Consider the following 72,089-nt stretch of genomic DNA (forward strand, 5'->3'; position numbering starts at 1 on the left):
GGTTTGTGCTAGCTCTTTGAAACTTGAAACAATAAAGTAGTTCCAAGTTCTCTCTCTATGGTTTGTTTCCTATTGATGTAGCCCTAAGTAGAGACTGGCGCAAATCACTTTCATGGAAAGCGTTTGCCAAGCTTCCAAAAAACTACGAGTTTCCTGAAATCTCAGCACACATTTTTCACCCTATCTTGATGACACTTTCAGGTAATTATGAGTACCCCAATCCCACTTGGCTCACCAAATTTCTTTCTTCTAGGTTAAACCGTTCGTTCGCAGTAACAGTCTTAATTTTTAGGTTTCACTCTGTTTTCTCCTATATGGACACAGGTAGTTGGAACTCTAAATCAAACACGGTTTGTGCTAGCTCTTTGAAACTTGACACAATAAAGTAGTTCCAAGAAATATCTCTGTGGTTTGATTCATATTGATGTAGCCATAAGCAGAAACAGGTGAAAATCTCTTTAATGGAAAGGGGTTGCCAAGCTTCCAAAAAACTACGAGTTTCCTGAAATCTCAGCACACATTTTTTCAACCAATATTGATGACACTTTCTCGGAATGATCAGTACCCCAATCCCATTTGGCACACCAAATTTCATTCTTCTAGTTTAAACCGTTCGTTGGCAGTAACAGTTTTAATTTTTAGATTTCACTCTGTTTTCTCCTACATGGACACATGTAGTTGGAACTCTAAATCAAACACGGTTTGTGCTACCTCTTTGAAACTTGACACAATAAAGTAGTTCCAAGTTCTCTTTCTATGTTTTGTTTCCTATTGATGTAGCCCTAAGCAGAGACCAGCGTAATTCACTTTCATGGAAAGGGGTTGCCAAGCTTCCAAAAAACTACGAGTTTCCTGAAATCTCAACACACATATTTTCACCCAATCTTGATGTCACTTTTAGATAATGATTAGTACCTCATTCCCACGTGTCTCACAAAATTTTGTTCTTCTAGGTTAAACCGTTCGTTGGCAGTAACAGTTTTAATTTTTAGGTTTCACTCTGTTTTCTCCTATACGGATACATGTAGTTGGAACTCTAAATCAAACACGGTTTGTGCCAGCTCTTTGCAACTTGACACAATAAAGTAGTTCCAAGTTCTCTCTCTATGATTTGTTTCCTATTGATGTTGCCCTAAGCAGAGACTGGCGCAGATCACTTTCAAGGAAAGGGGTTGCCAAGCTTCCAAAAAACTACGAGTTTCCTGAAATCTCAGCACACATTTTTTCAACCAATATTGATGACACTTTCTCGGAATGATCAGTACCCCAATCCCATTTGGCACACCAAATTTCGTTCTTCTAGGTTAAACCGTTCGTTGGCAGTAACAGGTTTAATTTTTAGATTTCACTCTGTTTTCTCCTACATGGACACATGTAGTTGGAACTCTAAATCAAACACGGTTTGTGCTACCTCTTTGAAACTTGACACAATAAAGTATTTCCAAGTTCTCTCTTTATTGTTTGCTTCGTATTGATGTAGCCCTAAGCAGAGACTGGCGCAAATCACTTTCATGGAAAGGGGTTGCCAAGTTTCCAAAAAACTACGAGTTTCCTGAAATCTCAGCACACATTTTTTCACCCAATCTTGATGACACTTTCTCGGAATGATCAGTACCCCAATCCCACTTGGCTCACCAAATTTCGTTCTTCTATGTTAATCCGTTCATTGGCAGTAACAGTTTTAATTTTTAGGTTTCACTCTGTTTTCTCCTATATGGATACATGTAGTTGGAACTCTAAATCAAACACGGTTAGTGCTAGCTCTTTGAAACTTGACACAATAAAGTAGTTCCATGTTCTATCTCCATGGTTTGTTTCCTATTGATGTAGCCCTAAGCAGAGACTGGCGCAAATCACTTTCATGGAAAGGGGTTGCCAAGCTTCCAAAAAACTACGAGTTTCCTGAAATATCAGCACACAATTTTTCACCCAATCTTGATGACGCTTTCTGGTAATGATCAGTACCGCAATCCCACTTGGCTAACCATATTTCGTTCTTCTAGGTTAAACCGTTCGTTGGCAGTAACAGTTTTAATTTTTAGGTTTCACTTTGTTTTCTCCTATATGGATACATGTAGTTGGAACTCTAAATCAAACACGGATTGTGCTAGCTCTTTGAAACTTGACACAATAAAGTAGTTCCAAGTTCTCTCTCTATGATTTGTTTCCTATTGATGTAGCCCTAAGCAGAGACTGGCACAAATCACTTTCATGGTAAGGGTTTGCCAAGCTTCCAAAAAACTACGAGTTTCCTGAAATCACAGCACACATATTTTCACCCAATTTTGATTACACTTTCTCGGAATGATCAGTACCCCAATGCCACTTGGCTCACCAAATTTCGTTCTTCTAGGTTAAACCATTTGTTTGCAGTAACAGTTTTAATTTTTAGGTTTCACTCTGTTTTCTCGTATATGGATACATGTAGTTGGAACTCTAAATCAAACACGGTTTGTGCTAGCTCTTTGAAACTTTATACAATAATGTAGTTCCAAGTTCTATCTCTATGGTTTGTTTCCTATTGATGTTGCCATAAGCAGAGACCGGTGCAAATCACTTTTGGAAAGGGGTTGCCAAGCTTCCAAAAAACTACGAGTTTTCTGAAATCTCAGCACACATTTTTTCACCCCATCTTGATGACACTTTCATGTATGATCAGTACCCCATTCCCACTTGGCTCACCAAATTTTGTTCTTCTAGGTTAAATCGTTCGTTGGCAGTAACAGTTTTAATTTTTAGGTTTCACTCTATTTTCTCCTATATGGACACATGTAGTTGGAACTCTAAATCAAACACGGTTTGTGCTAGCTCTTTGAAACTTGACACAATAAAGTAGTTCCAAGTTCTCTCTCTATGGTTTGTTTCCTATTGATGTAGCCCTAAGCAGAGACTGGCGCAAATCACTTTCATAGAAAGGGGTTGACAAGCTTCCAAAAATCTACGAGTTTCCTGAAATCTCAGCACACATTTTTTCACCCAATCTTGATGACATTTTCTTGGAATGATCAGTAGCCCAATGCCACTTGGCTCACCAAATTTCGTTCTTCTAGGTTAAACCATTCGTTGGCAGTAACAGTTTAAATTTTTAGGTTTCACTCTGTTTTCTCCTATATGGATACATGTAGTTGGAACTCTAAATCAAACACGGTTTGTGCTAGCTCTTGAAACTTGATACAATAATGTAGTTCCAAGTTCTATCTCTTTGGTTTGTTTCCTATTGATGTTGCCATAAGCAGAGACCTTTGCAAATCACTTTCATGGAAAGGGGTTGCCAAGCTTCCAAAAAACTGCGAGTTTTCTGAAATCTCAGCACACATTTTTTCACCCCATCTTGATGACACTTTCAGGTAATGATCAGTACCCCATTCCCACTTGGCTCACCAAATTTTGTTCTTCTAGGTTAAATCATTCGTTGGCAGTAACAGTTTTAATTTTTAGGTTTCACGCTGTTTTCTCCTATATGGACACATGTAGTTGGAACTCTAAGTCAAACACGGTTTGTGCTAGCTCTTTGAAACTTGACACAATAAAGTAGTTCCAAGTTCTCTCTCGATGGTTTGTTTCCTATTGATGTAGCCCTAAGCAGCGACTGTCTCAAATCGCTTTCATAGAAAGGGGTTGACAAGCTTCCAAAAATCTACGAGTTTCCTGAAATCTCAGCACACATTTTTTCACCCAATCTTGATGACTCTTTCTCGGAATGATCAGTACCCCAATGCCACTTGGCTCACCAAATTTCGTTCTTCTAGGTTAAACCGTTCGTTGGCAGTAACAGTTTTAATTTTTAGGTTTCACTCTGTTTTCTCCTATATGGATACATGTAGTTGGAACTCTAAATCAAACATGTTTTTTGCTAGCTCTTTCAAAATTGACACAATATTGTAGTTCCAAGTTGTATCTCTATGGTTTGTTTCCAATTGATGTAGCCCTAAGCAGAGACCGGCGCAAATCACTTTCATGGAAAGGAGTTGCCAAGCTTCCAGAAAACTACGAGTTTCCTGAAATCTCAACACACATTTTTTCACCCAATCTTGATGACACTTTCAGTTAACGATCAGTACGCCAATCCCACTTGGCGCACCAAATTTCGTTCTTCTAGGTTAAACCATTCGTTGGCAGTAACAGTTTTAATTTTTAGGTTTCACTCTGTTTTCTCCTATATGGATACATGTAGTTGGAACTCTAAATCAAACACTGTTTGAGCTAGCTCTTTGAAACTTGACACAATAAAGTAGTTCCAAGTTCTATCTGTATGGTTTGTTTCCTATTGATGTAGCCCTAAGCAGAGACCGGCGCAAATCACTTTCATGGAAAGGGGTTGCCAAGCTTCCAAAAACTACGAGTTTCCTGAAATCTCAGCACACATTTTTTCACCCAATCTTGATGACACTTTCAGGTAATGATCAGTACCCCAATCCAACTTGGCTCACCAAATTTCGTTCTTCTAGTTTAAACCGTTGGTTGGCAGTAACAGTTTTAATTTTTAGGTTTCACTCTGTTTTCTCCTATATGGATACATGTGTTTGGAACTCTAAATCAAACACGGTTTGTGCTGGCTCTTTGAAACTTGACACAATAAAGTAGTTCCAAGTTCTCTCTCTATGGTTTGTTTCCTATTGATGTAGCCCTAAGCAGAGACTGGAGCAAATCACTTTCATAGAAAGGGGTTGACAAGCTTCCAAAAATCTACGAGTTTCCTGAAATCTCAGCACACATTTTTTCACCCAATCTTGATGACACTTTCTCGGAATGATCAGTACCCCAATGCCACTTGGCTCACCAAATTTCGTTCTTCTAGGTTAAACCATTCGTTGGCAGTAACAGTTTTAATTTTTAGGATTCACTCTGTTTTCTCCTATATGGATACATGTAGTTGGAACTCTAAATCAAACACGGTTTGTTCTAGCTCTATGAAACTTGACACAATAAAGTAGTTCCAAGATCTATCTCTATGGTTTGTTTCCTATTGATGTAGCCCTAAGCAGAGACCAGCGCAAATCACTTTCATGGAAAGGGGTTGCCAAGCTTCCAAAAAACTATGAGTTTCCTGAAATCTCAGCACACATTTTTTCACCCCATCTTGATGACACTTTCAGGTAATGATCAGTACCCCAATCCAACTTGGCTCACCAAATTTCGTTCTTCTAGTTTAAACCGTTGGTTGGCAGTAACAGTTTTAATTTTTAGGTTTCACTCTGTTTTCTCCTATATGGATACATGTGTTTGGAACTCTAAATCAAACACGGTTTGTGCTGGCTCTTTGAAACTTGACACAATAAAGTAGTTCCAAGTTCTCTCTCTATGGTTTGTTTCCTATTGATGTAGCCCTAAGCAGAGACTGGAGCAAATCACTTTCATAGAAAGGGGTTGACAAGCTTCCAAAAATCTACGAGTTTCCTGAAATCTCAGCACACATTTTTTCACCCAATCTTGATGACACTTTCTCGGAATGATCAGTACCCCAATCCCACTTGGCTAACCAAATTTCGTTCTTCTAGGTTAAACCATTCGTTGGCAGTAACAGTTTTAATTTTTGGTTTCACTCTGTTTTCTCCTATATGGATACATGTAGTTGGAACTCTAAATCAAACACTGTTTGTGCTAGCTCTTTGAAACTTGACACAATAAAGTAGTTCCAAGATCTATGTCTATGGTTTGTTTCCTATTGATGTAGCCCTAAGCAGAGACCGGTGAAAATCACTTTCATGGAAAGGGGTTGCCAAGCTTCCAAAAAACTACGAGTTTCCTGAAATCTCAGCACACATTTTTTCACCCAATCTTGATGACACTTTCAGGTAATGATCAGTACCACATTCCCACTTGGCTCACCAAATTTCGTTCTTCTACGTTAAACCGTTCGTTGGCAGTAACAGTTTTAATTTTTAGGTTTCACTCTGTTTTCTCCTATATGGATACATTTCGTTGGAACTCTAAATCAAACACGGTTTGGGCTAGCTCTTTGAAACTTGACACAATAAAGTAGTTCCAAGTTCTATATCTATGGTTTGTTTCCTATTGATGTAGACCTAAGCAGAGACCGGTGCAAATCACTTTCATGGAAAGGGGTTGCCAAGCTTCCAAAAAACTACGAGTTTCCTGAAATATCAGCACACAATTTTTCACCCAATCTTGATGACACTTTCTGGTAATGATCAGTACCGCAATCCCACTTGGCTAACCATATTTCGTTCTTCTAGGTTAAACCGTTCGTTGGCAGTAACAGTTTTAATTTTTAGGTTTCACTTTGTTTTCTCCTATATGGATACATGTAGTTGGAACTCTAAATCAAACACGGTTTGTGCTAGCTCTTTGAAACTTGACACAATAAAGTAGTTCCAAGTTCTTTCTCTATGATTTGTTTCCTATTGATGTAGCCCTAAGAAGAGACTGGCACAAATCACTTTCATGGTAAGGGTTTGCCAAGCTTCCAAAAAACTACGAGTTTCCTGAAATCACAGCACACATATTTTCACCCAATTTTGATGACACTTTTAGGTAATTATCAGTACCCCATTCCCACTTGGCCCACCAAATTTAGTTCTTCTAGGTTAAACAGTTCGTTGGCAGTAACAGTTTTAATTTCTAGGTTTCACTCTGTTTTCTCCTATATGGACACATGTAGTTGGAACTCTAAATCAAACACGGTTTGTGCCAGCTCTTTGATACTTGACACAATAAAGTAGTTCCAAGTTCTCTCTCTATGATTTGTTTCCTATTGATGTAGCCCTAAGCAGAGACTGGCACAAATCACTTTCTTGGAAAGGGGTTGGCAAGCTTCCAAAAAACTACGAGTTTCCTGAAATCTCAGCACACATTTTTTCACCAAATCTTGATGACACTTTCTCGGAATGATCAGTACCCCAATCCCACTTGGCTAACCAAATTTCGTTCTTCTAGGTTAAACCATTCGTTGGCAGTAACAGTTTTAATTTTTGGTTTCACTCTGTTTTCTCCTATATGGATACATGTAGTTGGAACTCTAAATCAAACACTGTTTGAGCTAGCTCTTTGAAACTTGACACAATAAAGTAGTTCCAAGATCTATGTCTATGGTTTGTTTCCTATTGATGTAGCCCTAAGCAGAGACCGGTGAAAATCACTTTCATGGAAAGGGGTTGCCAAGCTTCCAAAAAACTACGAGTTTCCTGAAATCTCAGCACACATTTTTTCACCCAATCTTGATGACACTTTCAGGTAATGATCAGTACCACATTCCCACTTGGCTCACCAAATTTCGTTCTTCTACGTTAAACCGTTCGTTGGCAGTAACAGTTTTAATTTTTAGGTTTCACTCTGTTTTCTCCTATATGGATACATTTCGTTGGAACTCTAAATCAAACACGGTTTGGGCTAGCTCTTTGAAACTTTACCAAATATAGTAGTTCCAAGTTCTATCTCTATGGTTTGTTTCCTATTGATGTAGCCATAAGCAGAGACCGGTGCAAATCACTTTCATGGAAAGGGGTTGCCAACCTTCCAAAAAACTACGAGTTTCCTGAAATCTCAACACACATTTTTTCACCCAATCTTGTGGACACTTTCAGGTAATGATCATTACCCCATTCCCACTTGGCTCACAAAATTTTGTTCTTCTAGGTTATACCGTTCGTTGGCAGTAACAGTTTTAATTTTTAGGTTTTACTCTGTTTTCTCCTATATGGACACATGTAGTTGGAACTCTAAATCAAACACTGTTTGTGCTAGCTTTTTGAAATTGAAACAATAAAGTAGTTCCAAGTTCTCTCTCTATGGATTGTTTCATATTGATGTAGCCCTAAGCAGAGTCTGGCGCAAATCACTTTCATGGAAAGCGGTTGCCAAGCTTCCAAAAAATTACGAGTTTCCTGAAATCTCAGCATACATTTTTTCACCCAATCTTGATGACACTTTCAGGTAATGATCTGTACCGCAATCCCGCTTAGCTCACAAATTTCGTTCTTCTAGTTTAAATCATTCGTTGGCAGTAACAGTTTTAATTTTTAGGTTTCTCTCTGTTTTCTCCTATATGGATACATGTAGTTGGAACTCTAAATCAAACACGGTTTGTGCTAGCTCTTTGAAACTTGACACAATAAAGTAGTTCCAAGTAGTATCTCTATGGTTTGTTTCCTATTGATGTAGCCATAATCAGAGACCGGTGCAAATAACTTTCAAGGAAAGGGGTTGCCAAGCTTCCAAAAAACTACGAGTTTCCTGAAATCTCAGCACACATATTTTCACCCAATCTTGATGACACTTTTAGGTAATGATCAGTACCCCATTCCCACTTGGCTCACCAAATTTTGTTCTTCTAGGTTAAACCGTTCGTTCGCAGAAACAGTTTTAATTTTTAGGTTTCACTCTGTTTTCTCCTACATGGACACATGTAGTTGGAACTCTAAATCAAACACGGTTTGTGCTAGCTCTTTGAAACTTGACACAATAAAGTAGTTCCAAGTTCTATCTCTATGGTTTATTTCCTATTGATGTAGCCCTAAGCAGAGACTGGCGCAAATCACTTTCATGGAAAGGGGTTGCCAAGCTTCCAAAAAACTACGAGTTTCCTGAAATCTCAACACATATTTTTTCACCCAATCTTGATGACACTTTCTCGAAATGATCAGTACCCCAATTCCACATGGCTCACCAAATTTCGTTCTTCTAGGTTAAACCGTTCGTTGGCAGTAACAGTTTTAATTTTTAGGTTTCACTCTGTTTTCTCCTATATGGATACATGTAGTTGGAACTCTAAATCAAACACGGTTTGTGCTAGCTCTTTGAAACTTGACACAATAAAGTCGTTCCAAGTTCTCTCTCTATGGTTTGTTTCCTATTGATGTAGCCCTAATCAGAGCCTGGCGCAAATCTCTTTCATGGAAACGGGTTGAGAAGCTTCCAAAAAACTACGAGTTTCCTGAAATCTCAGCACACATTTTTTCACCAAATCTTGATGACACTTTCAGGGAATGATCAGTACCCCGATCCCACTTGGCTCACCGAATTTCGTTCTTCTAGGTTAAACCGTTCGTTGGCAGTAACAGTTTTAATTTTTAGGTTTCAGTCTGTTTTCTCCTATATGGATACATGTAGTTGGAACTCTAAATGAAACACGGTTTGTGCTAGCTCTTTGAAACTTCACACAATAAATTAGGTCCAAGTTCTCTCTCTATTGTTTGTTTCCTATTGATGTAGCCATAAGCAGAGACCGGTGCAAATCACTTTCATGGAAAGGGGTTGCCAAGCTTCCAAAATACTACGAGTTTCCTGATATCTCAGCACACATTTTTTCACCCAATTTTGATGACACATTCTTGGAATGATCAGTACCCCAATCCCACTTGGCTCACCAAATTTCGTTCTTCTAGGTTAAACCGTTCCTTGGCAGTAACAGTTTTAATTTTTAGGTTTCACTCTGTTTTCTCCTATATGGATACATGTATTTGGAACTCTTAATCAAACACGGTTTGTGCCAGCTCTTTGAAACTTGACACAATAAAGTAGTTGCAAGTTCTATCTATATGGTTTGTTTCCTATTGATGTAGCAATAAGCAGAGACTGGCGCAAATCACTTTCACGGAAAGGGGTTGCCAAGCTTCCAAAAAACTACGAGTTTCCTGAAATCTCAGCACACATTTTTTCACCCAATGTTGATGACACTTTCAGGTAATGATCAGTACCGCAATCCCACTTGGCACACCAGATTTTGTTCTTCTAGGTTAAACCGTTCATTGGCAGTAACAGTTTTAATTTTCAGGTTTCACTCTGTTTTCTCCTATATGGATACATGTAGTTGGAACTCTAAATCAAACATGGTTTGTGCTAGCTCTTTGAAACTTGACACAATAAAGTAGTTCCAAGTTCTATCTCTATGGTTTGTTTTTTATTGATGTAGCCCTAAGCAGAGACTGGCGCAAATCACTTTCATGGAAAGGGGTTGCCAAGCTTCCAAAAAACTACGAGTTTCCTGAAATCTCAGCACACATTTTTTCACCCAATCTTGATGACACTTTCAGGAAATGATCAGTTCCCCAATCCCACTTGGCTCAATAAATTTCGTTCATCTAGGTTAAACCGTACGTTGGCAGTAACAGTTTTAATTTTTAGGTTTCACTCTGTTTTCTTCTATATGCATACATGTATTTGGAACTCTTAATCAAACACGGTTTGTGCTAGCTCTTTGAAACTTGACACAATAAATTAGTTACAAGTTCTATCTCTATGGTTTGTTTCCTATTGATGTAGCCCTAAGCAGAGACTGGCGCAAATCCCTTTCAAGGAAAGGGGTTGCCAAGCTTCCAAAAAACTACGAGTTTCCTGAAATCTCAGCACACATTTTTTTCACCCAATCTTGATGACACTTTCAGGAAATGATCACTACCCCAATCCCACTTGGCTCAATAAATTTCGTTCTTCTAGGTTAAAATATTCGTTGGCAGTAACAGTTTTAATTTTTAGGTTTCACTCTGTTTTCTCCTATATGCATACATGAAGTTGGAACTCTAAATCAAACACGGTTTGTGCTAGCTCTTTGAAACTTGACACAATAAAGTAGTTCCATGTTCTATCTCTGTGGTTTGTTTCCTATTGATGTAGCCATAGGCAGAGACCAGCGCAAATCACTTTCATGGAAAGGGGTTGCCAAGCTTCCAAAAAACTACGAGTTTCCTGAAATCTCAGCACACATTTTTTCACCCAATCTTGATGACACTTTCTTGTAATGATCAGTACCCCAATCCCACTTGGCTCACCAAATTTCATTCTTCTAGGTTAAACCGTTCGTTGGCAGTAACAGTTTTAATTTTTAGGTTTCACTCTGTTTTCTCCTATATGGACACATGTAGTTGGAACTCTAAATCAAACACGGTTTGTGCTAGCTCTTTGAAACTAGACACAATAAAATAGTTCCAAGTTCTATCTCTATGGTTTTCTCCTATAAGGCACATGTAGTTGGAAATCTAAATCAAACTCTGTTTGTGCCAGCTCTTTGAAACTTGACACAATAAAGTAGTTCCAAGTTCTATCTCTATGGTTTGTTTCCTACTGATGTAGCCATAAGCAGAGACCGGTGCAAATCACTTTCATGGAAAGGAGTTGCCAAGCTTTTAAAAAACTACGAGTTTCCTGAAATCTCAGCACACATTCTTCAACCAATCTTGATGACACTTTCAGGTAATTATCATTACCCCATTCCCACTTGGCTAATCAAATTTTGTTCTTATAGGTTAAACCGTTCGTTGGCAGTAACATTTTAATTTCTTGGTTTCACACTGTTTTCTCCTATATATACATATATTTGGAACTCTAAATCAAAAACGGTTTGAGCTAGTTCTTTGAAACTTGACACAATAAAGTAGTTCCAAGTTCTATCTCTATGGTTTGTTTCCTATTGATGTAGCCGTAAGCAGAGACTGGCGCAAATCACTTTCATGGAAAGGGTTTGCCAAGCTTCCAAAAAACTACGAGTTTCCTGAAATCTCAGCACACATTTTTTCAACCCATTTTGATGACACTTTCTTGGAATGATCAGTAACCCAATCCCACTTGGCTCACCAAATTTCGTTCTTCTATGTTAATCCGTTCGTTGGCAGTAACAGTTTTAATTCTTAGGTTTCACTCTGTTTTCTCCTATATGGATACATGTAGTTGGAACTCTAAATCAAACACGGTTTGTGCTAGCTCTTTGAAACTTGACACAATAAAGTAGTTCCAAGTTCTATCTCCATGGTTTGTTTCCTATTGATGTAGCCCTAAGCAGAGACTGGCGCAAATCACTTTCATGGAAAGGGGTTGCCAAGCTTCCAAAAACTACGAGTGTCCTGAAATCTCAGCATATATTTTTTCACCCAAACTTGATGACACTTTCAGGTAATGATCAGTACCCCATTCCCACTTGGCTCACCAAATTTTGTTCTTATAGGTTAAACAGTTCGGTGGCAGTAACCGTTTTAATTTTTAGGTTTCACTCTGTTTTCTCCTATATGGATACATGTATTTGGAACTCTAAATCAAACACGGTTTGTGCTAGCTCTTTGAAACTTGACACAATAAAGTAGTTCCAAGTTCTATCTCTATGGTTTATTTCCTATTGATGTAGCCCTAAGCAGAGACCGGCGCAAATCATTTTCATGGAAAGGGGTTGCTAAGGTTCCTAAAAACTACGAGTTTCCTGAAATCTCAACACATATTTTTTCACCCAATCTTGATGACACTTTCTCGAAATGATCAGTACCCCAATTCCACATGGCTCACCAAATTTCGTTCTTCTAGGTTAAACCGTTCGTTGGCAGTAACAGTTTTAATTTTTAGGTTTCACTCTGTTTTCTCCTATATGGATACATGTAGTTGGAACTCTAAATCAAACACGGTTTGTGCTAGCTCTTTGAAACTTGACACAATAAAGTAGTTCCAAGTTCTCTCTCTATGGTTTGTTTCCTATTGATGTAGCCCTAATCAGAGCCTGGCGCAAATCTCTTTCATGGAAACGGGTTGAGAAGCTTCCAAAAAACTACGAGTTTCCTGAAATCTCAGCACACATTTTTTCACCAAATCTTGATGACACTTTCAGGGAATGATCAGTACCCCGATCCCACTTGGCTCACCAAATTTCGTTCTTCTAGGTTAAACCGTTCGTTGGCAGTAACAGTTTTAATTTTTAGGTTTCAGTCTGTTTTCTCCTATATGGATACATGTAGTTGGAACTCTAAATGAAACACGGTTTGTGCTAGCTCTTTGAAACTTCACACAATAAATTAGGTCCAAGTTCTCTCTCTATTGTTTGTTTCCTATTGATGTAGCCATAAGCAGAGACCGGTGCAAATCACTTTCATGGAAAGGGGTTGCCAAGCTTCCAAAAAACTACGAGTTTCCTGATATCTCAGCACACATTTTTTCACCCAATTTTGATGACACATTCTTGGAATGATCAGTACCCCAATCCCACTTGGCTCACCAAATTTTGTTCTTCTAGGTTAAACCGTTCCTTGGCAGTAACAGTTTTAATTTTTAGGTTTCACTCTGTTTTCTCCTATATGGATACATGTATTTGGAACTCTTAATCAAACACGGTTTGTGCTAGCTCTTTGAAACTTGACACAATAAAGTAGTTGCAAGTTCTATCTATATGGTTTGTTTCCTATTGATGTAGCAATAAGCAGAGACTGGCGCAAATCACTTTCACGGAAAGGGGTTGCCAAGCTTCCAAAAAACTACGAGTTTCCTGAAATCTCAGCACACATTTTTTCACCCAATCTTGATGACACTTTCAGGTAATGATCAGTACCGCAATCCCACTTGGCACACCAGATTTTGTTCTTCTAGGTTAAACCGTTCGTTGGCAGTAACAGTTTTAATTTTTAGGTTTCACTCTGTTTTCTCCTATATGGATACATGTAGTTGGAACTCTAAATCAAACATGGTTTGTGCTAGCTCTTTGAATCTTGACACAATAAAGTAGTTCCAAGTTCTATCTCTATGGTTTGTTTCCTATTGATGTAGCCCTACGCAGAGACTGGCACAAATCACTTTCATTGAAAGGGGTTGCCAAGCTTCCAAAAAACTACGAGTTTCCTGAAATCTCAGCACACATTTTTTCACCCAATCATGATGACACGTTCAGGGAATGATCAGTACCGCAATCCCACTTGGCTCACCAAATTTCGTTCTTCTAGGTTAAACCGTTCATTGGCAGTAACAGTTTTAATTTTTACTTTCATTCTGTTTTCTCCTATATGGATACATGTAGTTGGAACTCTAAATCAAACACGGTTTGTGCTAGCTCTTTGAAACTTGACACAATAAAATAGTTCCAAGATCTATCTCTATTTTTTTGTTTCCTCTTGATGTAGCCCTAAGCAGAGACCAGCGCAAATCACTTTCATGGAAAGGGGTTGCCAAGCTTCCAAAAAACTACGAGTTTCCTGAAATCTCAGCACACATTTTTTCAACCAATATTGATGACACGTTCTCGGAATGATCAATACCCCAATCCCACTTGGCTCACCAAATTTCGTTCTTCTAGGTTAAACCGTTCATTGGGAGTAACAGTTTTAATTTTTAGGTTTCACTCTGTTTTCTTCTATATAGATACATGTAGTTGGAACTCTAAATCAAACACGGTTTGTTCTAGCTCTTTGAAACTTGACAGAATAAAATAGTTCCAAGTTCTATCTCCATGGTTTGTTTTCTATTGATGTAGTCCTAAGCAGAGACTGGCGCAAATCACTCTCATGGAAAGGGGTTGCCAAGCTTCCAAAAAACTACGAGTTTCCTGAAATCTCAGCACACAATTTTTCACCAACTCTTGATGACACTTTCTCGGAATGATCAGTACCCCAATCCCACTTGGCTAACCAAATTTCGTTCTTCTAGGTTAAACCGTTCATTGGCAATAACAGTTTTAATTTTTAGGTTTCACTCTGTTTTCTCCTATATGGATACATGTAGTTGGAACTCTAAATCAAAAATTGTTTGTGCTAGCTCTTTGAAACTTGACACAATAAAGTAGTTCCAAGATCTATCTCTATGGTTTGTTTCCTATTGATGTAGCCCTAAGCAGAAACCAGCGCAAATCACTTTCATGGAAAGGGGTTGCCAAGCTTCCAAAAAACTACGAGTTTCCTGAAATCTCAGCACACATTTTTCAACCAATCTTGATGACACTTTCAGATAATTATCAGTACCCCATTCCCACTTGGCTCATCAAATTTTGTTCTTATAGGTTAAACCGTTCGTTGGCAGTAACAGTTTTAATTTTTTGGTTTCACTCTGTTTTCTCCTATATATACATGTATTTGGAACTCTAAATCAAAAACGGTTTGTGCTAGCTCTTTGAAACTTGACACAATAAAGTAGTTCCAAGTTCTAACTCTATGGTTTGTTTCCTATTGATGTAGCCGTAAGCAGAGACTGGCGCAAATCACTTTCATGGAAAGGGGTTGCCAAGCTTCCAAAAAATTACGAGTTTCCTGAAATCTCAGCACACATTTTTTCACCCCATTTTGATGACATTTTCTTGGAATGATCAGTAACTCAATCCCACTTGGCTCACCAAATTTCTTTCTTCTATGTTAATCCGTTCGTTGGCAATAACAGTTTTAATTTTTAGGTTTCACTTTGTTTTCTCCTATATGGATACATGTAGTTGAAACTCAAAATCAAACACGGTTTGTGCTAGCTCTTTGAAACTTGACACAATAAAGTAGTTCAAAGTTCTCTCTCTATGTTTTGTTTCCTATTGATGTATCCCTAAGGAGAGACTGGCGCAAATCACTTTCATGGAAAGGGGTTGGCAAGCTTCCAAAAAACTACGTGTTTCCTGAAATCTCAGCACACATTTTTCCACCCAATCTTGATGACACTTTCTCGGAATGATCAGTACCCCAATCCCACTTGGCTCACCAAATTTCGTTCTTCTAGGTTAAACCGTTCGTTGGCAGTAACAGTTTTAATTTTTAGGTTTCACTCTGTTTTCTCCTATATGGACACATGTAGTTGGAACTCTAAATCAAACACGGTTTGTGCTAGCTCTTTGAAACTTGACACAATAAAGTAGTTCCAAGTTCTATCTCTATGGTTTGTTTCCTATTGATGTAGCCCTAAGAAGAGACTGGTGCAAATCACTTTCATGGAAAGGGGTTGCTAAGCTTCCAAAAAACTGCGAGTTTCCTGAAATCTCAGCACACATTTTTTCACCCAATCATGATGACACGTTCAGGGAATGATCAGTACCGCAATCCCACTTGGCTCACCAAATTTCGTTCTTCTAGGTTAAACCGTTCGTAGGCAGTAACAGTTTTAATTTTTTGGTTTCATTCTGTTTTCTCCTATATGGATACATGTAGTTGGAACTCTAAATCAAACACGGTTTGTGCTAGCTCTTTGAAACTTGACACAATAAAGTAGTTCCAAGATCTATCTCTATTTTTTTGTTTCCTATTGATGTAGCCCTAAGCAGAGACCAGCGCAAATCACTTTCATGGAAAGGGGTTGCCAAGCTTCCAAAAAACTACGAGGTTCCTGAAATCTCAGCACACATTTTTTCACCCAATCTTGATGACACTTTCTCGGAATGATCAGTACCCCAATCCCACTTTGCTAACCAAATTTTGTTCTTCTAGGTTAAACCGTTCGTTGGCAGTAACAGTTTTAATTTTTAGGTTTCACTCTGTTTTCTCCTATATGGACACATGTAGTTGGAACTCTAAATCAAACACGGTTTGTGCTACCTCTTTGAAACTTGACACAATAAAGTAGTTCCAAGTTCTCTCTCTATGTTTTGTTTCCTATTGATGTAGCCCTAAGCAGAGACTGGCGCAAATCACTTTCATGGAAAGGGGTTGTCAAGCTTCCAAAAAACTACGAGTTTCCTGAAACCTCAGTACACATTTTTTTCACCCAATCTTGATGACACTTTCTCGGAATGATCACTACCCAAATCCCATTTGGCACACCAAATTTCGTTCTTCTAGTTTAAACCGTTCGTTGGCAGTAACAGTTTTAATTTTTAGATTTCACTCTGTTTTCTCCTACATGGACACATGTAGTTGGAACTCTAAATCAAACACGGTTTGTGCTACCTCTTTGAAACTTGACACAATAAAGTAGTTCCAAGTTCTCTTTCTATGTTTTGTTTCCTATTGATGTAGCCCTAAGCAGAGACCAGCGTAATTCACTTTCATGGAAAGGGGTTGCCAAGCTTCCAAAAAACTACGAGTTTCCTGAAATCTCAACACACATATTTTCACCCAATCTTGATGACACTTTTAGGTAATGATTAGTACCTCATTCCCACGTGGCTCACCAAATTTTGTTCTTCTAGGTTAAACCGTTCGTTGGCAGTAACAGTTTTAATTTTTAGGTTTCACTCTGTTTTCTCCTATACGGATACATGTATTTCGAACTCTAAATCAAACATTGTTTGTGCCAGCTCTTTGCAACTTGACACAATAAAGTAGTTCCTAGTTCTCTCTCTATGATTTGTTTCCTATTGTTGTTGCCCTAAGCAGAGACTGGCGCAGATCACTTTAATGGAAAAGGGTTGCCAAGCTTCCAAAAAACTACGAGTTTCCTGAAATCTCAGCACACATTTTTTCAACCAATATTGATCACACTTTCTCGGAATGATCAGTACCCCAATCCCATTTGGCACACCAAATTTCGTTCTTCTAGGTTAAACCGTTCGTTGGCAGTAACAGGTTTAATTTTTAGATTTCACTCTGTTTTCTCCTACATGGACACATGTAGTTGGAACTCTAAATCAAACACGGTTTGTGCTACCTCTTTGAAACTTGACACAATAAAGTAGTTCCAAGTTCTCTTTCTATGTTTTGTTTCCTATTGATGTAGCCCTAAGCAGAGACCAGCGTAATTCACTTTCATGGAAAGGGGTTGCCAAGCTTCCAAAAAACTACAAGTTTCCTGAAATCTCAGCACACATTTTTTCACCCAATCTTGATGACACTTTCTCGGAATGATCAGTACCCCAATCCCACTTGGCTCACCAAATTTCGTTCTTCTATGTTAATCCGTTCATTGGCAGTAACAGTTTTAATTTTTAGGTTTCACACTGATTTCTCCTATATGGATACATGTAGTTGGAACTCTAAATCAAACACTGTTTGTGCTACCTCTTTGAAACTTGACACAATAAAATAGTTCCAAGTTCTATCTCTATGGTTTTTTTCCTACTGATTAGGCATAAGCAGAGACCGGTGCAAATCACTTTCATGGAAAGGGGTTGCCAAGCTTCCAAAAAACTACGAGTTTCCTGAATTTTCAACACACATATTTTCACCCAATCTTGATGACACTTTTAGGTAATGATTAGTACCTCATTCCCACTTGTCTAACCAAATTTCGTTCTTCTAGGTTAAACCGTTCATTGTCAGTAACAGTTTTAATTTTTAGGTTTCACTCTGTTTTCTCCTATATGGATACATGTAGTTGGAACTCTAAATCAAACACGGTTAGTGCTAGCTCTTTGAAACTTGACACAATAAAGTAGTTCCAAGATCTATCTCTATGGTTTGTTTCCTATTGATGTAGCCCTAAGCAGAGACCGGTGAAAATCACTTTCATGGAAAGGGGTTGCCAGGTTCCAAAAAAATACGAGTTTCCTGAAATCTCAGCACACATTTTTTCACCCAATCTTGATGACACTTTCAGGTAATGATCAGTACCACATTCCCACTTGGCTCACCGAATTTCGTTCTTCTAGGTTAAACCCTTCGTTGGCAGTAACAGTTTTAATTTTTAGGTTTCATTCTGTTTTCTCCTATATGGATACATGTAGTTGGAACTCTAAATCAAACACCGTTTGCGCTAGCTCTTTGAAACTTGACACAATAAAGTAGTTCAAAGATCTATCTCTATTTTTTGTTTCCTATTGATTTAGCCCTAAGCAGAGACTGGCGCAAATTACTTTCATGGAATGGGGTTGCCAAGCTTCCAAAAAACTACGAGTTTCCTGAAATCTCAGCACACATTTTTTCAACCAATATTGATGACACGTTCTCGGAATGATCAATACCCCAATCCCACTTGGCTCACCAAATTTCGTTCTTCTAGGTTAAACCGTTCATTGGGAGTAACAGTTTTAATTTTTAGGTTTCACTCTGTTTTCTTCTATATAGATACATGTAGTTGGAACTCTAAATCAAACACGGTTTGTTCTAGCTCTTTGAAACTTGACAGAATAAAATAGTTCCAAGTTCTATCTCTATGGTTTGTTTTCTATTGATGTAGTCCTAAGCAGAGACTGGCGCAAATCACTCTCATGGAAAGGGGTTGCCAAGCTTCCAAAAAACTACGAGTTTCCTGAAATCGCAGCACACAATTTTTCACCAACTCTTGATGACACTTTCTCGGAATGATCAGTACCCCAATCCCACTTGGCTAACCAAATTTCGTTCTTCTAGGTTAAACCGTTCATTGGCAATAACAGTTTTAATTTTTAGGTTTCACTCTGTTTTCTCCTATATGGATACATGTAGTTGGAACTCTAAATCAAAAATTGTTTGTGCTAGCTCTTTGAAACTTGACACAATAAAGTAGTTCCAAGATCTATCTCTATGGTTTGTTTCCTATTGATGTAGCCCTAAGCAGAAACCAGCGCAAATCACTTTCATGGAAAGGGGTTGCCAAGCTTCCAAAAAACTACGAGTTTCCTGAAATCTCAGCACACATTTTTCAACCAATCTTGATGACACTTTCAGATAATTATCAGTACCCCATTCCCACTTGGCTCATCAAATTTTGTTCTTATAGGTTAAACCGTTCGTTGGCAGTAACAGTTTTAATTTTTTGGTTTCACTCTGTTTTCTCCTATATATACATGTATTTGGAACTCTAAATCAAAAACGGTTTGTGCTAGCTCTTTGAAACTTGACACAATAAAGTAGTTCCAAGTTCTAACTCTATGGTTTGTTTCCTATTGATGTAGCCGTAAGCAGAGACTGGCGCAAATCACTTTCATGGAAAGGGGTTGCCAAGCTTCCAAAAAACTACGAGTTTCCTGAAATCTCAGCACACATTTTTTCACCCCATTTTGATGACATTTTCTTGGAATGATCAGTAACTCAATCCCACTTGGCTCACCAAATTTCTTTCTTCTATGTTAATCCGTTCGTTGGCAATAACAGTTTTAATTTTTAGGTTTCACTTTGTTTTCTCCTATATGGATACATGTAGTTGAAACTCAAAATCAAACACGGTTTGTGCTAGCTCTTTGAAACTTGACACAATAAAGTAGTTCAAAGTTCTCTCTCTATGTTTTGTTTCCTATTGATGTATCCCTAAGGAGAGACTGGCGCAAATCACTTTCATGGAAAGGGGTTGGCAAGCTTCCAAAAAACTACGTGTTTCCTGAAATCTCAGCACACATTTTTCCACCCAATCTTGATGACACTTTCTCGGAATGATCAGTACCCCAATCCCACTTGGCTCACCAAATTTCGTTCTTCTAGGTTAAACCGTTCGTTGGCAGTAACAGTTTTAATTTTTAGGTTTCACTCTGTTTTCTCCTATATGGACACATGTAGTTGGAACTCTAAATCAAACACGGTTTGTGCTAGCTCTTTGAAACTTGACACAATAAAGTAGTTCCAAGTTCTATCTCTATGGTTTGTTTCCTATTGATGTAGCCCTAAGAAGAGACTGGTGCAAATCACTTTCATGGAAAGGGGTTGCTAAGCTTCCAAAAAACTGCGAGTTTCCTGAAATCTCAGCACACATTTTTTCACCCAATCATGATGACACGTTCAGGGAATGATCAGTACCGCAATCCCACTTGGCTCACCAAATTTCGTTCTTCTAGGTTAAACCGTTCGTAGGCAGTAACAGTTTTAATTTTTTGGTTTCATTCTGTTTTCTCCTATATGGATACATGTAGTTGGAACTCTAAATCAAACACGGTTTGTGCTAGCTCTTTGAAACTTGACACAATAAAGTAGTTCCAAGATCTATCTCTATTTTTTTGTTTCCTATTGATGTAGCCCTAAGCAGAGACCAGCGCAAATCACTTTCATGGAAAGGGGTTGCCAAGCTTCCAAAAAACTACGAGGTTCCTGAAATCTCAGCACACATTTTTTCACCCAATCTTGATGACACTTTCTCGGAATGATCAGTACCCCAATCCCACTTTGCTAACCAAATTTTGTTCTTCTAGGTTAAACCGTTCGTTGGCAGTAACAGTTTTAATTTTTAGGTTTCACTCTGTTTTCTCCTATATGGACACATGTAGTTGGAACTCTAAATCAAACACGGTTTGTGCTACCTCTTTGAAACTTGACACAATAAAGTAGTTCCAAGTTCTCTCTCTATGTTTTGTTTCCTATTGATGTAGCCCTAAGCAGAGACTGGCGCAAATCACTTTCATGGAAAGGGGTTGTCAAGCTTCCAAAAAACTACGAGTTTCCTGAAACCTCAGTACACATTTTTTTCACCCAATCTTGATGACACTTTCTCGGAATGATCAGTACCCCAATCCCATTTGGCACACCAAATTTCGTTCTTCTAGTTTAAACCGTTCGTTGGCAGTAACAGTTTTAATTTTTAGATTTCACTCTGTTTTCTCCTACATGGACACATGTAGTTGGAACTCTAAATCAAACACGGTTTGTGCTACCTCTTTGAAACTTGACACAATAAAGTAGTTCAAAGATCTATCTCTATTTTTTGTTTCCTATTGATTTAGCCCTAAGCAGAGACTGGCGCAAATTACTTTCATGGAATGGGGTTGCCAAGCTTCCAAAAAACTACGAGTTTCCTGAAATCTCAGCACACATTTTTTCAACCAATATTGATGACACGTTCTCGGAATGATCAATACCCCAATCCCACTTGGCTCACCAAATTTCGTTCTTCTAGGTTAAACCGTTCATTGGGAGTAACAGTTTTAATTTTTAGGTTTCACTCTGTTTTCTTCTATATAGATACATGTAGTTGGAACTCTAAATCAAACACGGTTTGTTCTAGCTCTTTGAAACTTGACAGAATAAAATAGTTCCAAGTTCTATCTCTATGGTTTGTTTTCTATTGATGTAGTCCTAAGCAGAGACTGGCGCAAATCACTCTCATGGAAAGGGGTTGCCAAGCTTCCAAAAAACTACGAGTTTCCTGAAATCGCAGCACACAATTTTTCACCAACTCTTGATGACACTTTCTCGGAATGATCAGTACCCCAATCCCACTTGGCTAACCAAATTTCGTTCTTCTAGGTTAAACCGTTCATTGGCAATAACAGTTTTAATTTTTAGGTTTCACTCTGTTTTCTCCTATATGGATACATGTAGTTGGAACTCTAAATCAAAAATTGTTTGTGCTAGCTCTTTGAAACTTGACACAATAAAGTAGTTCCAAGATCTATCTCTATGGTTTGTTTCCTATTGATGTAGCCCTAAGCAGAAACCAGCGCAAATCACTTTCATGGAAAGGGGTTGCCAAGCTTCCAAAAAACTACGAGTTTCCTGAAATCTCAGCACACATTTTTCAACCAATCTTGATGACACTTTCAGATAATTATCAGTACCCCATTCCCACTTGGCTCATCAAATTTTGTTCTTATAGGTTAAACCGTTCGTTGGCAGTAACAGTTTTAATTTTTTGGTTTCACTCTGTTTTCTCCTATATATACATGTATTTGGAACTCTAAATCAAAAACGGTTTGTGCTAGCTCTTTGAAACTTGACACAATAAAGTAGTTCCAAGTTCTAACTCTATGGTTTGTTTCCTATTGATGTAGCCGTAAGCAGAGACTGGCGCAAATCACTTTCATGGAAAGGGGTTGCCAAGCTTCCAAAAAACTACGAGTTTCCTGAAATCTCAGCACACATTTTTTCACCCCATTTTGATGACATTTTCTTGGAATGATCAGTAACTCAATCCCACTTGGCTCACCAAATTTCTTTCTTCTATGTTAATCCGTTCGTTGGCAATAACAGTTTTAATTTTTAGGTTTCACTTTGTTTTCTCCTATATGGATACATGTAGTTGAAACTCAAAATCAAACACGGTTTGTGCTAGCTCTTTGAAACTTGACACAATAAAGTAGTTCAAAGTTCTCTCTCTATGTTTTGTTTCCTATTGATGTATCCCTAAGGAGAGACTGGCGCAAATCACTTTCATGGAAAGGGGTTGGCAAGCTTCCAAAAAACTACGTGTTTCCTGAAATCTCAGCACACATTTTTCCACCCAATCTTGATGACACTTTCTCGGAATGATCAGTACCCCAATCCCACTTGGCTCACCAAATTTCGTTCTTCTAGGTTAAACCGTTCGTTGGCAGTAACAGTTTTAATTTTTAGGTTTCACTCTGTTTTCTCCTATATGGACACATGTAGTTGGAACTCTAAATCAAACACGGTTTGTGCTAGCTCTTTGAAACTTGACACAATAAAGTAGTTCCAAGTTCTATCTCTATGGTTTGTTTCCTATTGATGTAGCCCTAAGAAGAGACTGGTGCAAATCACTTTCATGGAAAGGGGTTGCTAAGCTTCCAAAAAACTGCGAGTTTCCTGAAATCTCAGCACACATTTTTTCACCCAATCATGATGACACGTTCAGGGAATGATCAGTACCGCAATCCCACTTGGCTCACCAAATTTCGTTCTTCTAGGTTAAACCGTTCGTAGGCAGTAACAGTTTTAATTTTTTGGTTTCATTCTGTTTTCTCCTATATGGATACATGTAGTTGGAACTCTAAATCAAACACGGTTTGTGCTAGCTCTTTGAAACTTGACACAATAAAGTAGTTCCAAGATCTATCTCTATTTTTTTGTTTCCTATTGATGTAGCCCTAAGCAGAGACCAGCGCAAATCACTTTCATGGAAAGGGGTTGCCAAGCTTCCAAAAAACTACGAGGTTCCTGAAATCTCAGCACACATTTTTTCACCCAATCTTGATGACACTTTCTCGGAATGATCAGTACCCCAATCCCACTTTGCTAACCAAATTTTGTTCTTCTAGGTTAAACCGTTCGTTGGCAGTAACAGTTTTAATTTTTAGGTTTCACTCTGTTTTCTCCTATATGGACACATGTAGTTGGAACTCTAAATCAAACACGGTTTGTGCTACCTCTTTGAAACTTGACACAATAAAGTAGTTCCAAGTTCTCTCTCTATGTTTTGTTTCCTATTGATGTAGCCCTAAGCAGAGACTGGCGCAAATCACTTTCATGGAAAGGGGTTGTCAAGCTTCCAAAAAACTACGAGTTTCCTGAAACCTCAGTACACATTTTTTTCACCCAATCTTGATGACACTTTCTCGGAATGATCAGTACCCCAATCCCATTTGGCACACCAAATTTCGTTCTTCTAGTTTAAACCGTTCGTTGGCAGTAACAGTTTTAATTTTTAGATTTCACTCTGTTTTCTCCTACATGGACACATGTAGTTGGAACTCTAAATCAAACACGGTTTGTGCTACCTCTTTGAAACTTGACACAATAAAGTAGTTCCAAGTTCTCTTTCTATGTTTTGTTTCCTATTGATGTAGCCCTAAGCAGAGACCAGCGTAATTCACTTTCATGGAAAGGGGTTGCCAAGCTTCCAAAAAACTACGAGTTTCCTGAAATCTCAACACACATATTTTCACCCAATCTTGATGACACTTTTAGGTAATGATTAGTACCTCATTCCCACGTGGCTCACCAAATTTTGTTCTTCTAGGTTAAACCGTTCGTTGGCAGTAACAGTTTTAATTTTTAGGTTTCACTCTGTTTTCTCCTATACGGATACATGTATTTCGAACTCTAAATCAAACATTGTTTGTGCCAGCTCTTTGCAACTTGACACAATAAAGTAGTTCCTAGTTCTCTCTCTATGATTTGTTTCCTATTGTTGTTGCCCTAAGCAGAGACTGGCGCAGATCACTTTCATGGAAAGGGGTTGCCAAGCTTCCAAAAAACTACGAGTTTCCTGAAATCTCAGCACACATTTTTTCAACCAATATTGATGACACTTTCTCGGAATGATCAGTACCCCAATCCCATTTGGCACACCAAATTTCGTTCTTCTAGGTTAAACCGTTCGTTGGCAGTAACAGGTTTAATTTTTAGATTTCACTCTGTTTTCTCCTACATGGACACATGTAGTTGGAACTCTAAATCAAACACGGTTTGTGCTACCTCTTTGAAACTTGACACAATAAAGTAGTTCCAAGTTCTCTTTCTATGTTTTGTTTCCTATTGATGTAGCCCTAAGCAGAGACCAGCGTAATTCACTTTCATGGAAAGGGGTTGCCAAGCTTCCAAAAAACTACAAGTTTCCTGAAATCTCAGCACACATTTTTTCACCCAATCTTGATGACACTTTCTCGAAATGATCAGTACCCCAATCCCACTTGGCTCACCAAATTTCGTTCTTCTATGTTAATCCGTTCATTGGCAGTAACAGTTTTAATTTTTAGGTTTCACACTGTTTTCTCCTATATGGATACATGTAGTTGGAACTCTAAATCAAACACTGTTTGTGCTACCTCTTTGAAACTTGACACAATAAAATAGTTCCAAGTTCTATCTCTATGGTTTTTTTCCTACTGATTAGGCATAAGCAGAGACCGGTGCAAATCACTTTCATGGAAAGGGGTTGCCAAGCTTCCAAAAAACTACGAGTTTCCTGAATTTTCAACACACATATTTTCACCCAATCTTGATGACACTTTTAGGTAATGATTAGTACCTCATTCCCACTTGTCTAACCAAATTTCGTTCTTCTAGGTTAAACCGTTCATTGTCAGTAACAGTTTTAATTTTTAGGTTTCACTCTGTTTTCTCCTATATGGATACATGTAGTTGGAACTCTAAATCAAACACGGTTAGTGCTAGCTCTTTGAAACTTGACACAATAAAGTAGTTCCAAGATCTATCTCTATGGTTTGTTTCCTATTGATGTAGCCCTAAGCAGAGACCGGTGAAAATCACTTTCATGGAAAGGGGTTGCCAGGTTCCAAAAAAATACGAGTTTCCTGAAATCTCAGCACACATTTTTTCACCCAATCTTGATGACACTTTCAGGTAATGATCAGTACCACATTCCCACTTGGCTCACCGAATTTCGTTCTTCTAGGTTAAACCCTTCGTTGGCAGTAACAGTTTTAATTTTTAGGTTTCATTCTGTTTTCTCCTATATGGATACATGTAGTTGGAACTCTAAATCAAACACCGTTTGCGCTAGCTCTTTGAAACTTGACACAATAAAGTAGTTCAAAGATCTATCTCTATTTTTTGTTTCCTATTGATTTAGCCCTAAGCAGAGACTGGCGCAAATTACTTTCATGGAATGGGGTTGCCAAGCTTCCAAAAAACTACGAGTTTCCTGTAATCTCAGCACACATTTTTTCACCCAATCTTGATGACACTTTCAGGTAATGATCAGTACCCCATTCCCACTTGTCTAACCAAATTTCGTTCTTCTAGGTTAAACCGTTCGTTGTCAGTAACAGTTTTAATTTTTAGGTTTCACTCTGTTTTCTCCTATAGGGATACATGTAGTTGGAACTCTAAATCAAACACTGTTTGGGCTAGCTCTTTGAAACTTGACACAAAAAAGTAGTTCCAAGATCTATCTCTATGGTTTGTTTCCTATTGATGTAGCCCTAAGCAGAGACCAGCGCAAATCACTTTCATGGAAAGGGGTTGCCAAGCATCCAAAAAACTACGAGTTTCCTGAAATCTCAGCACACATTTTTTCACCCAATCTTGATGACACTTTCTAGGAATGATCAGTACCCCATTCCCACTTGGCTCACCAAATTTCGTTCTTCTATGTTAATCCGTTCATTGGCAGTAACAGTTTTAATTTTTAGGTTTCACTCTGTTTTCTCCTATATGGATACATGTAGTTGGAACTCTAAATCAAACACTGTTTGGGCTACCTCTTTGAAACTTGACACAATAAAATAGTTCCAAGTTCTATCTCTATGGTTTTTTTCCTACTGATTAGGCATAAGCAGAGACCGGTGCAAATCACTTTCATGGAAAGGGGTTGCCAAGCTTCCAAAAAACTACGAGTTTCCTGAATTTTCAACACACATATTTTCACCCAATCTTGATGACACTTTTAGGTAATGATTAGTACCTCATTCCCACGTGGATCACCAAATTTTGTTCTTCTAGGTTAAACCGTTCGTTGGCAGTAACAGTTTTAATTTTTAGGTTTCACTCTGTTTTCTCCTATACGGATACATGTAGTTGGAACTCTAAATCAAACACGGTTTGTGCCAGCTCTTTGCAACTTGACACAATATAGTAGTTCCAAGTTCTCTCTCTATGATTTGTTTCCTATTGATGTTGCCCTAAGCAGAGACAGGCGCAGATCACTTTCATGGAAAGGGGTTGCCAAGGTTCCAAAAAACTACGAGTTTCCTGAAATCTCAGCACACATTTTTTCAACCAATATTGATGACACTTTCTCGGAATGATCAGTACCCCAATCCCATTTGGCACACCAAATTTCGTTCTTCTAGTTTAAACCGTTCGTTGGCAGTAACAGTTTTAATTTTTAGATTTCACTCTGTTTTCTCCTACATGGACACATGTAGTTGGAACTCTAAATCAAACACGGTTTGTGCTACCTCTTTGAAACTTGACACAATAAAGTAGTTCCAAGTTCTCTTTCTATGTTTTGTTTCCTATTGATGTAGCCCTAAGCAGAGACCAGCGTAATTCACTTTCATGGAAAGGGGTTGCCAAGCTTCCAAAAAACTACGAGTTTCCTGAAATCTCAACACACATATTTTCACCCAATCTTGATGACACTTTTCGGTAATGATTAGTACCTCATTCCCACGTGGCTCACCAAATTTTGTTCTTCTAGGTTAAACAGTTCGTTGGCAGTAACAGTTTTAATTTTTAGGTTTCACTCTGTTTTCTCCTATACGGATACATGTAGTTGGAACTCTAAATCAAACACGGTTTGTGCCAGCTCTTTGCAACTTGACACAATAAAGTAGTTCCAAGTTCTCTCTCTATGATTTGTTTCCTATTGATGTTGCCCTAAGCAGAGACTGGCGCAGATCACTTTCATGGAAAGGGGTTGCCAAGCTTCCAAAAAACTACGATTTTCTTGAAATATCAGCACACATTTTTTCACCCAATCTTCTTGACACTTTCAGGTAATGATCAATAAGCCAATCCCACTTGGCTCACCAAATTTCGTTCTTCTATGTTAATCCGTTCATTGGCAGTAACAGTTTTAATTTTTAGGTTTCACTCTGTTTTCTCCTATATGGATACATGTAGTTGGAACTCTAAATCAAACACGGTTTGTGCTAGCTCTTTGAAACTTGACACAATAAAGTAGTTCCAAGATCTATCTCTATGGTTTGTTTCCTATTGATGTAGCCCTAAGGAGAGACCGGTGAAAATCACTTTCATGGAAAGGGGTTGCCAGGTTCCAAAAAAATACGAGTTTCCTGAAATCTCAGCACACATTTTTTCACCCAATCTTGATGACACTTTCAGGTAATGATCAGTACCACATTCCCACTTGGCTCACCAAATTTCGTTCTTCTAGGTGAAACCCTTCGTTGGCAGTAACAGTTTTAATTTTTAGGTTTCATTCTGTTTTATCCTATATGGATACATGTAGTTGGAACTCTAAATCAAACACCGTTTGCGCTAGCTCTTTGAAACTTGACACAATAAAGTAGTTCAAAGATCTATCTCTATTTTTTGTTTCCTATTGTTTTAGCCCTAAGCAGAGACTGTCGCAAATCACTTTCTTGGAATGGGGTTGCCAAGCTTCCAAAAAACTACGAGTTTCCTGTAATCTCAGCACACATTTTTTCACCCAATCTTGATGACACTTTCAGGTAATGATCAGTACCCCATTCCCACTTGGCTAACCAAATTTCGTTCTTCTAGGTTAAACCGTTCGTTGTCAGTAACAGTTTTAATTTTTAGGTTTCACTCTGTTTTCTCCTATAGGGATACATGTAGTTGGAACTCTAAATCAAACACTGTTTGGGCTAGCTCTTTGAAACTTGACACAAAAAAGTAGTTCCAAGATCTATCTCTATGGTTTGTTTCCTATTGATGTAGCCCTAAGAAGAGACCAGCGCAAATCACTTTCATGGAAAGGGGTTGCCAAGCATCCTAAAAACTACGAGTTTCCTGAAATCTCAGCACACATTTTTTCACCCAATCTTGATGACACTTTTAGGTAATGATTAGTACCTCATTCCCACTTGTCTAACCAAATTTCGTTCTTCTAGGTTAAACCGTTCATTGTCAGTAACAGTTTTAATTTTTAGGTTTCACTCTGTTTTCTCCTATATGGATACATGTAGTTGGAACTCTAAATCAAACACGGTTAGTGCTAGCTCTTTGAAACTTGACACAATAAAGTAGTTCCAAGATCTATCTCTATGGTTTGTTTCCTATTGATGTAGCCCTAAGCAGAGACCGGTGAAAATCACTTTCATGGAAAGGGGTTGCCAGGTTCCAAAAAAATACGAGTTTCCTGAAATCTCAGCACACATTTTTTCACCCAATCTTGATGACACTTTCAGGTAATGATCAGTACCACATTCCCACTTGGCTCACCGAATTTCGTTCTTCTAGGTTAAACCCTTCGTTGGCAGTAACAGTTTTAATTTTTAGGTTTCATTCTGTTTTCTCCTATATGGATACATGTAGTTGGAACTCTAAATCAAACACCGTTTGCGCTAGCTCTTTGAAACTTGACACAATAAAGTAGTTCAAAGATCTATCTCTATTTTTTGTTTCCTATTGATTTAGCCCTAAGCAGAGACTGGCGCAAATTACTTTCATGGAATGGGGTTGCCAAGCTTCCAAAAAACTACGAGTTTCCTGTAATCTCAGCACACATTTTTTCACCCAATCTTGATGACACTTTCAGGTAATGATCAGTACCCCATTCCCACTTGTCTAACCAAATTTCGTTCTTCTAGGTTAAACCGTTCGTTGTCAGTAACAGTTTTAATTTTTAGGTTTCACTCTGTTTTCTCCTATAGGGATACATGTAGTTGGAACTCTAAATCAAACACTGTTTGGGCTAGCTCTTTGAAACTTGACACAAAAAAGTAGTTCCAAGATCTATCTCTATGGTTTGTTTCCTATTGATGTAGCCCTAAGCAGAGACCAGCGCAAATCACTTTCATGGAAAGGGGTTGCCAAGCATCCAAAAAACTACGAGTTTCCTGAAATCTCAGCACACATTTTTTCACCCAATCTTGATGACACTTTCTAGGAATGATCAGTACCCCATTCCCACTTGGCTCACCAAATTTCGTTCTTCTATGTTAATCCGTTCATTGGCAGTAACAGTTTTAATTTTTAGGTTTCACTCTGTTTTCTCCTATATGGATACATGTAGTTGGAACTCTAAATCAAACACTGTTTGGGCTACCTCTTTGAAACTTGACACAATAAAATAGTTCCAAGTTCTATCTCTATGGTTTTTTTCCTACTGATTAGGCATAAGCAGAGACCGGTGCAAATCACTTTCATGGAAAGGGGTTGCCAAGCTTCCAAAAAACTACGAGTTTCCTGAATTTTCAACACACATATTTTCACCCAATCTTGATGACACTTTTAGGTAATGATTAGTACCTCATTCCCACGTGGATCACCAAATTTTGTTCTTCTAGGTTAAACCGTTCGTTGGCAGTAACAGTTTTAATTTTTAGGTTTCACTCTGTTTTCTCCTATACGGATACATGTAGTTGGAACTCTAAATCAAACACGGTTTGTGCCAGCTCTTTGCAACTTGACACAATATAGTAGTTCCAAGTTCTCTCTCTATGATTTGTTTCCTATTGATGTTGCCCTAAGCAGAGACAGGCGCAGATCACTTTCATGGAAAGGGGTTGCCAAGCTTCCAAAAAACTACGAGTTTCCTGAAATCTCAGCACACATTTTTTCAACCAATATTGATGACACTTTCTCGGAATGATCAGTACCCCAATCCCATTTGGCACACCAAATTTCGTTCTTCTAGTTTAAACCGTTCGTTGGCAGTAACAGTTTTAATTTTTAGATTTCACTCTGTTTTCTCCTACATGGACACATGTAGTTGGAACTCTAAATCAAACACGGTTTGTGCTACCTCTTTGAAACTTGACACAATAAAGTAGTTCCAAGTTCTCTTTCTATGTTTTGTTTCCTATTGATGTAGCCCTAAGCAGAGACCAGCGTAATTCACTTTCATGGAAAGGGGTTGCCAAGCTTCCAAAAAACTACGAGTTTCCTGAAATCTCAACACACATATTTTCACCCAATCTTGATGACACTTTTCGGTAATGATTAGTACCTCATTCCCACGTGGCTCACCAAATTTTGTTCTTCTAGGTTAAACAGTTCGTTGGCAGTAACAGTTTTAATTTTTAGGTTTCACTCTGTTTTCTCCTATACGGATACATGTAGTTGGAACTCTAAATCAAACACGGTTTGTGCCAGCTCTTTGCAACTTGACACAATAAAGTAGTTCCAAGTTCTCTCTCTATGATTTGTTTCCTATTGATGTTGCCCTAAGCAGAGACTGGCGCAGATCACTTTCATGGAAAGGGGTTGCCAAGCTTCCAAAAAACTACGATTTTCTTGAAATATCAGCACACATTTTTTCACCCAATCTTCTTGACACTTTCAGGTAATGATCAATAAGCCAATCCCACTTGGCTCACCAAATTTCGTTCTTCTATGTTAATCCGTTCATTGGCAGTAACAGTTTTAATTTTTAGGTTTCACTCTGTTTTCTCCTATATGGATACATGTAGTTGGAACTCTAAATCAAACACGGTTTGTGCTAGCTCTTTGAAACTTGACACAATAAAGTAGTTCCAAGATCTATCTCTATGGTTTGTTTCCTATTGATGTAGCCCTAAGGAGAGACCGGTGAAAATCACTTTCATGGAAAGGGGTTGCCAGGTTCCAAAAAAATACGAGTTTCCTGAAATCTCAGCACACATTTTTTCACCCAATCTTGATGACACTTTCAGGTAATGATCAGTACCACATTCCCACTTGGCTCACCAAATTTCGTTCTTCTAGGTGAAACCCTTCGTTGGCAGTAACAGTTTTAATTTTTAGGTTTCATTCTGTTTTATCCTATATGGATACATGTAGTTGGAACTCTAAATCAAACACCGTTTGCGCTAGCTCTTTGAAACTTGACACAATAAAGTAGTTCAAAGATCTATCTCTATTTTTTGTTTCCTATTGTTTTAGCCCTAAGCAGAGACTGTCGCAAATCACTTTCTTGGAATGGGGTTGCCAAGCTTCCAAAAAACTACGAGTTTCCTGTAATCTCAGCACACATTTTTTCACCCAATCTTGATGACACTTTCAGGTAATGATCAGTACCCCATTCCCACTTGGCTAACCAAATTTCGTTCTTCTAGGTTAAACCGTTCGTTGTCAGTAACAGTTTTAATTTTTAGGTTTCACTCTGTTTTCTCCTATAGGGATACATGTAGTTGGAACTCTAAATCAAACACTGTTTGGGCTAGCTCTTTGAAACTTGACACAAAAAAGTAGTTCCAAGATCTATCTCTATGGTTTGTTTCCTATTGATGTAGCCCTAAGAAGAGACCAGCGCAAATCACTTTCATGGAAAGGGGTTGCCAAGCATCCTAAAAACTACGAGTTTCCTGAAATCTCAGCACACATTTTTTCACCCAATCTTGATGACACTTTCTCGGAATGATCACTACCCCAATCTTACTTGGCTCAACAAATTTCGTTATTCTAGGTTAAACCATTCGTTGGCAGTAACAGTTTTAATTTTTAGGTTTCACTCTGTTTTCTCCTATATGGACACATGTAGTTGGAACTCTAAATCAAACACGGTTTGTGCTACCTCTTTGAAACTTGACACAATAAAGTAGTTCCAAGTTCTCTCTCTATGTTTTGTTTCCTATTGATGTAGCCCTAAGCAGAGACTGGCGCAAATCACTTTCATGGAAAGGGGTTGTCAAGCTTCCAAAAAACTACGAGTTTCCTGAAACCTCAGTACACATTTTTTTCACCCAATCTTGATGACACTTTCTCGGAATGATCAGTACCCCAATCCCATTTGGCACACCAAATTTCGTTCTTCTAGTTTAAACCGTTCGTTGGCAGTAACAGTTTTAATTTTTAGATTTCACTCTGTTTTCTCCTACATGGACACATGTAGTTGGAACTCTAAATCAAACACGGTTTGTGCTACCTCTTTGAAACTTGACACAATAAAGTAGTTCCAAGTTCTCTTTCTATGTTTTGTTTCCTATTGATGTAGCCCTAAGCAGAGACCAGCGTAATTCACTTTCATGGAAAGGGGTTGACAAGCTTCCAAAAAACTACGAGTTTCCTGAATTTTCAACACACATATTTTCACCCAATCTTGATGACACTTTTAGGTAATGATTAGTACCTCATTCCCACGTGGCTCACCAAATTTTGTTCTTCTAGGTTAAACCGTTCGTTGGCAGTAACAGTTTTAATTTTTAGGTTTCACTCTGTTTTCTCCTATAGGGATACATGTAGTTGGAACTCTAAATCAAACACGGTTTGTGCCAGCTCTTTGCAACTTGACACAATAAAGTAGTTCCAAGTTCTCTCTCTATGATTTGTTTCCTATTGATGTTGCCCTAAGCAGAGACTGGCGCAGATCACTTTCATGGAAAGGGGTTGCCAAGCTTCCAAAAAACTACGAGTTTCCTGAAATCTCAGCACACATTTTTTCAACCAATATTGATGACACTTTCTCGGAATGATCAGTACCCCAATCCCATTTGGCACACCAAATTTCGTTCTTCTAGTTTAAACCGTTCGTTGGCAGTAACAGTTTTAATTTTTAGATTTCACTCTGTTTTCTCCTACATGGACACATGTAGTTGGAACTCTAAATCAAACACGGTTTGTGCTACCTCTTTGAAACTTGACACAATAATGTAGTTCAAAGTTCTCTCTCTATGTTTTGTTTCCTATTGATGTAGCCCTAAGCAGAGACTGGCGTAATTCACTTTCATGGAAAGGGGTTGCCAAGCTTCCAAAAAACTACGAGTTTCTTGAAATATCAGCACACATTTTTTCACCCAATCTTCTTGACACTTTCAGGTAATGATCAGTAAGCCAATCCCACTTGGCTCACCAAATTTCGTTCTTCTATGTTAATCCGTTCATTGGTAGTAACAGTTTTAATTTTTAGGTTTCACTCTGTTTTCTCCTATATGGATACATGTAGTTGGAACTCTAAATCAAACACGGTTTGTGCTAGCTCTTTGAAACTTGACACAATAAAGTAGTTCCAAGATCTATCTCTATGGTTTGTTTCCTATTGATGTAGCCCTAAGCAGAGACCGGTGAAAATCACTTTCATGGAAAGGGGTTGCCAGGTTCCAAAAAAATACGAGTTTCCTGAAATCTCAGCACACATTTTTTCACCCAATCTTGATGACACTTTCAGGTAATGATCAGTACCACATTCCCACTTGGCTCACCAAATTTCGTTCTTCTAGGTGAAACCCTTCGTTGGCAGTAACAGTTTTAATTTTTAGGTTTCATTCTGTTTTCTCCTATATGGATACATGTAGTTGGAACTCTAAATCAAACACCGTTTGCGCTAGCTCTTTGAAACTTGACACAATAAAGTAGTTCAAAGATCTATCTCTATTTTTTGTTTCCTATTGATTTAGCCCTAAGCAGAGACTGGCGCAAATCACTTTCATGGAATGGGGTTGCCAAGCTTCCAAAAAACTACGAGTTTCCTGTAATCTCAGCACACATTTTTTCACCCAATCTTGATGACACTTTCGGGTAATGATCAGTACCCCATTCCGACTTGGCTAACCAAATTTCGTTCTTCTAGGTTAAACCGTTCGTTGTCAGTAACAGTTTTAATTTTTAGGTTTCACTCTGTTTTCTCCTATAGGGATACATGTAGTTGGAACTCTAAATCAAACACTGTTTGGGCTAGCTCTTTGAAACTTGACACAAAAAAGTAGTTCCAAGATCTATCTCTATGGTTTGTTTCCTATTGATGTAGCCCTAAGCAGAGACCAGCGCAAATCACTTTCATGGAAAGGGGTTGCCAAGCATCCTAAAAACTACGAGTTTCCTGAAATCTCAGCACACATTTTTTCACCCAATCTTGATGACACTTTCTCGGAATGATCACTACCCCAATCTTACTTGGCTCACCAAATTTCGTTATTCTAGGTTAAACCGTTCGTTGGCAGTAACAGTTTTAATTTTTAGGTTTCACTCTGTTTTCTCCTATATGGACACATGTAGTTGGAACTCTAAATCAAACACGGTTTATGCTACCTCTTTGAAACTTGACACAATAAAGTAGTTCCAAGTTCTCTCTCTATGTTTTGTTTCCTATTGATGTAGCCCTAAGCAGAGACTGGCGCAAATCACTTTCATGGATAGGGGTTGTCAAGCTTCCAAAAAACTACGAGTTTCCTGAAACCTCAGTACACATTTTTTTCACCCAATCTTGATGACACTTTCTCGGAATGATCAGTACCCAAATCCCATTTGGCACACCAAATTTCGTTCTTCTAGTTTAAACCGTTCGTTGGCAGTAACAGTTTTAATTTTTAGATTTCACTCTGTTTTCTCCTACATGGACACATGTAGTTGGAACTCTAAATCAAACACGGTTTGTGCTACCTCTTTGAAACTTGACACAATAAAGTAGTTCCAAGTTCTCTTTCTATGTTTTGTTTCCTATTGATGTAGCCCTAAGCAGAGACCAGCGTAATTCACTTTCATGGAAAGGGGTTGCCAAGCTTCCAAAAAACTATGAGTTTCCTGAAATCTCAACACACATATTTTCACCCAATCTTGATGACACTTTTAGGTAATGATTAGTACCTCATTCCCACGTGGCTCACCAAATTTCGTTCTTCTAGGTTAAACCGTTCGTTGGCAGTAACAGTTTTAATTTTTAGGTTTCACACTGTTTTCTCCTATATGGACACATGTAGTTGGAACTCTAAATCAAACACGGTTTGTGCCAGCTCTTTGAAACTTGACATAATAAAGTAGTTCCAAGTTCTCTCTCTATGGTTTGTTTCCTATTGATGTAGCCCTAAGCAGAGACTGGCGCAGATCACTTTCATGGAAAGGGTTTGCCAAGCTTCCAAAAAACTACGAGTTTCCTGAAATCTCAGCACACATTTTTTCAACCAATATTGATGGCACTTTCTCGGAATGATCAGTACCCCAATCCCATTTGGCACACCAAATTTCGTTCTTCTAGGTTAAATCGTTCGTTGTCAGTAACAGTTTTAATTTTTAGGTTTCACTCTGTTTTCTCCTATAGAAATACATGTAGTTGGAACTCTAAATCAAACATGGTTTGTGCTACCTCTTTGAAACTTGACACAATAAAGTAGTTCCAAGTTCTCTTTCTATGTTTTGTTTCCTATTCATGTAGCCCTAAGCAGAGATCAGCGTAATTCACTTTCATGGAAAGGGGTTGCCAAGCTTCCAAAAAACTACGAGTTTCCTGAAATCTCAGCACACATTTTTTCACCCAATCTTGATGACACTTTCTCGGAATGATCAGTACCACATTCCCACTTGGCTCACCAAATTTCGTTCTTCTATGTTAATCCGTTCATTGGCAGTAACAGTTTTAATTTTTAGGTTTCACTCTGTTTTCTCCTATATGGATACATGTAGTTGGAACTCTAAATCAAACACTGTTTGTGCTACCTCTTTGAAACTTGACACAATAAAATAGTTCCAAGTTCTATCTCTATGGTTTTTTTCCTACTGATTAGGCATAAGCAGAGACCGGTGCAAATCACTTTCATGGAAAGGGGTTGCCAAGCTTCCAAAAAACTACGAGTTTCCTGAATTTTCAACACACATATTTTCACCCAATCTTGATGACACTTTTAGGTAATGATTAGTACCTCATTCCCACGTGGCTCACCAAATTTTGTTCTTCTAGGTTAAACCGTTCGTTGGCAGTAACAGTTTTAATTTTTAGGTTTCACTCTGTTTTCTCCTATACGGATACATGTAGTTGGAACTCTAAATCAAACACGGTTTGTGCCAGCTCTTTGAAACTTGACACAATAAAGTAGTTCCAAGTTCTCTCTCTATGATTTGTTTCCTATTGATGTTGCCCTAAGCAGAGACTGGCGCAGATCACTTTCATGGAAAGGGGTTGCCAAGCTTCCAAAAAACTACGAGTTTCCTGAAATCTCAGCACACATTTTTTCAACCAATATTGATGACACTTTCTCGGAATGATCAGTACCCCAATCCAATTTGGCACACCAAATTTCGTTCTTCTAGGTTAAACCGTTCGTTGGCAGTAACAGGTTTAATTTTTAGATTTCACTGTTTTCTCCTACATGGACACATGTAGTTGGAACTCTAAATCAAACACGGTTTGTGCTACCTCTTTGAAACTTGACACAATAAAGTAGTTCCAAGTTCTCTTTCTATGTTTTGTTTCCTATTGATGTAGCCCTAAGCAGAGACCAGCGTAATTCACTTTCATGGAAAGGGGTTGCCAAGCTTCCAAAAAACTACGAGTTTCCTGAAATCTCAGCACACATTTTTTCACCCAATCTTGATGACACTTTCTCGGAATGATCAGTACCCCAATCCCACTTGGCTCACCAAATTTCGTTCTTCTATGTTAATCCGTTCATTGGCAGTAACAGTTTTAATTTTTAGGTTTCACTCTGTTTTCTCCTATATGGATACATGTAGTTGGAACTCTAAATCAAACACTGTTTGTGCTACCTCTTTGAAACTTGACACAATAAAATAGTTCCAAGTTCTATCTCTATGGTTTTTTTCCTACTGATTAGGCATAAGCAGAGACCGGAGCAAATCACTTTCATGGAAAGGGGTTGCCAAGCTTCCAAAAAACTACGAGTTTCCTGAATTTTCAACACACATATTTTCACCCAATCTTGATGACACTTTTAGCTAATGATTAGTACCTCATTCCCTCGTGGCTCACCAAATTTTGTTCTTCTAGGTTAAACCGTTCGTTGGCAGTAACAGTTTTAATTTTTAGGTTTCACTCTGTTTTCTCCTATACGGATACATGTAGTTGGAACTCTAAATCAAACACGGTTTGTGCCAGCTCTTTGCAACTTGACACAATAAAGTAGTTCCAAGTTCTCTCTCTATGATTTGTTTCCTATTGATGTTGCCCTAAGCAGAGACTGGCGCAGATCACTTTCATGGAAAAGGGTTGCCAAGCTTCCAAAAAACTACGAGTTTCCTGAAATCTCAGCACACATTTTTTCAACCAATATTGATGACACTTTCTCGGAATGATCAGTACCCCAATCCCATTTGGCACACCAAATTTCGTTCTTCTAGTTTAAACCGTTCGTTGGCAGTAACAGTTTTAATTTTTAGATTTCACTCTGTTTTCTCCTACATGGACACATGTAGTTGGAACTCTAAATCAAACAGGGTTTGTGCTACCTCTTTGAAACTTGACACAATAAAGTAGTTCCAAGTTCTCTTTCTATGTTTTGTTTCCTATTGATGTAGCCCTAAGCAGAGACCAGCGTAATTCACTTTCATGGAAATGGGTTTCCAAGCTTCCAAAAAACTACGAGTTTCCTGAAATCTCAACACACATATTTTCACCCAATCTTGATGACACTTTTAGGTAATGATTAGTACCTCATTCCCACGTGGCTCTCCAAATTTTGTTCTTCTAGGTTAAACCGTTCGTTGGCAGTAACAGTTTTAATTTTTAGGTTTCACTCTGTTTTCTCCTATACGGATACATGTAGTTGGAACTCTAAATCAAACACGGTTTGTGCCAGCTCTTTGCAACTTGACACAATAAAGTAGTTCCAAGTTCTCTCTCTATGATTTGTTTCCTATTGATGTTGCCCTAAGCAGAGACTGGCACAAATCAGTTTCATGGAAAGGGGTTGCCAAGCTTCCAAAATCCACGAGTTTCCTGAAATCTCAGGACACATTTTTTCAGCCAATCTTGATGACACTTTCAGGTAATGATCAGTACGCCAATCCCACTTGGCTCACCAAATTTCGTTTTTCTAGGTTAAACCGTTCCTTGGCAGTAACAGTTTTAATTTTTAGGTTTCACTCTGTTTTCTCCTATATGGATACATGTAGTTGGAACTCTAAATCAAACACTGTTTGTGCTATCTCTTTGAAACTTGACACAATAAAGTAGTTAAAGTTCTATCTCTATGGCTTGTTTCCTATTGATGTAGCCCTAAGCAGAGACCGGTGAAAATCAGTTTCATGGAAAGGGGTTGCCAAGCTTCCAAAAAAATACGAGTTTCCTGAAATCTCAGCACACATTTTTTCACCCAATCTTGATGACACTTTTTCGGAATGATCAGTACCACATTCCCACTTGGCTCACCAAATTTTGTTCTTCTAGGTTAAACCATTCTTTGACAGTAACAGTTTTAATTTTTAGGTTTCACTCGGTTTTCTCCTATATGGACACATGTATTTGGAACTCTAAATCAAACACGGTTTGTGCTAGCTCTTTGAAACTTGACACAATAAAGTAGTTCCAAGTTCTATCTCTATGGTTTGTTTACTATTGATGTAGCCCTCAGCAGAGACCGGTGCAAATCACTTTCATGGAAAGGGGTTGCCAACCTTCCCAAAAACTACGAGTTTCCTGAAATCTCAGCACACATTTTTTCACCCAATCTTGATGACACTTTCAGGTAATGATCAGTACCCCATTCCAACTTGGCTCACCAAATTTTGTTCTTCTAGGTTAAACCGTTCGTTGGCAGTAACAGTTTTAATTTTTAGGTTTCACTCTGTTTTCTCCTATATGGACACATGTAGTTGGAACTCTAAATCAAACTCGGTTTGTGCAAGCTCTTTGAAACCTGACACAATAAATTAGTTCCAAGTTCTCTCTCTATGGTTTGCTTCCTATTGATGTAGCCCGAAGCAGAGACTGGCGCAAATCACTTTCATCGAAAGGGGTTGCCAAGCTTCCAAATAACTACGAGTTTCCTGAAATCTCAGCACACATTTTTTCACCCAATCTTGATGACACTTTCAGGTAATGATCAGTACCCCATTCCCACTTGGCTCACCAAATTTCGTTCTTCTAGGTTAAACCGTTTGTTGGCAGTAACAGTTTTAATTTTTAGGTTTCACTCTGTTTTCTCCTATATGGACACATGTTGTTGGAACTGTAAATCAAACACGGTTTGTGCTAGCTCTTGAAACTTGAAACAATAAAGTAGTTCCAAGTTTTCTCTCTATGTTTTTTTTTCCTATTGCTGTAGCCCTAAGTAGAGTCTGGCGCAAATCACATTTATGGAAAGGGGTTGCCAAGCTTCCAAAAAACTACGAGTTTCCTGAAATCTCAGCACACATTTTTTCACCCAATCTTGATGACACTTTCAGGTAATGATCAGTACCCCAATCTCACTTGGCTCACCAAATTTCATTCTCTAGGTTAATCCGTTCGTTGGCAGTAACAGTTTTAATTTTTACGTTTCACTCTGTTTTCTCCTATAAGGATGCATGTAGTTGGAACTCTAAATCAAACACGGGTTGTGCTAGCTCTTTGAAACTTGACACATTAAGTAGTTCCAAGTTCTCTCTCTACGGTTTGTTTCCTATTGATGTAGCCCTAAGCAGAGACTGGCGCAAATCACTTTCATGGAAAGGGGTTGCCAAGCTTCCAAAAAACTACGAGTTTCCTGAAATCTCAGCACACATTTTTTCACCCAATCTTGATGACACTTTCAGGTAATGATCAGTACCCCAATCCCACGTGGCTCACCAAATTTCGTTCTTCTTTGTTAAACTTCGTTGGCAGTAACAGTTTTAATTTTTACGTTTCACTCTGTTTTCTCCTATATGGAGACAAGTAGTTGGAACTCTAAATCAAACACGGTTTGTGCTAGCTCTTTGAAACTTGACACAATAAAGTAGTGCCAAGTTCTATCTCTATGGTTTGTTTCCTATTGATGTAACCCTAAGCAGAGACCGGTGCAAATCACTTTCATGGAAAGGGTTTGCCAAGGTTCCAAAAAACTACGAGTTTCCTGAAATCTCAGCACACATTTTTTCACCCAATCTTGATGACACTTTCTCAGAATGATCAGTACCACATTCCCACTTGGCTCACCAAATTTTGTTCTTCTAGGTTAAACCGTTTTTTGACAGTAACAGTTTTAATTTTTAGGTTTCACTCTGTTTTCTCCTATATGGACACATGTAGTTGGAACTCTAAATCAAACACGGTTTGTGCTAGCTCTTTGAAACTTGACACAATAAAGTAGTTCCAAGTTCTATCTCTATGGTTTGTTTCCTATTGATGTAGCCCTCAGCAGAGACCGGTGCAAATCACTTTCATGGAAAGGGGTTGCCAAGCTTCCAAAAAACTACGAGTTTCCTGAAATCTCAGCACACATTTTTTCACCCAATCTTGATGACACTTTCAGGTAATGATCAGTACCCCATTCCCACTCGGCTCACCAAATTTTGTTCTTCTAGGTTAAACCGTTCGTTGGCAGTAACAGTTTTAATTTTTAGGTTTCAGTCTGTTTTCTCCTATATGGACACATGTTGTTGGAACTCTAAATCAAACACGGTTTGTGCTAGCACTTTGAAACTTGAAACAATAAAGTAGTTCCAAGTTCTCTCTCTATGGTTTGTTTATATTGATGTAGCCCTAAGTAGAGACTGGTGCAAATCACTTTCATAGAAAGGGGTTGCCAAGCTTCCAAAAAACTACGAGTTTCATGAAATCTCAGCACACACTTTTTCACCAAATCTTGATGACACTTTCAGGTAATGATCAGTACCCCAATCAAAATTGGCTCACAGAATTTCGTTCTTCTAGGTTAATCCATTCGTTGGCAATAACAGTTTTAATTTTTAGGTTTCACTCTGTTTTCTCCTATATGGATACATGTAGTTGGAACTCTAAATCAAACACGGTTTGTGCTAGCTCTTTGAAACTTGACACAATAAAGTAGTTCCAAGTTGTATCTCTATGGTTTGTTTTTTATTGATGTAGCCCTAAGCACACACTGGCGCAAATCACTTTCATGGAAAGGGGTTGCCAAGCTTCCAAAAAACTACGAGTTTCCTGAAATCTCAGCACACATTTTTTCACAAAATCTTGATGACACTTTCAGGGAATGATAAGTACACCATTCCCACTTGGCTCACCAAATTTAATTCTTCTAGGTTAAACCGTTTGTTGGCAGTAACAGTTTTAATTTTTAGGTTTCACTCTGTTTTCTCCTATATGGACACATGTAGTTGGAACTCTAAACCAAACACGGTTTGTGCTAGCTCTTGAAACTTGAAACAATAAAGTAGTTCCAAGTTCTCTCTCTATGTTTTTTTTCCTATTGATGTAGCCCTAAGTAGAGTCTGGCGCAAATCACATTCATGGAAAGGGGTTGCCAAGCTTCCAAAAAACTACGAGTTTCCTGAAATCTCAGCACACATTTTTTCACCCAATCTTGATGACACTTTCAGGTAATGATCAGTACCCCAATCCCACTTGGCTCACCAAATTTCGTTCTTCTAGGTTAAACTTCGTTGGCAGTAACAGTTTTAATTTTTACGTTTCACTCTGTTTTCTCCTATATGGATACAAGTAGTTGGAACTCTAAATCAAACACGGTTTGTGCTAGCTCTTTGAAACTTGACACAATAAAGTAGTGCCAAGTTCTATCTCTATGGTTTGTTTCCTATTGATGTAACCCTAAGCAGAGACCGGTGCAAATCACTTTCATGGAAAGGGTTTGCCAAGCTTCCAAAAAACTACGAGTTTCTTGAAATCTCAGCACACATTTTTTCACCCAATCTTGATGACACTTTTTTGGAATGATCAGTACCACATTCCCACTTGGCTCACCAAATTTTGTTCTTCTAGGTTAAACCGTTCGTTGGCAGTAACAGTTTTAATTTTTAGGTTTCAGTCTGTTTTCTCCTATATGGACACATGTTTTTGGAACTCTAAATCAAACACGGTTTGTGCTAGCTCTTTGAAACTTGAAACAATAAAGTAGTTCCAAGTTCTCTCTCTATGGTTTGTTTATATTAATGTAGCCCTAAGTAGAGACTGGTGCAAATCACTTTCATAGAAAGGGGTTGCCAAGCTTCCAAAAAACTACGAGTTTCATGAAATCTCAGCACACACTTTTTCACCAAATCTTGATGACACTTTCAGGTAATGATCAGTACCCCAATCAAACTTGGCTCACAGAATTTTGTTCTTATAGGTTAATCCATTCGTTGGCAATAACAGTTTTAATTTTTAGGTTTCACTCTGTTTTCTCCTATATGGATACATGTAGTTGGAATTCTAAATCAAACACGGTTTGTGCTAGCTCTTTGAAACTTGACACAATAAAGTAGTTCCAAGTTGTATCTCTATAGTTTGTTTTTTATTGATGTAGCCCTAAGCACACACTGGCGCAAATCACTTTCATGGAAAGGGGTTGCCAAGCTTCCAAAAAACTACGAGTTTCCTAAAATCTCAGCACACATTTTTTCACAAAATCTTGATGACACATTCAGGGAATGATAAGTTCACCATTCCCACTTGGCTCACCAAATTTCGTTCTTCTAGGTTAAACCGTTTGTTGGCAGTAACAGTTTTAATTTTTAGGTTTCACTCTGTTTTCTCCTATATGGACACATGTAGTTGGAACTCTAAATCAAACACGGTTTGTGCTAGCTCTTGAAACTTGAAACAATAAAGTAGTTCCAAGTTCTCTCTCTATGTTTTTTTTCCTATTGATGTAGCCCTAAGTAGAGTCTGGCGCAAATCACATTCATGGAAAGGGGTTGCCAAGCTTCCAAAAAACTACGAGTTTCCTGAAATCTCTGCACACATTTTTTCACCCAATCTTGATGACACTTTCAGGTAATAATCAGTACCCCAATCCCACTTGGCTCACCAAATTTCATTCTTCTAGGTTAATCTGTTCGTTTGCAGTAACATTTTAATTTTTAGGTTTCACTCTGTTTTCTCCTATATGGATACATGTAGTTGGAACTCTAAATCAAACACGGTTTGTGCTAGCTCTGTGAAACTTGACACAATAAAGTATTTCCAAGTTCTATTTCTATGGTTTGTTTCCTATTGATGTAGCCCTAAGCAGAGACCGGTGCAAATCACTTTCATGGAAAGGGGTTGCCAAGCTTCCAAAAAACTACGAGTTTCCTGAAATCTCAGCACACATTTTTTCGCCCAATCTTGATGACACTTTCAGGTAATGATCAGTACCGCAATCCCACTTGGCTCACAAATTTAGTTCTTCTAGTTTAAACCGTTCATTTTCAGTAAGAGTTTTAATTTTTAGGTTTCACTCTGTTTTCTCCTATATGGACACATGTAGTTGGAACTGTAAATCAAACACGGTTTGTGCTAGCTCTTTGAATCTTGAAACAATAAAGTAGTTCCAAGTTCTCTCTCTATGGTTTGTTTCCTATTGATGTAGCCCTAAGTAGAGACTGGCGCAAATCACTTTCATGGAAAGGGGTTGCCAAGCTTCTAAAAAACTACGAGTTTCCTGAAATCTCAGCACACATATTTTCACCCAATCTTGATGACACTTTCAGGTAATGATCAGTACCCCAATCCCACTTGGCTCACCAAATTTCGTTCTTCTAGGTTAATCTGTTCGTTTGCAGTAACATTTTGATTTTTAGGTTTCACTCTGTTTTCTCCTATATGGATACATGTAGTTGGAACTCTAAATCAAACACGGTTTGTGCTAGCTCTGTGAAACTTAACACAATAAAGTAGTTCCAAGTTCTATCTCTATGGTTTGTTTCCTATTGATGTAGCCCTAAGCAGAGACCGGTGCAAATCACTTTCATGGAAAGGGGTTGCCAAGCTTCCAAAAAACTACGAGTTTCCTGAAATCTCAGCACACATTTTTTCACCCAATCTTGATGACACTTTCAGGTAATGATGAGTACCGCAATCCCACTTGGCTCACAAATTTAGTTCTTCTAGTTTAAACCGTTCATTGTCAGTAAGAGTTTTAATTTTTAGGTTTCACTCTGTTTTCACCTATATGGACACATGTAGTTGGAACTTTAAATCAAACACGGTTTATGCTAGCTCTTTGAAACTTGAAACAATAAAGTAGTTCCAAGTTCTCTCTCTATGGTTTGTTGCCTATTGATGTAGCCCTAAGCGGAGACTGGCGCAAATCACTTTCATGGAAAGGGGTTGCCAAGCTTCCAAAAAACTACGAGTTTCCTGAAATCTCAGCACACATTTTTTTCACCCAATCTTGATGACACTTTCAGGGAATGATCAGTACCCCAATCCCACTTGGCTCACCAAATTTCGTTCTTCTAGGTTAAACTTTTCATTGGCAGTAACACTTTTAATTTTTAGGTTTCACTCTGTTTTCTCCTATATGGACACATGTATTTGGAACTCTAAATCAAACACGGTTTGTGCTAACTCTTTGAAACTTGACACAATAAAGTAGTTCCAAGTTCTATCTCTATTGTTTGTTTCCTATTGATGTAGCCCTAAGCAGAGACCTGTGCAAATCACTTTCATGGAAAAGGGTTGCCAAGCTTCCAAAAAACTACGAGTTTCCTGAAATCTCAGCACACATTTTTTCACCCAATCTTGATGACACTTTCAGGTAATGATCAGTACCCCATTCCCACTTGGCTCACCAAATTTTGTTCTTCTAGGTTAAACCGTTCGTTGGCAGTAACAGTTTTAATTTTTAGGTTTCACTCTGTTTTCTCCTATATGGACACATGTAGTTGGAACTCTAAATCAAACACGGTTTGTGCAAACTCTTGAAACTTGACACAATAAAGTAGTTCCAAGTTCTCTCTCTACGGTTTGTTTCCTATTGATGTAGCCCTAAGCAGAGACCGGCGCAAATCACTTTCATGGAAAGGGGTTGCCAAGCTCCCTAAAAACTACGAGTTTTCTGAAATCTCAACACACATTTTTTCACCCAATCTTGATGACACTTTCTCATAATGATCAGTACCCCAATCCCACATTGCTCACAAAATTTCGTTCCTCTAGGTTAAACCGTTCATTGGCAGTAACAGTTTTAATTTTTAGGTTTCACTCTGTTTTCTCCTATATGGACACATGTATTTGGAACTGTAAATCAAACACAGTTTGTGCTAGCTCTTTGAGACTTGAGACAATAAAGTAGGTCCAAGTTCTCTCTTTATGGTTTGTTGCCTTTTGATGTAGCCCTAAGTAGAGACTGGCGCAAATCACTTTCATGGAAAGGGGTTGCCAAGCTTCCAAAAAACTACGAGTTTCCTGAAATCTCAGCACACATTTTTTCACCCAATCTTGATGACACTCTCAGGTAATGATCAGTACCCCAATCCCACTTGACTCACCAAATTTCGTTCTTCTAGGTTAAACTTTTCGTTGGCAGTAACAGTTTTAATTTTTAGGTTTCACTCTGTTTTCTCCTATATGGATACCTGTAGTTGGAACTCTAAATCAAACACGGTTTGTGCTAGCTCTTTGAAACTTGACACAATGAAGTAGTTCCAAGTTCCATCTCTATGGTTTGTTTCCTATTGATGTAGCCCTAAGCAGAGACCGGTGCAAATCACTTTCATGGAAAAGGGTTGCCAAGCTTCCAAAAACTACGTTTCCTGAAATCTCAGCACACATTTTTTCACCCAATCTTGATGACACTTTCTCGGAATGATCAGTACCCCATTCCCACTTTGCTCACCAAATTTTGTTCTTCTAGGTTAAAACGTTCGTTGGCAGTAACAGTTTTCATTTTTAGGTTTCAGTCTGTTTTCTCCTATATGGATACATGTAGTTGGAACTCTAAATCAAACACGGTTTGTGCTAGCTCTTTGAAACTTGACAAAATAATGTAGTTCCAAGTTCTCTCTCTATGGTTTGTTTCCTATTGATGTAGCCCTAAGCAGAAACTGGCGCAAATCACTTTCATGGAAAGGAGTTGCCAAGCTTCCAAAAAACTACGAGTTTCCTGAAATCTCAGCACATATTTTTTCACCCAATCTTCATCACACTTTCAGGTAATGATCAGTACCCCATTCCCACTGAGCTCACGAAATTTTGTTCTTCTAGGTTAAACCGTTCATTGGCAGTAAGAGTTTTAATTTTTAGGTTTCACTCTGTTTTCTCCTATATAGACACATGTAGTTGGAAGTCTAAATCAAACACGATTTGTGCAAGCTCTTTGAAACTTGACACAATAAAGTAGTTCCAAGTTCTCTCTCTATGGTTTTTTGCCTATTGATGTAGCCCTAAGCAGAGACTGGCACGGCGCAAATCACTTATATGGAAAGGGGTTGCCAAGCTTCCAAAAACTACGAGTTTCCTGAAATCTCAGGACACATTTTTTTACCCAATCTTGATGACACTTTCACGTAATGATCAGCACCCCATTCCCACTTGGCTCACCAAATTTTGTTCTTCTAGGTTAAACCGTTCGTTGGCAGTAACAGTTTTAATTTTTAGGTTTCAGTCTGTTTTCTCCTATATGGACACATGTTGTTGGAACTCTAAATCAAACACGGTTTGTGCTAGCACTTTGAAACTTGAAACAATAAAGTAGTTCCAAGTTCTCTCTCTATGGTTTGTTTATATTGATGTAGCCCTAAGTAGAGACTGGTGCAAATCACTTTCATAGAAAGGGGTTGCCAAGCTTCCAAAAAACTACGAGTTTCATGAAATCTCAGCACACACTTTTTCACCAAATCTTGATGACACTTTCAGGTAATGATCAGTACCCCAATCAAAATTGGCTCACAGAATTTCGTTCTTCTAGGTTAATCCATTCGTTGGCAATAACAGTTTTAATTTTTAGGTTTCACTCTGTTTTCTCCTATATGGATACATGTAGTTGGAACTCTAAATCAAACACGGTTTGTGCTAGCTCTTTGAAACTTGACACAATAAAGTAGTTCCAAGTTGTATCTCTATGGTTTGTTTTTTATTGATGTAGCCCTAAGCACACACTGGCGCAAATCACTTTCATGGAAAGGGGTTGCCAAGCTTCCAAAAAACTACGAGTTTCCTGAAATCTCAGCACACATTTTTTCACAAAATCTTGATGACACTTTCAGGGAATGATAAGTACACCATTCCCACTTGGCTCACCAAATTTAATTCTTCTAGGTTAAACCGTTTGTTGGCAGTAACAGTTTTAATTTTTAGGTTTCACTCTGTTTTCTCCTATATGGACACATGTAGTTGGAACTCTAAACCAAACACGGTTTGTGCTAGCTCTTGAAACTTGAAACAATAAAGTAGTTCCAAGTTCTCTCTCTATGTTTTTTTTCCTATTGATGTAGCCCTAAGTAGAGTCTGGCGCAAATCACATTCATGGAAAGGGGTTGCCAAGCTTCCAAAAAACTACGAGTTTCCTGAAATCTCAGCACACATTTTTTCACCCAATCTTGATGACACTTTCAGGTAATGATCAGTACCCCATTCCCACTTGGCTCACCAAATTTTGTTCTTCTAGGTTAAACCGTTCGTTGGCAGTAACAGTTTTAATTTTTAGGTTTCACTCTGTTTTCTCCTATATGGACACATGTAGTTGGAACTCTAAATCAAACACGGTTTGTGCAAACTCTTGAAACTTGACACAATAAAGTAGTTCCAAGTTCTCTCTCTATGGTTTGTTTCCTATTGATGTAGCCCTAAGCAGAGACCGGCGCAAATCACTTTCATGGAAAGGGGTTGCCAAGCTCCCTAAAAACTACGAGTTTTCTGAAATCTCAACACACATTTTTTCACCCAATCTTGATGACACTTTCTCATAATGATCAGTACCCCAATCCCACATTGCTCACAAAATTTCGTTCCTCTAGGTTAAACCGTTCATTGGCAGTAACAGTTTTAATTTTTAGGTTTCACTCTGTTTTCTCCTATATGGACACATGTATTTGGAACTGTAAATCAAACACAGTTTGTGCTAGCTCTTTGAGACTTGAGACAATAAAGTAGGTCCAAGTTCTCTCTTTATGGTTTGTTGCCTTTTGATGTAGCCCTAAGTAGAGACTGGCGCAAATCACTTTCATGGAAAGGGGTTGCCAAGCTTCCAAAAAACTACGAGTTTCCTGAAATCTCAGCACACATTTTTTCACCCAATCTTGATGACACTCTCAGGTAATGATCAGTACCCCAATCCCACTTGACTCACCAAATTTCGTTCTTCTAGGTTAAACTTTTCGTTGGCAGTAACAGTTTTAATTTTTAGGTTTCACTCTGTTTTCTCCTATATGGATACCTGTAGTTGGAACTCTAAATCAAACACGGTTTGTGCTAGCTCTTTGAAACTTGACACAATGAAGTAGTTCCAAGTTCCATCTCTATGGTTTGTTTCCTATTGATGTAGCCCTAAGCAGAGACCGGTGCAAATCACTTTCATGGAAAAGGGTTGCCAAGCTTCCAAAAACTACGTTTCCTGAAATCTCAGCACACATTTTTTCACCCAATCTTGATGACACTTTCTCGGAATGATCAGTACCCCATTCCCACTTTGCTCACCAAATTTTGTTCTTCTAGGTTAAAACGTTCGTTGGCAGTAACAGTTTTCATTTTTAGGTTTCAGTCTGTTTTCTCCTATATGGATACATGTAGTTGGAACTCTAAATCAAACACGGTTTGTGCTAGCTCTTTGAAACTTGACAAAATAATGTAGTTCCAAGTTCTCTCTCTATGGTTTGTTTCCTATTGATGTAGCCCTAAGCAGAAACTGGCGCAAATCACTTTCATGGAAAGGAGTTGCCAAGCTTCCAAAAAACTACGAGTTTCCTGAAATCTCAGCACATATTTTTTCACCCAATCTTCATCACACTTTCAGGTAATGATCAGTACCCCATTCCCACTGAGCTCACGAAATTTTGTTCTTCTAGGTTAAACCGTTCATTGGCAGTAAGAGTTTTAATTTTTAGGTTTCACTCTGTTTTCTCCTATATAGACACATGTAGTTGGAAGTCTAAATCAAACACGATTTGTGCAAGCTCTTTGAAACTTGACACAATAAAGTAGTTCCAAGTTCTCTCTCTATGGTTTTTTGCCTATTGATGTAGCCCTAAGCAGAGACTGGCACGGCGCAAATCACTTATATGGAAAGGGGTTGCCAAGCTTCCAAAAACTACGAGTTTCCTGAAATCTCAGGACACATTTTTTTACCCAATCTTGATGACACTTTCACGTAATGATCAGCACCCCATTCCCACTTGGCTCACCAAATTTTGTTCTTCTAGGTTAAACCGTTCGTTTGCAGTAACAGTTTTAATTTTTAGGTTTCAGTCTGTTTTCTCCTATATGGACACATGTTGTTGGAACTCTAAATCAAACACGGTTTGTGCTAGCACTTTGAAACTTGAAACAATAAAGTAGTTCCAAGTTCTCTCTCTATGGTTTGTTTATATTGATGTAGCCCTAAGTAGAGACTGGTGCAAATCACTTTCATAGAAAGGGGTTGCCAAGCTTCCAAAAAACTACGAGTTTCATGAAATCTCAGCACACACTTTTTCACCAAATCTTGATGACACTTTCAGGTAATGATCAGTACCCCAATCAAAATTGGCTCACAGAATTTCGTTCTTCTAGGTTAATCCATTCGTTGGCAATAACAGTTTTAATTTTTAGGTTTCACTCTGTTTTCTCCTATATGGATACATGTAGTTGGAACTCTAAATCAAACACGGTTTGTGCTAGCTCTTTGAAACTTGACACAATAAAGTAGTTCCAAGTTGTATCTCTATGGTTTGTTTTTTATTGATGTAGCCCTAAGCACACACTGGCGCAAATCACTTTCATGGAAAGGGGTTGCCAAGCTTCCAAAAAACTACGAGTTTCCTGAAATCTCAGCACACATTTTTTCACAAAATCTTGATGACACTTTCAGGGAATGATAAGTACACCATTCCCACTTGGCTCACCAAATTTAATTCTTCTAGGTTAAACCGTTTGTTGGCAGTAACAGTTTTAATTTTTAGGTTTCACTCTGTTTTCTCCTATATGGACACATGTAGTTGGAACTCTAAACCAAACACGGTTTGTGCTAGCTCTTGAAACTTGAAACAATAAAGTAGTTCCAAGTTCTCTCTCTATGTTTTTTTTCCTATTGATGTAGCCCTAAGTAGAGTCTGGCGCAAATCACATTCATGGAAAGGGGTTGCCAAGCTTCCAAAAAACTACGAGTTTCCTGAAATCTCAGCACACATTTTTTCACCCAATCTTGATGACACTTTCAGGTAATGATCAGTACCCCAATCCCACTTGGCTCACCAAATTTCGTTCTTCTAGGTTAAACTTCGTTGGCAGTAACAGTTTTAATTTTTACGTTTCACTCTGTTTTCTCCTATATGGATACAAGTAGTTGGAACTCTAAATCAAACACGGTTTGTGCTAGCTCTTTGAAACTTGACACAATAAAGTAGTGCCAAGTTCTATCTCTATGGTTTGTTTCCTATTGATGTAACCCTAAGCAGAGACCGGTGCAAATCACTTTCATGGAAAGGGTTTGCCAAGCTTCCAAAAAACTACGAGTTTCTTGAAATCTCAGCACACATTTTTTCACCCAATCTTGATGACACTTTTTTGGAATGATCAGTACCACATTCCCACTTGGCTCACCAAATTTTGTTCTTCTAGGTTAAACCGTTCGTTGGCAGTAACAGTTTTAATTTTTAGGTTTCAGTCTGTTTTCTCCTATATGGACACATGTTTTTGGAACTCTAAATCAAACACGGTTTGTGCTAGCTCTTTGAAACTTGAAACAATAAAGTAGTTCCAAGTTCTCTCTCTATGGTTTGTTTATATTAATGTAGCCCTAAGTAGAGACTGGTGCAAATCACTTTCATAGAAAGGGGTTGCCAAGCTTCCAAAAAACTACGAGTTTCATGAAATGTCAGCACACACTTTTTCACCAAATCTTGATGACACTTTCAGGTAATGATCAGTACCCCAATCAAACTTGGCTCACAGAATTTTGTTCTTCTAGGTGAATCCATTCGTTGGCAATAACAGTTTTAATTTTTAGGTTTCACTCTGTTTTCTCCTATATGGATACATGTAGTTGGAATTCTAAATCAAACACGGTTTGTGCTAGCTCTTTGAAACTTGACACAATAAAGTAGTTCCAAGTTGTATCTCTATGGTTTGTTTTTTATTGATGTAGCCCTAAGCACACACTGGCGCAAATCACTTTCATGGAAAGGGGTTGCCAAGCTTCCAAAAAACTACGAGTTTCCTGAAATCACAGCACACATTTTTTCACAAAATCTTGATGACACATTCAGGGAATGATAAGTACACCATTCCCACTTGGCTCACCAAATTTCGTTCTTCTAGGTTAAACCGTTTGTTGGCAGTAACAGTTTTAATTTTTAGGTTTCACTCTGTTTTCTCCTATATGGACACATGTAGTTGGAACTCTAAATCAAACACGGTTTGTGCTAGCTCTTGAAACTTGAAACAATAAAGTAGTTCCAAGTTCTCTCTCTATGTTTTTTTTCCTATTGATGTAGCCCTAAGTAGAGTCTGGCGCAAATCACATTCATGGAAAGGGGTTGCCAAGCTTCCAAAAAACTACGAGTTTCCTGAAATCTCTGCACACATTTTTTCACCCAATCTTGATGACACTTTCAGGTAATAATCAGTACCCCAATCTCACTTGGCTCACCAAATTTCATTCTCTAGGTTAATCCGTTCGTTGGCAGTAACAGTTTTAATTTTTACGTTTCACTCTGTTTTCTCCTATATGGATCCAAGTAGTTGGAACTCTAAATCAAACACGGTTTGTGCTAGCTCTTTGAAACTTGACACAATAAAGTAGTGCCAAGTTCTATCTCTATGGTTTGTTTCCTATTGATGTAGCCCTAAGCATAGACCGGTGCAAATCACTTTCATGGAAAGGGGTTGCCAAGCTTCCAAAAATCTACGAGTTTCCTGAAATCTCAGCACACATTTTTTCACCCAATCTTGATGACACTTTTTCGGAATGATCAGTACCACATTCCCACTTGGCTCACCAAATTTTGTTCTTCTAGGTTAAACCGTTCTTTGACAGTAACTGTTTTAATTTTTAGGTTTCACTGTGTTTTCTCCTATATGGACACATGTAGTTGGAACTCTAAATCAAACACTGTTTGTGCTAGCTCTTTGAAACTTGACACAATAAAGTAGTTCCAAGTTCTATCTCTATGGTTTGTTTCCTATTGATGTAGCCCTAAGCAGAGACTGGCGCAAATCACTTTCATGGAAAGGGGTTGCCAAGCTTCCAAAAAACTACGAGTTTCCTGAAATCTCAGCACACATTTTTTCTCCCAATCTTGATGACACTTTCAGGTAATGATCAGTACACCATTCCCACTTGGCTCACCAAATTTTGTTCTTCTAAGTTAAACCGTTTGTTGGCAGTAACAGTTTTAATTTTTATGTTTCACTCTGTTTTCTCCTATATGGACACATGTAGTTGGAACTCTAAATCAAACACGGTTTGTGCTACCTCTTTGAAACTTGAAACAATAAAGTAGTTCCAAGTTCTCTCTCTATGGTTTGTTTCCTATTGATGTAGCCCTAGGTAGAGACTGGCGCAAATCACTTTCATGGAAAGGGGTTGCCAAGCTTCTAAAAAACTACGAGTTTCCTGAAATCTCAGCACACATATTTTCACCCAATCTTGATGACACTTTCAGGTAATGATCAGTACCCCAATCCCACTTGGCTCACCAAATTTCATTCTTCTAGGTTAATCTGTTCGTTTGCAGTAACATTTTAATTTTTAGGTTTCACTCTGTTTTCTCCTATATGGATACATGTAGTTGGAACTCTAAATCAAACACGGTTTGTGCTAGCTCTGTGAAACTTGACACAATAAAGTATTTCCAAGTTCTATTTCTATGGTTTGTTTCCTATTGATGTAGCCCTAAGCAGAGACCGGTGCAAATCACTTTCATGGAAAGGGGTTGCCAAGCTTCCAAAAAACTACGAGTTTCCTGAAATCTCAGCACACATTTTTTCACCCAATCTTGATGACACTTTCAGGTAATGATCAGTACCGCAATCCCACTTGGCTCACAAATTTAGTTCTTCTTGTTTAAACCGTTCATTTTCAGTAAGAGTTTTAATTTTTAGGTTTCACTCTGTTTTCTCCTATATGGACACATGTAGTTGGAACTGTAAATCAAACACGGTTTGTGCTAGCTCTTTGAATCTTGAAACAATAAAGTAGTTCCAAGTTCTCTCTCTATGGTTTGTTTCCTATTGATGTAGCCCTAAGTAGAGACTGGCGCAAATCACTTTCATGGAAAGGGGTTGCCAAGCTTCTAAAAAACTACGAGTTTCCTGAAATCTCAGCACACATATTTTCACCCAATCTTGATGACACTTTCAGGTAATGATCAGTACCCCAATCCCACTTGGCTCACCAAATTTCGTTCTTCTAGGTTAATCTGTTCGTTTGCAGTAACATTTTGATTTTTAGGTTTCACTCTGTTTTCTCCTATATGGATACATGTAGTTGGAACTCTAAATCAAACACGGTTTGTGCTAGCTCTGTGAAACTTAACACAATAAAGTAGTTCCAAGTTCTATCTCTATGGTTTGTTTCCTATTGATGTAGCCCTAAGCAGAGACCGGTGCAAATCACTTTCATGGAAAGGGGTTGCCAAGCTTCCAAAAAACTACGAGTTTCCTGAAATCTCAGCACACATTTTTTCACCCAATCTTGATGACACTTTCAGGTAATGATCAGTACCGCAATCCCACTTGGCTCACAAATTTAGTTCTTCTAGTTTAAACCGTTCATTGTCAGTAAGAGTTTTAATTTTTAGGTTTCACTCTGTTTTCACCTATATGGACACATGTAGTTGGAACTTTAAATCAAACACGGTTTATGCTAGCTCTTTGAAACTTGAAACAATAAAGTAGTTCCAAGTTCTCTCTCTATGGTTTGTTGCCTATTGATGTAGCCCTAAGCGGAGACTGGCGCAAATCACTTTCATGGAAAGGGGTTGCCAAGCTTCCAAAAAACTACGAGTTTCCTGAAATCTCAGCACACATTTTTTTCACCCAATCTTGATGACACTTTCAGGGAATGATCAGTACCCCAATCCCACTTGGCTCACCAAATTTCGTTCTTCTAGGTTAAACTTTTCATTGGCAGTAACACTTTTAATTTTTAGGTTTCACTCTGTTTTCTCCTATATGGACACATGTATTTGGAACTCTAAATCAAACACGGTTTGTGCTAACTCTTTGAAACTTGACACAATAAAGTAGTTCCAAGTTCTATCTCTATTGTTTGTTTCCTATTGATGTAGCCCTAAGCAGAGACCTGTGCAAATCACTTTCATGGAAAAGGGTTGCCAAGCTTCCAAAAAACTACGAGTTTCCTGAAATCTCAGCACACATTTTTTCACCCAATCTTGATGACACTTTCAGGTAATGATCAGTACCCCATTCCCACTTGGCTCACCAAATTTTGTTCTTCTAGGTTAAACCGTTCGTTGGCAGTAACAGTTTTAATTTTTAGGTTTCACTCTGTTTTCTCCTATATGGACACATGTAGTTGGAACTCTAAATCAAACACGGTTTGTGCAAACTCTTGAAACTTGACACAATAAAGTAGTTCCAAGTTCTCTCTCTACGGTTTGTTTCCTATTGATGTAGCCCTAAGCAGAGACCGGCGCAAATCACTTTCATGGAAAGGGGTTGCAAAGCTCCCTAAAAACTACGAGTTTTCTGAAATCTCAACACACATTTTTTCACCCAATCTTGATGACACTTTCTCATAATGATCAGTACCCCAATCCCACATTGCTCACAAAATTTCGTTCCTCTAGGTTAAACCGTTCATTGGCAGTAACAGTTTTAATTTTTAGGTTTCACTCTGTTTTCTCCTATATGGACACATGTATTTGGAACTGTAAATCAAACACAGTTTGTGCTAGCTCTTTGAGACTTGAGACAATAAAGTAGGTCCAAGTTCTCTCTTTATGGTTTGTTGCCTTTTGATGTAGCCCTAAGTAGAGACTGGCGCAAATCACTTTCATGGAAAGGGGTTGCCAAGCTTCCAAAAAACTACGAGATTCCTGAAATCTCAGCACACATTTTTTCACCCAATCTTGATGACACTCTCAGGTAATGATCAGTACCCCAATCCCACTTGACTCACCAAATTTCGTTCTTCTAGGTTAAACTTTTCGTTGGCAGTAACAGTTTTAATTTTTAGGTTTCACTCTGTTTTCTCCTATATGGATACCTGTAGTTGGAACTCTAAATCAAACACGGTTTGTGCTAGCTCTTTGAAACTTGACACAATGAAGTAGTTCCAAGTTCCATCTCTATGGTTTGTTTCCTATTGATGTAGCCCTAAGCAGAGACCGGTGCAAATCACTTTCATGGAAAAGGGTTGCCAAGCTTCCAAAAACTACGTTTCCTGAAATCTCAGCACACATTTTTTCACCCAATCTTGATGACACTTTCTCGGAATGATCAGTACCCCATTCCCACTTTGCTCACCAAATTTTGTTCTTCTAGGTTAAAACGTTCGTTGGCAGTAACAGTTTTCATTTTTAGGTTTCAGTCTGTTTTCTCCTATATGGACACATGTAGTTGGAACTGTAAATCAAACACGGTTTGTGCTAGCTCTTTGAAACTTGACAAAATAATGTAGTTCCAAGTTCTCTCTCTATGGTTTGTTTCCTATTGATGTAGCCCTAAGCAGAAACTGGCGCAAATCACTTTCATGGAAAGGAGTTGCCAAGCTTCCAAAAAACTACGAGTTTCCTGAAATCTCAGCACATATTTTTTCACCCAATCTTCATCACACTTTCAGGTAATGATCAGTACCCCATTCCCACTGAGCTCACGAAATTTTGTTCTTCTAGGTTAAACCGTTCATTGGCAGTAAGAGTTTTAATTTTTAGGTTTCACTCTGTTTTCTCCTATATAGACACATGTAGTTGGAAGTCTAAATCAAACACGATTTGTGCAAGCTCTTTGAAACTTGACACAATAAAGTAGTTCCAAGTTCTCTCTCTATGGATTTTTGCCTATTGATGTAGCCCTAAGCAGAGACTGGCACGGCGCCAATCACTTATATGGAAAGGGGTTGCCAAGCTTCCAAAAACTACGAGTTTCCTGAAATCTCAGGACACATTTTTTTACCCAATCTTGATGACACTTTCACGTAATGATCAGCACCCCATTCCCACTTGGCTCACCAAATTTTGTTCTTCTAGGTTAAACCGTTCATTGGCAGTAACAGTTTTAATTTTTAGGTTTCACTCTGTTTTCTCCTCTATGGACACATGTAGTTGGAACTGTAAATCAAACACGGTTTGTGCTAGCTCTTTGAAACTTGACACAATAAAGTAGTTCCAAGTTCTATCTCTATGGTTTGTTTCCTATTGATGTAGCCCTAAGCAGAGACCGGCTCATATCACTTTCATGGAAAGGGGTTGCCAAGCTTCCAAAAACTACGAGATTCCTGAAATCTCAGCACACATTTTTCCACCCAATCTTGATGACACTTTCTCGGAATGATCAGTACGCCATTCCCACTTGGCTCACCAAATTTCGTTCTTCTAGGTTAAACTTTTCGTTGGCAGTAACAGTTTTAATTTTTAGGTTTCACTCTGTTTTCTCCTATATGGATACCTGTAGTTGGAACTCTAAATCAAACACGGTTTGTGCTAGCTGTTTGAAACTTGACACAATGAAGTAGTTCCAAGTTCCATCTCTATGGTTTGTTTCCTATTGATGTAGCCCTAAGCAGAGACCGGTGCAAATCACTTTCATGGAAAAGGGTTGCCAAGCTTCCAAAAACTACGTTTCCTGAAATCTCAGCACACATTTTTTCACCCAATCTTGATGACACTTTCTCGGAATGATCAGTACCCCATTCCCACTTTGCTCACCAAATTTTGTTCTTCTAGGTTAAAACGTTCGTTGGCAGTAACAGTTTTCATTTTTAGGTTTCAGTTTGTTTTCTCCTATATGGACACATGTAGTTGGAACTGTAAATCAAACACGGTTTGTGCTAGCTCTTTGAAACTTGACAAAATAATGTAGTTCCAAGTTCTCTCTCTATGGTTTGTTTCCTATTGATGTAGCCCTAAGCAGAAACTGGCGCAAAACACTTTCATGGAAAGGATTTGCCAAGCTTCCAAAAAACTACGAGTTTCCTGAAATCTCAGCACACATTTTTTCACCCAATCTTCATCACACTTTCAGGTAATGATCAGTACCCCATTCCCACTGAGCTCACGAAATTTTGTTCTTCTAGGTTAAACCGTTCATTGGCAGTAAGAGTTTTAATTTTTAGGTTTCACTCTGTTTTCTCCTATATGGACACATGTAGTTGGAAGTCTAAATCAAACACGATTTGTGCAAGCTCTTTGAAACTTGACACAATAAAGTAGTTCCAAGTTCTCTCTCTATGGTTTGTTGCCTATTGATGTAGCCCTAAGCAGAGACTGGCACGGCGCAAATCACTTATATGGAAAGGGGTTGCCAAGCTTCCAAAAACTACGAGTTTCCTGAAATCTCAGGACACATTTTTTTACCCAATCTTGATGACACTTTCACGTAATGATCAGTACCCCATTCCCACTTGGCTCACCAAATTTTGTTCTTCTAGGTTAAACCGTTCATTGGCAGTAACAGTTTTAATTTTTAGGTTTCACTCTGTTTTCTCCTCTATGGACACATGTAGTTGGAACTGTAAATCAAACACGGTTTGTGCTAGCTCTTTGAAACTTGACACAATAAAGTAGTTCCAAGTTCTATCTCTATGGTTTGTTTCCTATTGATGTAGCCCTAAGCAGAGACCGGCTCATATCACTTTCATGGAAAGGGGTTGCCAAGCTTCCAAAAACTACGAGATTCCTGAAATCTCAGCACACATTTTTCCACCCAATCTTGATGACACTTTCTCGGAATGATCAGTACGCCATTCCCACTTGGCTCATCAAATTTTGTTCTTCTAGGTTAAACCGTTCGTTGGCAGTAACAGTTTTAATTTTTAGGTTTCACTCTGTTTTCTCCTATATGGACACATGTAGTTGGAACTCTAAATCAAACACGGTTTGTGCTAGCTCTTTGAAACTTGACACAATAAAGTAGTTCCATGTTCTATCTCTATGGTTTGTTTCCTATTGATGTAGCCCTAAGCAGAGACCGGTGCAAATCACTTCCATGGAAAGGGGTTGCCAAGCTTCCAAAAAACTACGAGTTTCCTGAAATCTCAGCACACATTTTTACACCCAATCTTGATGACACTTTCAGGTAATGATCAGTACCCCATTCCCCCTTTGCTCACCAAATTTTGTGCTTCTAAGTTAAATCGTTCGTTGGCAGTAACAGTTTTACTTTTTAGGTTTCACTCTGTTTTCTCCTATATGGACACATGGAGTTGGAACTCTAAATCAAACACGGTTTGTGCTAGCTCCTTGAAACTTGACACATAAAGTAGTTCCAAGTTCTCTCTCTATGGTTTGTTTCCTATTGATGTAGCCCTAAGCAGAGACCGGTGCAAATCACTTTCATGGAAAGGGGTTGCCAAGCTTCCAAAAAACTACGAGTTTCCTGAAATCTCAGCACACCTTTTTTCACCCAATCTTCAAGACACATTCAGGTAATGATCAGTACCCCAATCCCACTTGGCTGACCAAATTTCGTTCTTCTAGGTTAAACCGATCGTTGGCAGTAACAGTTTTAATTTTTAGGTTTTACTCTCTTTTCTCCTATATGGATACATGTAGGTGGAACTCTAAATCAAACACGGTTTGGGCTAGCTCTTTGAAACTTGACACATAAAGTAGTTCCAAGTTCTCTCTCTACGGTTTGTTTCCTATTGATGTAGCCCTAAGCAGAGACCGGCGCAAATCACTTTCATGGAAAGGGGTTGCCAAGCTCCCTAAAAACTACGAGTTTTCTGAAATCTCAACACACATTTTTTCACCCAATCTTGATGACACTTTCTCATAATGATCAGTACCCCAATCCCACATTGCTCACAAAATTTCGTTCCTCTAGGTTAAACCGTTCATTGGCAGTAACAGTTTTAATTTTTAGGTTTCACTCTGTTTTCTCCTATATGGACACATGTATTTGGAACTGTAAATAAAACACAGTTTGTGCTAGCTCTTTGAGACTTGAGACAATAAAGTAGGTCCAAGTTCTCTCTTTATGGTTTGTTGCCTTTTGATGTAGCCCTAAGTAGAGACTGGCGCAAATCACTTTCATGGAAAGGGGTTGCCAAGCTTCCAAAAAACTACGAGTTTCCTGAAATCTCAGCACACATTTTTTCACCCAATCTTGATGACACTCTCAGGTAATGATCAGTACCCCAATCCCACTTGACTCACCAAATTTCGTTCTTCTAGGTTAAACTTTTCGTTGGCAGTAACAGTTTTAATTTTTAGGTTTCACTCTGTTTTCTCCTATATGGATACCTGTAGTTGGAACTCTAAATCAAACACGGTTTGTGCTAGCTCTTTGAAACTTGACACAATGAAGTAGTTCCAAGTTCCATCTCTATGGTTTGTTTCCTATTGATGTAGCCCTAAGCAGAGACCGGTGCAAATCACTTTCATGGAAAAGGGTTGCCAAGCTTCCAAAAACTACGTTTCCTGAAATCTCAGCACACATTTTTTCACCCAATCTTGATGACACTTTCTCGGAATGATCAGTACCCCATTCCCACTTTGCTCACCAAATTTTGTTCTTCTAGGTTAAAACGTTCGTTGGCAGTAACAGTTTTCATTTTTAGGTTTCAGTCTGTTTTCTCCTATATGGACACATGTAGTTGGAACTGTAAATCAAACACGGTTTGTGCTAGCTCTTTGAAACTTGACAAAATAATGTAGTTCCAAGTTCTCTCTCTATGGTTTGTTTCCTATTGATGTAGCCCTAAGCAGAAACTGGCGCAAATCACTTTCATGGAAAGGAGTTGCCAAGCTTCCAAAAAACTACGAGTTTCCTGAAATCTCAGCACATATTTTTTCACCCAATCTTCATCACACTTTCAGGTAATGATCAGTACCCCATTCCCACTGAGCTCACGAAATTTTGTTCTTCTAGGTTAAACCGTTCATTGGCAGTAAGAGTTTTAATTTTTAGGTTTCACTCTGTTTTCTCCTATATAGACACATGTAGTTGGAAGTCTAAATCAAACACGATTTGTGCAAGCTCTTTGAAACTTGACACAATAAAGTAGTTCCAAGTTCTCTCTCTATGGTTTTTTGCCTATTGATGTAGCCCTAAGCAGAGACTGGCACGGCGCAAATCACTTATATGGAAAGGGGTTGCCAAGCTTCCAAAAACTACGAGTTTCCTGAAATCTCAGGACACATTTTTTTACCCAATCTTGATGACACTTTCACGTAATGATCAGCACCCCATTCCCACTTGGCTCACCAAATTTTGTTCTTCTAGGTTAAACCGTTCATTGGCAGTAACAGTTTTAATTTTTAGGTTTCACTCTGTTTTCTCCTCTATGGACACATGTAGTTGGAACTGTAAATCAAACACGGTTTGTGCTAGCTCTTTGAAACTTGACACAATAAAGTAGTTCCAAGTTCTATCTCTATGGTTTGTTTCCTATTGATGTAGCCCTAAGCAGAGACCGGCTCATATCACTTTCATGGAAAGGGGTTGCCAAGCTTCCAAAAACTACGAGATTCCTGAAATCTCAGCACACATTTTTCCACCCAATCTTGATGACACTTTCTCGGAATGATCAGTACGCCATTCCCACTTGGCTCACCAAATTTCGTTCTTCTAGGTTAAACTTTTCGTTGGCAGTAACAGTTTTAATTTTTAGGTTTCACTCTGTTTTCTCCTATATGGATACCTGTAGTTGGAACTCTAAATCAAACACGGTTTGTGCTAGCTGTTTGAAACTTGACACAATGAAGTAGTTCCAAGTTCCATCTCTATGGTTTGTTTCCTATTGATGTAGCCCTAAGCAGAGACCGGTGCAAATCACTTTCATGGAAAAGGGTTGCCAAGCTTCCAAAAACTACGTTTCCTGAAATCTCAGCACACATTTTTTCACCCAATCTTGATGACACTTTCTCGGAATGATCAGTACCCCATTCCCACTTTGCTCACCAAATTTTGTTCTTCTAGGTTAAAACGTTCGTTGGCAGTAACAGTTTTCATTTTTAGGTTTCAGTTTGTTTTCTCCTATATGGACACATGTAGTTGGAACTGTAAATCAAACACGGTTTGTGCTAGCTCTTTGAAACTTGACAAAATAATGTAGTTCCAAGTTCTCTCTCTATGGTTTGTTTCCTATTGATGTAGCCCTAAGCAGAAACTGGCGCAAAACACTTTCATGGAAAGGATTTGCCAAGCTTCCAAAAAACTACGAGTTTCCTGAAATCTCAGCACACATTTTTTCACCCAATCTTCATCACACTTTCAGGTAATGATCAGTACCCCATTCCCACTGAGCTCACGAAATTTTGTTCTTCTAGGTTAAACCGTTCATTGGCAGTAAGAGTTTTAATTTTTAGGTTTCACTCTGTTTTCTCCTATATGGACACATGTAGTTGGAAGTCTAAATCAAACACGATTTGTGCAAGCTCTTTGAAACTTGACACAATAAAGTAGTTCCAAGTTCTCTCTCTATGGTTTGTTGCCTATTGATGTAGCCCTAAGCAGAGACTGGCACGGCGCAAATCACTTATATGGAAAGGGGTTGCCAAGCTTCCAAAAACTACGAGTTTCCTGAAATCTCAGGACACATTTTTTTACCCAATCTTGATGACACTTTCACGTAATGATCAGTACCCCATTCCCACTTGGCTCACCAAATTTTGTTCTTCTAGGTTAAACCGTTCATTGGCAGTAACAGTTTTAATTTTTAGGTTTCACTCTGTTTTCTCCTCTATGGACACATGTAGTTGGAACTGTAAATCAAACACGGTTTGTGCTAGCTCTTTGAAACTTGACACAATAAAGTAGTTCCAAGTTCTATCTCTATGGTTTGTTTCCTATTGATGTAGCCCTAAGCAGAGACCGGCTCATATCACTTTCATGGAAAGGGGTTGCCAAGCTTCCAAAAACTACGAGATTCCTGAAATCTCAGCACACATTTTTCCACCCAATCTTCAAGACACATTCAGGTAATGATCAGTACCCCAATCCCACTTGGCTGACCAAATTTCGTTCTTCTAGGTTAAACCGATCGTTGGCAGTAACAGTTTTAATTTTTAGGTTTTACTCTCTTTTCTCCTATATGGATACATGTAGGTGGAACTCTAAATCAAACACGGTTTGTGCTAGCTCTTTGAAACTTGACACATAAAGTAGTTCCAAGTTCTCTCTCTATGGTTTGTTTCCTATTGATGTAGCCCTAAGCAGAGACCGGTGCAAATCACTTTCATGGAAAGGGGTTGCCAAGCTTCCAAAAAACTACGAGTTTCCTGAAATCTCAGCACACAATTTTTCACCCAATCTTGATGACACTTTCCGGGAATGATCAGTACCCCAATCCCACTTGGCTCAGCAAATTTCGTTCTTCTAGGTTAAACTTTTCGTTGGCAGTAACAGTTTTAATTTTTAGGTTTCACTCTGTTTTCTCGTATAAGGATACTTGTAGTTGGAATTCTAAATCAAACACAGTTTGGGCTAGCTCTTTGAAACGTGACACAATAAAGTAGTTCCAAGTTCTATCTCTATGGTTTCTTTCCTATTGATGTAGCCCTAAGCAGAGACCGGTGCAAATCATTTCATGGAAAGGGGTTGCCAAGCTTCCAAAAAACTACGAGTTTCCTGAAATCTCAGCACACAGTTTTTCACCCAATCATGATGACACTTTCAGGTAATGATCAGTACCCCAATCCCACTTAGCTCACCAAATTTCGTTCTTCTAGGTTAAACCGTTCATTCGCAGTAACATTTTTAATTTTTAGGTTTCACTCTGTTTTCTCCTATATGGATACATGTAGTTGGAACTATAAATCAAACAAGGATTATGCTAGCTTTTTGAAACATGACACAATAAAGTAGTTCCAAGTTCTCTCTCTATGGTTTGTTTCCTATTGATGTAGCCCTAAGCAGAGACTGGCGCAAATCACTTTCATGGAAAGGGGTTGCCAAGCTTCCAAAAAACAACGAGTTTCCTGAAATCTCAGCACACATTTTTTCAACCAATCTTGATGACACTCTCAGGTAATGATCAGTACCCCAATCCCACTTGGCTCACCAAATTTCGTTCTTCTAGGTTAAACCGTTCGTTCACAGTAACTGTTTTAATTTTTAGGTTTCACTCTGTTTTCTCCTATATGGATACATGTAGTTGGAACTCTAAATCAAACACGGATTGTGCTATCTCTTTGAAACTTGACACAATAAAATAGTTCAATGTTCTCTCTCTATGTTTTGTTTCCTATTGATGTAGCCCTAAGCAGAGACTGGCGCAAATCACTTTCATGGAAAGGGGTTGGCAAGCTTTCAAAAAACTATGAGTTTCCTGAAATCACAGCACACATTTTTTCACCCAATCTTGATGACACTTTCAGGTAATGATCAGTACCCCAATCCCACTTGACTCACCAAATTTCCTTCTTCGAGGTTAATCCGTTCGTTGGCAGTAACAGTTTTAATTTTTAGGTTTCACTCTGTTTTCTCCTGTATGGACACATGTAGTTGGAACTCTAAATCAAACACGGATTATGCTAGCTCTTTGAAACTTGACAAAATATAGTAGTTCCAAGTTCTCTCTCTATGGTTTGTTTCCTATTGATGTAGCCCTAAGCAGAGACTGCCGCGAATCACTTTTATGGAAAGGGGTTGCCAAGCTTCCAAAAAACTACGAGTTTCCTGAAATTTCAGCACACATTTTTTCACCCAAACTTGATGACACTTTCAGGTAATGATCAGTACCCCAATCCCACTTGGCTCACCAAATTTCGTTCTTCTAGGTTAAATCGTTCGTTCGCAATAACAGTTTTAATTTTTAGTTTTCACTCTGTTTTCTCCTATATGGATACATGTAGTTGGAACTCTAAATCAAACACGGTTTGTGCTAGCTCTTTGAAACTTGACACAATAAGGTAGTTCCAAGTTCTATCTCTATGGTTTGTTTCCTATTGATGTAGCCCTAAGCAGAGACTGGGGCAAATGACTTTCATGGAAAGGGGTTGCCAAGCTTCCAAAAAACTACGAGTTTCCTGAAATCTCAGCACACATTTTTTTCACCCAATCTTGATGACACTTTCTCGGAATGATCAGTACCCCAATCCCACTTGGCTCACCAAATTTCGTTCTTCTAGGTTAAACCGTTCGTTGGCAGTAACAGTTTTAATTTTTAGGTTTCACTCTGTTTTCTTCTATATGGATACATGTAGTTGGAACTCTAAATCAAACACAGTTTCTGCTAGCTCTTTGAAACTTGACACAATAAAGTAGTTCCAAGTTCTATCTCTATGGTTTGTTTCCTACTGATGTAGCCCTAAGCATAGACTCGCGCAAATCACTTTCATGGAAAGGGGTTGCCAAGCTTCCAAAAAACTACGAGTTTCCTGAAATCTCAGCACACATTTTTTCACCCAATCTTGATGACACTTTCAGGTAATGATCAGTACCCTAATCCCACTTGGCTCACCAAATTTCGTTCTTCTAGGTTAAACCGTTTGTTGGCAGTAACAGTTTTAATTTTTAGGTTTCACTCTGTTTTCTCCTATATGGATACATGTAGTTGGAACTCTAAATCAAACACGGTGTGCTAGCTCTTTGAAACTTGACACAAAAAAGTAGTTCCAAGATCTATCTCTATGGTTTGTTTCCTATTGATGTAGCCCTAAGCAGAGACCAGCGCAAATCACTTTCATGGAAAGGGGTTTTCAAGCTTCCAAAAAACTACGAGTTTCCTGAAATCTCAGCACACATTTTTTCACCCAAACTTGATGACACTTTAAGGAAATGATCAGTACCCCAATCCCACTTGACTCACCTAATTTCATTCTTCTAGGTTAAACCATTCATTCGCAGTAACAGTTTTAATTTATAGGTTTCACTCTGTTTTCTCCTATATGGATACATGTAGTTTGAACTCTAAATCAAACACGGTTTGTGCTAGCTCTTTGAAACTTGACACAATAAAATAGTTCCAAGATCTATCTCTATGATTTGTTTCCTATTGATGTAGCCCTAAGCAGAGACCAGCGCAAATCACTTTCATGGAAAGGGGTTGACAAGCTTACAAAAAACTACGAGTTTCCTGAAATCTCAGCACACAGTTTTTCATCCAATCTTGATGACACTTTCTCGGAATGATCAGTACCCCAATCCCACTTGGCTCACCAAATTTCGTTCTTCTAGGTTAAACCGTTCGTTGGCAGTAACAGTTTTAATTTTTAGGTTTCACTCTGTTTTCTTCTATATGGATACATGTAGTTGGAACTCTAAATCAAACACGGTTTGTGCTAGCTCTTTGAAACTTGACACAATAAAGTAGTTCCAAGTTCTATCTCTATGGTTTGTTTCCTACTGATGTAGCCCTAAGAATAGACTCGCGCAAATCACTTTCATGGAAAGGGGTTGCCAAGCTTCCAAAAAACTACGAGTTTCCTGAAATCTCAGCACACATTTTTTCAGATAATCTTCATGTCACTTTCAGGTAATGATCAGTACCCTAATCCCACTTGGCTCACCAAATTTCGTTCTTCTAGGTTAAACCGTTTGTTGGCAGTAACAGTTTTAATTTTTAGGTTTCACTCTGTTTTCTCCTATATGGATACATGTAGTTGGAACTCTAAATCAAACACGGTTTGTGCTAGCTCTTTGAAACTTGACACAATAAAGTAGTTCCTAGATCTATCTCTATGGTTTGTTTCCTATTGATGTAGCCCTAAGCAGAGACCAGCGCAAATCACTTTCAGGAAAGGGGTTGACAAGCTTCCAAAAAACTACGAGTTTCCTGAAATCTCAGCACACATTTTTTCACCCAATCTTGATGACACTTTCAGGAAATGATCAGTACCCCAATCCCACTTGGCTCACCAAATTTCATTCTTCTAGGTTAAACCATTCATTCGCAGTAACAGTTTTAATTTTTAGGTTTCACTCTGTTTTCTCCTATATGGATACATGTAGTTGGAACTCTAAAACAAACACGGTTTGTGCTAGCTCTTTGAAACTTGACACAATAAAGTAGTTCCAGGATCTATCTCTATGGTCTGTTTCCTATTGATGTAGCCCTAAGCAGAGACTGGCGCAAATCACTTTCATGGAAAGGGTTTTCAAGCTTCCAAAAAACTACGAGTCTCCTGAAATCTCAGCACACATTTTTGCACCAATCTTGATGACACTTTCTGGAAATGATCAGTACCTAAATCCCACTTGGATCACCAAATTTCGTTCTTCTACGTTAAACCGTTCGTTCGCAGTAACAGTTTTAATTTTTTAGGTTTCACTCTGTTTTCTTCTATATGGACACATGTAGTTGGAACTCTAAATCAAACATGGTTTGTGCTAGCTCTTTGAAACTTGACACAATAAAGTAGTTCTATGTTCTCTCTCTATGGTTTTTTTTCCTATTGATGTAGCCCTAAGCAGAGACTGGCACAAATCACTTTCATGGAAAGGGGTTGCCAAGCTTCCAAAAAAGTACGAGTTTCCTGAAATCTCAGCACACACTTTTTCACCCAATCTTGATGACACTTTCAGGTAATGATCAGTACCCAAATCCCACTTGGCTCAGCAAATTTCGTTCTTCTAGGTTAAAACGTTCGTTGGCAGTAACAGTTTTAATTTTTAGATTTCACTCTGTTTTCTCCTATATGGACACATGTAGTTGGAATTCTAAATCAAACACGGTTTGTTCTAGCTCTTTGAAACTTGACACAATAAAGTAGTTCCAAGTTCTCTCTCTATGGTTTGTTTCCTATTGATGTAGCATTAAGCTGAGACTCGCGCAAATAACTTTCATGGAAAGGGTTGCCAAGCTTCCAAAAAACTACGAGTTTCCTGAAATCTCAGCACACGTTTTTTCACCCAATATTGATGACACATTCAGGTAATGATCAGTACCCCAATCCCACTTGGCTCACCAACTTTTGTTCTTCTTGGTTAATCCGTTCGTTCGCAGTAACAGTTTTAAATTTTAGGTTTCACTCTGTTTTCTCGTATACGGATACATGTAGTTGGAACTCTAAATCAAACACGGTTTGTGCTAGCTCTTTGAAACTTGACTCAATAAAGTAGTTCCAAGTTCTCTCTCTGTGGTTTGTTTCCTATTGATGTAGCCCTAAGCAGAGACTGGCGCAAATCACTTTCATGGAAAGGGGTTGCCAAGCTTCCAAAAAACTACGAGTTTCCTGAAATCTCAGCACACATTTTTTCACCCAATCTTGGAGACACTTTCAGGTAATGATCAGTACCCCAGTCCCACTTGGCTCAGCAAATTTCCTTCTTCTAGGTTAAACCGTTCGTTGGCAGTAACAGTTTTAATTTTTAGGTTTCACTCTGTTTATTCCTATATGGATACATGTATTTGGAACTCTAAGTCAAACACGGTTTGTGCTAGCTCTTTGAAACTTGACAAAATAAAGTACTTCCAAGTTCTATCTATATGGTTTGTTTCCTATTCATGTAGCCCTAAGCAGAGACTGGCACAAATCACTTTCATGGAAAGGGGTTGCAAAACTTCCAAAAAACCACGAGTTTCCTGAAATCTCAGCACACATTTTTTCACCCAAACTTGATGACACTTTCAGGTAATGATCAGTACCCCAATCCCACTTGGCTCACCAAATTTCGTTCTTCTAGGTTAAACCGTTCGTTCGCAATAACAGTTTAAATTTTTATTTTTCACTCTGTTTTCTCCTATATGGATACATGTAGTTGGAACTCTAAATCAAACACGGTTTGTGCTAGCTCTTTGAAACTTGACACAATAAGGTAGTTCCAAGTTCTATCTCTATGGTTTGTTTCCTATTGATGTAGCCCTAAGCAGAGACTGGGGCAAATGACTTTCATGGAAAGGGGTTGCCAAGCTTCCAAAAAACTACGAGTTTCCTAAAACATCAGCACACAGTTTTTCACCCAATCTTGATGACACATTCTGGTAATGATCAGTACCCCATTCCCACTTGGCTCTCACAATTTTGTTCCTCTAGGTTATACCGCTTGTTGGCAGTAACAGTTTTAATTTTTAGGTTTCACTCTGTTTTCTCCTATATGGACACATGTAGTTGGAACTCTAAATCAAACACGGTTTTTGCTAGCTCTTTGAAACTTGACAAAATAAAGTAGTTCCTAGTTCTCTCTCTATGGTTTGTTTCCTATTGATGTAGCCCTAACCAGAGACCAGCGCAAATCACTTTCATGGAAAGGGGTTGCCAAGCTTCCAAAAAACTACGAGTTTCCTGAAATTTCAGCACATAATTCTTCACCCAATCTTGATGACACTTTCAGGTAATGATCAGTACCCCAATCCCACTTAGCTCACCAAATTTCGTTCTTCTAGGTTGAACCGTTCGTTCGCAGTAACAGTTTTAATTTTTAGGTTTCACTCTGTTTTCTCCTATATGGATACATGTAGTTGGAACTCTAAATCAAACACGGATTATACTAGCTTTTTGAAACTTGACACAATAAAGTAGTTCCAAGTTCTCTCTCTATGGTTTGTTTCCTATTGATGTAGCCCTAAGCAGAGACTGGCGCAAATCACTTTCATGGAAAGGGGTTGCCAAGCTTCCAAAAAACTACGAGTTTCCTGAAATCTCAGCACACATTTTTTCACCCAATCTTGATGACACTTTCTCGGAATGATCAGTATCCCAATTTCACTTGGCTCACCAAATTTCGTTTTTCTAGGTTAAACCGTTCGTTGGCAGTAACAGTTTTAATTTTTAGGTTTCACTCTGTTTTCTCCTATATGGACACATGCATTTGGAACTCTAAATCAAACACGGTTTGTGGCTAGCTCTTTGAAACTTGACACAATAAAGTAGTTCCAAGTTCTGTCTCTATGGTTTTTTTCCTATTGATGTAGCCCTAAGCAAAGACTGGCAAAAATCACTTTCATGGAAAGGGGTTGCCAAGCTTCCAAAAAACTACGAGTTTCCTGAAATCTCAGCACACATTTTTTCAGCTAATCTTCATGTCCCTTTCAGGTAATGATCAGTACCCTAATCCCACTTGGCTCACCAAATTTCGTTCTTCTAGGTTAAACCGTTTGTTGGCAGTAACAGTTTTAATTTTTAGGTTTCACTCTGTTTTCTCCTATATGGATACATGTAGTTGGAACTCTAAATCAAACACGGTTTGTGCTAGCTCTTTGAAACTTGACACAATAATGTAGTTCCAAGTTCTATCTGTATGGTTTTTTTCCTATTGATGTAGCCCTAAGCATAGACTCGCGCAAATCACTTATATGGAAAGGGGTTGCCAAGCTTCCAAAAAACTACGAGTTTCCTGAAATCTCAGCACACATTTTTTCAGCCAATCTTCATGTCACTTTCAGGTAATGATCAGTACCCCAATACCACTTGGCTCACCAAATTTCGTTTTTCTAGGTTAAACCGTTCGTTGGCAGTAACAGTTTTAATTTTTAGGTTTCACTCTGTTTTCTCCTATATGGATACATGTAGTTGGAACTCTAAATCAAACACGGTTTGTGCTAGCTCTTTGAAACTTAACACAATAAATTCGTTCCATGATCTATCTCTATGGTTTGTTTCCTATTGATGTAGCCCTAAGCAGAGACCAGCGCAAATCACTTTCATGGAAAGGGGTTGACAAGCTTCCATAAAACTACGAGTTTCCTGAAATCTCAGCACACACTTTTTCACCCAATCTTGATGACACTTTCTCGGAATGATCAGTACCCCAATCCCACTTGGCTCACCAAATTTCGTTCTTCTAGGTTAAACCATTCTTTGGCAGTAACAGTTTTAATTTTTAGGTTTCACTCTGTTTTCTCCTATATGGATACATGTAGTTGGAACTCTAAATCAAACACGGTTTGTGCTAGCTCTTTGAAACTTGACACAATAAAGTAGTTCCAAGTTCTCTCTCTATGGTCTGTTTCCTATTGATGTAGCCCTAAGCAGAAACTGGCGCAAATCACTTTCATGGAAAGGTGTTTTCAAGCTTCCAAAAAACTACGAGTTTCCTGAAATCTAAGCACACATTTTTTCACCAATATTGATGACACTTTCAGGAAATGATCAGTACCTAAATCCCACTTGGCTCACCAAATTTCGTTCTTCTACGTTAAACCGTTCGTTCGCAGTAACAGTTTTAATTTTTAGGTTTCACTCTGTTTTCTCCTATATGGACACATGTAGTTGGAACTCTAAATCAAACATGGTTTGTGCTAGCTCTTTGAAACTTGACACAATAAAGTAGTTCCATGTTCTCTCTCTATGGTTTTTTTTTCCTATTGATGTAGCCCTAATCAGAGACTGGCACAAATCACTTTCATGGAAATGGGTTGCCAAGCTTCCAAAAAAGTACGAGTTTCCTGAAATCTCAGCACACATTTTTTCACCCAATCTTGATGACACTTTCAGGTAATGATCAGTACCCAAATCCCACTTGGCTCAGCAAATTTCGTTCTTCTAGGGTAAAACGTTCGTTGGCAGTAACAGTTTTAATTTTTAGGTTTCACTCTGTTTTCTCCTATATGGATACATGTAGTTGGAACTCTAAATCAAACACGGTTTGTGCTACCTCTTTGAAACTTGACACAATAAAGTAGTTCAAAGTTCTCTCTCTATGTTTTGTTTCCTATTGATGTAGCCCTAAGCAGAGACTGGCGCAAATCACTTTCATGGAAAGGGGTTGGCAAGCTTTCAAAAAACTACGAGTTTCCTGAAATCTCAGCACACATTTTTTCACCCAATCTTGATGACCCTTTCTCGGAATGATCAGTATCCCAATCCCACTTGGCTCACCAAATTTCGTTTTTCTAGGTTAAACCGTTCGTTGGCAGTAACAGTTTTAATTTTTAGGTTTCACTCTGTTTTCTCCTATATGGACACATGTATTTGGAACTCTAAATCAAACACTGTTTGTGGCTAGCTCTTTGAAACTTGACACAATAAAGTAGTTCCAAGTTCTGTCTCTATGGTTTTTTTCCTATTGATGTAGCCCTAAGCAAAGACTGGCAAAAATCACTTTCATGGAAATGGGTTGCCAAGCTTCCAAAAAACTACCAGTTTCCTGAAATCTCAGCACACAGTTTTTCACCCAATCTTAATGACACTTTCAGGTAATGATCAGTACCCCAGTCCCACTTGGCTCACCAAATTTCGTTCTTCTAGGTTAAACCGTTCGTTGGCAGTAACAGTTTTAGTTTTTAGGTTTAGGTCTGTTTTCTCCTATATGGACACATGTAGTTGGAACTCTAAATCAAACACGGTTTGTGCTAGCTCTTTGAAACTTGACACAATAAAGTAGTTCCAAGTTCTGTCTCTATGGTTTTTTTCCTATTGATGTAGCCCTAAGCAAAGACTGGCAAAAATCACTCTCATGGAAAGGGGTTGCCAAGCTTCCAAAAAACTACGAGTTTCCTGAAATCTCAGCACACAGTTTTTCACCCAATCTTGATGACACTTTCAGGTAATGATCAGTATACCAATCCCACTTGGCTGACCAAATTTCGTTCTTCTAGGTTAAACCGTTCGTTGGCAGTAACAGTTTTAGTTTTTAGG

Source organism: Spermophilus citellus, assembly GCF_964194105.1.
Source record: "Spermophilus citellus genome assembly, chromosome: 5".
NCBI classification, from domain to species: domain Eukaryota; kingdom Metazoa; phylum Chordata; class Mammalia; order Rodentia; family Sciuridae; genus Spermophilus; species Spermophilus citellus.